The 69002-nt window shown below is 53.7% G+C and overlaps 7 protein-coding genes across 7 annotated transcripts; all 7 read right to left on the bottom strand.

Moving 5' to 3' along the window:
- Positions 1 to 2455: 2455 nt before the first annotated feature.
- On the bottom strand, positions 2456 to 3391 carry LOC102459477 (olfactory receptor 52B2-like). Its single transcript, XM_075933725.1, has one exon. The coding sequence runs from the start codon at positions 3389 to 3391 to the stop codon at positions 2456 to 2458; it is 936 nt and encodes a 311-aa protein (XP_075789840.1).
- Positions 3392 to 12274: 8883 nt separating this feature from the next.
- Positions 12275 to 13237, bottom strand: LOC102456984 (olfactory receptor 52B2-like). The gene has a single exon (XM_025183988.2). The coding sequence runs from the start codon at positions 13235 to 13237 to the stop codon at positions 12275 to 12277; it is 963 nt and encodes a 320-aa protein (XP_025039773.2).
- A 12955-nt stretch (positions 13238 to 26192) lies between these two features.
- LOC102456137 (olfactory receptor 52B2-like) lies at positions 26193 to 27140 on the bottom strand. Its single transcript, XM_006126107.3, has one exon. It carries the CDS (start codon positions 27138 to 27140, stop codon positions 26193 to 26195), a length of 948 nt encoding a protein of 315 aa, XP_006126169.3.
- A 6536-nt stretch (positions 27141 to 33676) lies between these two features.
- LOC102456393 (olfactory receptor 52B2-like) lies at positions 33677 to 38056 on the bottom strand. Its single transcript, XM_075922491.1, has one exon. It carries the CDS (start codon positions 37563 to 37565, stop codon positions 36555 to 36557), a length of 1011 nt encoding a protein of 336 aa, XP_075778606.1. The 5' UTR covers positions 37566 to 38056; the 3' UTR covers positions 33677 to 36554.
- A 7992-nt stretch (positions 38057 to 46048) lies between these two features.
- LOC142826609 (ubiquilin-1-like) lies at positions 46049 to 48128 on the bottom strand. The gene has a single exon (XM_075919711.1). It carries the CDS (start codon positions 47888 to 47890, stop codon positions 46430 to 46432), a length of 1461 nt encoding a protein of 486 aa, XP_075775826.1. The 5' UTR covers positions 47891 to 48128; the 3' UTR covers positions 46049 to 46429.
- A 5116-nt stretch (positions 48129 to 53244) lies between these two features.
- LOC102456644 (olfactory receptor 52B2-like) lies at positions 53245 to 62256 on the bottom strand. Its single transcript, XM_006126109.4, has 2 exons — positions 62184 to 62256; positions 53245 to 54999 (listed from the first exon to the last, which is right to left on the bottom strand). The coding sequence occupies exon 2, from the start codon at positions 54966 to 54968 to the stop codon at positions 54018 to 54020; it is 951 nt and encodes a 316-aa protein (XP_006126171.2). The 5' UTR covers positions 54969 to 54999; positions 62184 to 62256; the 3' UTR covers positions 53245 to 54017.
- Positions 62257 to 67179: 4923 nt separating this feature from the next.
- On the bottom strand, positions 67180 to 68188 carry LOC102456882 (olfactory receptor 52D1-like). Its single transcript, XM_006126110.3, has one exon. It carries the CDS (start codon positions 68160 to 68162, stop codon positions 67188 to 67190), a length of 975 nt encoding a protein of 324 aa, XP_006126172.3. The 5' UTR covers positions 68163 to 68188; the 3' UTR covers positions 67180 to 67187.
- Between the last annotated feature and the right edge of the window lie 814 nt (positions 68189 to 69002).

The following is a 69002-nucleotide window of genomic DNA, read 5'->3' as shown; positions in this document are numbered from 1 at the left end:
CCTGTGTATGAGGCCCGGGGCCATCTGGGACACGGATATTGCTGGGGTGTCGGAGGGGTTTTGCTCGTGAGGCTTTGGGCAGGCTGCTGAAGCACTCTGTGGGACTGGTTTGTGGCCTGTTTGGAGAGGTCACCAGTCTGGGGGCTGTAAGGAGCACAGGATTTGAGAAATTAGCCCTGAGCGGACGCCCTCAGCTGTGCTCAGACATGGCCCGGTCTGTCACACGGTTGGGGGCGGCAGCCTCACAACCTCCCGATCAAGAGACGTTGGTGTCACCCTGGATATTTCTCTGACAAATTTACATTCTGTGCACAGCTGTGGTCCAAAAGGCTAAATGATTCTTAGGACCATTAGAAAGACACAAACACTATCACAGGGGTACTGCAGAAATCTCTGGTACGTCAACACTTTAAATACTGTGTCCAATTCTGGCTACCCCGTCCCAAAATGATATTGTACAACTGGAAATGTTTCAGAAAAGGCCAACAAAGAGGGCAAAGGATATCGAATGGCTTCCCTAATCACAGAATCAGAGAATCCTAGAACTGGAAAGGACATCGAGAGGTCATCGAGTCCAGTCCCCTGCCCTCATGGCAGGACCAAGTACTCTCTAGACCATCCCTGATAGACATTTATCTAACCTACTCTTAACTATCTCCAGAGATGGGGATTCCACAACCTCCCCGGGCAATTTATTCCAGTGTTTAACCACCCTGAGAGTGAGGAACTTTTTCCTAATGTCCAACCTAAACCTCCCTTGCTGAAGTTTAAGCCCATTGCTTCTTGTTCTATCCTCAGAGGCTCTCCCTCCTCCTTGTGACACCCTTTTAGATACCTGAAAACTGCTCTCATGTCCCCCCTCAATCTTCTCTTTTCTAAACTAAACGGCTACGTCTACACTGGCCCCTTTTCCGGAAGGGGCATGTAAATTTCAGCAGTCGTCGTAGGGAAATCCGCGGGGGATTTAAATATCCCCCGCGGCATTTAAATAAAAATGTCCGCCGCTTTTTTCCGGCTTTTAAAAAAGCCGGAAAAGAGCGTCTAGACTGGCCCCGATCCTCCGGAAAAAGTGCCCTTTTCCGGAGGCTCTTATTCCTACTTCAAAGTAATTTACATGCCCCTTCCGGAAGAGGGGCCAGTGTAGACGTAGCCAACAAGCCCAGGGCTTTCATTCTTCCTTCACAGGTCATGTTCTCTAATGTCACAAATCTCTGGGGGAATCTTTTCCCCCCGTTTTATCCCCCTCCCATTCATGCAGCTGTGGAGACAAAATGTCCCAGCAGCACCGAGACCGAGCCGAGCTGGGTCAGACCAATGGTCCAGCTTTTCCTGTCTCCAGCAGTGGTCTGACCCACAACGTCGAGGTGTGTGTGTCTGTTTGTGTGTGTGTGAACAGAATAGAGCAGTTAAGGAGTGATCCAGCCCCTGTCCTCCCCTCCCGTCTTCTGGGACACCAGCAGCATGGGGATGTGACACTGACCCTCTTTGTTCTGTGTTGGGGACCACCGCCTTAGAATGAAATAAACCAGACCCCTGATTCTGCTCTCTCGCTCCCCCTGGTCATTTGGGACCAGGGAGCATGTGCCGATGAGCCCCTCCCCCACGGCACCTCCTAACCTCTGTCCCACATGGTCCCGGCCGTGAAGCCACCTGTGTGGGGACCCGAGTGAGACCAGCCTGGCTAAGCCGGGCCTAATCTCAGTCCCTGGCCGTGTTTGCAGTGGGGCGGGGTGGAGGGTCTGTGCTGGCCCAGCTCCATCCTCCGGGGCGGGTCTCCAGGCCAACACGGCCAGTGGCGGCCTTGTGGATGTCCCCCAATGTGCTGGTGCTGGGACGGGGGGAGACAGGACGCAGAATCCCTGCGCCGTCCCCTGAGGAATCGTGCCCCCGCCCGCCATACTGCTCCGCAGTGCGCTCACGGCGAAGGGACAGGGCAGGCTGGGAGCAGAACACGCTCTGGCACCCTCCTTCTGGATCCGGTGGGGGATTCCCCTTGTGCCCCCTCCCTCTGGGGCAGCTGGCATTGGCCACTGTTGGTGGACTGGGCTGGATGGACCTTTGGTCTGACCCAGTGTGGCCGCTCTTCTGATCCCCCTTCTCTTTGGTGCAGTCTCACAGTTGATTTGACTGGTGCATCGGTGCAGGTTTTGTGACCCATTGGTGCCAATTTCTGTGGGCAGCTCCCTCCCGTGGGGACTTTACCTTTGCTCTTTCTTGCTTTGCTCTTCCAATTCAAATTAGCACAAGACTCACTCGCTCCAGCTGCCTTTTTTTGGAAGGAAGCAGCATTCCTGGAGCCAGGGCAGTCCCAGAATAAGTGAGACAACTTGGATGAAGAATTATGTCAAGCTCATGAAGTGAAAGTCCATCGTTACCATACAACAGCAATTCAGAAGAAAGTCCTGAGGCATTTCCTTGACTCTTTCAGCTCAGCCGGGAGGCTTCAGATGCAGAATCAAAAAAAAAACATCTTGATCACCCGCTTCAGGATCTCTTTTGTCATCATCCCATAAATGACGGGGTTTAACATGGGGAGAAGGAGCACAGAGATGTTGGCCAGGAGGTTGATAGTATTACCATGACTGATTTGTTCAAATTGGTATTCGTAGAAGGAGACAAAAGTTGGCACATAGTACAACAGTATGACACAGATGTGGGAGCCACAGGTGCGCAGAGCCTTGAGACGGGCACCCTGGTACCGGCGCTGGAAGACGGCCCTGAGGATCAGCACATAGGACACAGCAATGAGGACAGCGTCCAAGCCGATTACTGAAATAGCCTTGGCTAAGTCGTACCAGATGTTGATTGTGATGTTGTCGCAGGCCAGCCGGGTTATTATCATGTACTCGCAATAGATGTGAGGCAGGAGGTAATTTCCGCAGATCTTCATTCGCGTCATGAGAAAGAAAATGGGGAAAGCGAAACAGAAACTCCTTGTGAGAACCGCCAGCCCGATCTTCCCGATCACAGGCTTGGAGAGCAGGGTGGTGTATCTCAGGGGGTTGCAGATGGCAACGTACCGATCAAACGCCATGGCCACCAGGATGCCCGACTCGGCGATAAAACTCAAATGGACGAAGAATATCTGGGTGAGGCAGGCAGCAAAAGAAATTTCCCCTGCACCAAAGCAGAACAAGGCCAGCATCTTGGGCACTGTGGTGGTGGACAACAGCAGATCAGCAGCAGCCAGCATGGAGAGGAAAAGGTACATGGGCTCATGCAGGCTTCGCTCTGTCGCTATGATGTAGAGAAGCAGAGAGTTCCCCAGAAGCGCCGCAACGTACATCAGACAGAAGGCGACGGCGAGCCAGACCTGAGACTCCTCCGTACCCGGGAACCCGGTCAGGATGAAGGTGACGGGGGTAAAAACGCTGTGATTGTCGGCTGGCATCATGCACCGTCCTCTGCAGCTTCTAGTCCGTTTCCAGCAGCTAACACAGAAGAGACAATCAGTGGGAATTGGAGGGGCACCAGGGGACCGACTCAGAGACACCAGCAAAAACGTCTTTGTGCTGCCTGTCGGGTGTGAACAGGAAATCTACACACACTCCCCTTCCGCGGATCATCCCCATACCCCAGGAGAAGACACTTGGGATATTTATGGCCCCCGGGGTGAGCAGGGAGCCAATCCATGGTTCCTCTCTATAGCACAATCTCTCCTCTGCCGGTTGCCTGCAGCCCTGCTCCGGGCTCAGAGGGTGACTCGGAAAGTGAGCGAAAGCAGCCACGGGACTGGTTCTTCATCCAGCTCCTCCGGTGTTACGCTCCGCACCGCAGAGACACTCTCCGTTCAGAACGGTGTCCGAGCAAATCCGTTTTCATCGACACTCGTCATCCGGGCCCTTCCTCGACCCGAGCCGCAAGGATGCCCTGAAATGAGGATAGGGGCAAAGGTTTTTCCAGGATTTGGCCCTAAAGATGTCGGCAAATCTCAACTATGGGCAGACCACACCGCACAGCTGTACTCAGGGCTGTTTCGCATTCTGAGCGCAGACGGTGAGGGCCCGCCAAGTTCTAAAATAAAAAAAAACCCTTTGCCTCTACAGACACTGGTTACAAAATCTTCCCCCAGAATCACAACCCACAGGCTGTGTCTAGACTGGCCAGTTTGCCTCTTGAATTTCCGCAAAAACACTTACTTCCTACTGTAAGAAATCAGTGCTTTTTGCGGAAATACAATGCTGCTCCCGTTCGTAGAAACGTAAAACTTTTGCGCAAAAGGGCCAGTGTAGACAGCTGAGATTTGTTTTGCGCAAAAAAGCCCCAATCGCGAAAATGGCGATCAGGGCTTTTTTGCACAAAAGTGTGTCTAGATTGGCACGGACGCTTTTCCGGAAAAAGTGATTTTGTGGAAAAGTGTCCGTGCCAATCTAGACGCTCTTTTCCGAAAATGCTTTTAACAGAAAACTTTTCCATTAAACGCATTTCCGGAAACCATGCCAATCTAGACGTAGCCACAGAGTTTGGGGAATCGCTGTCCCTGCGTGAAGCCGCGGGAGGGGGTGAGGGGATGGCAGGGCCGGGGGGGATCCCAAAGGAGGTTCCCTCTGACCAGCCCCATTAGCCTAGAATGGCCCAGCCCAGCGCCGCTGAGCCCCACAGCCAGCACCCCCCTGACTCCTGTGGGCGAGGGTCAGCATCACCCGGCACCCGAGGCCTGACACTGCCCCTCCGCGCCGGGCCAGGGGCGTTTGCTCAGGGCCAGGGGCTGCCGTGCTGCCCTGCAGTGCGAGGTAGGCAGCCCCGTTCCAGCCAACCCCCCTTCCCACATTTCCTAGAAGCCAGGGGTTTCCAGCCGCCCCGGGGCAGATCCCTGCCCTGCCCAGGACTCACCAGGCTCCTGCCCCGGCTGGGATGAGCGATCGCTGCCTGGACACAGGGAGCTGCAGGGATGGGGAAGCCGCACTGCACAGGGCTGAGGGACAGGGGTGTTTATACAGCAGCCCTGGGAATCCCAGCGGGGGCTCGGAGCCAGCAGGGAGCCCCCAGGAACTGGCCTCTGAGACTGACTCAGGTGGAAAACAGCAGCCAAGAATTAACCCTTTCCCCTCCCTGGCTGTGTCTGAGCCTCTCTCCTGTTGTGTGTTATTCAGAAAGGTTGTGGTGTTGCTGAGGCCCCCAACAAAGGCTGCCCTGTTCTTTAACACCAGCTGCCATCTCACACCTGACACACTCACCACACCACACATGGGGCTACACACTATTTACCCATAAAGATTGGCATGTGTGGGAGGTGTTCCAGGCTGTCTGCACACACCTCAGGATTCACACTCAGTGCTAAAGACACGGCCCGGCCCTGGCTGAGCCATGAAATATAGACATGGGCCGTGAGCTCTTGGCCAAGGAGAAATTGGTACCCAGGTCTCGGGGTGTGGTGGTATTGACCAGTCCACTAGGGCGTTCTCACCCCGCCCTGGTTAGCCAGGGATGTAACGCCAGGTGCTATCCTCCGGCCCGGCTCCACCCCAAGCCAACTGCAGTTCATTGACCTTGCTTGGAGGTTAACACAGGAACCCAGCTGCAAACGGACTTGCCCTGCGTCCGCACATAGAAATCGAACAGGTTCAGGGTGACCTGGGGTGGGGAGGGGCCCTCTGGATCCTTTCACTGAGGAGACACCTCGGGTGCGGGGATGCGCTCAGGTAAAATTCCATCCCGGAGCGTGGGAACCCAGCCAGTTCTGCAATGGCCAGGACGCGGCCGGGGAAGGGAGTTTCTTTATTAGCTCGGGAAGACTGGCCTGACTGAGAGGATATTTGCCCCTCGCTGCGTCGGGGGTAACGAGGTGACGCCCAGGCCTGGAAACCCCACGAACGATCAGGTTTGTTCTTATGCAGCCTGTATGTGTGTCTAGTGTGTTTCTGTAGCCTGGATTTTAGAGACACGAGGACGGGGAGGGAATATCTTTTACTGGACAAACTTTGTCAGCTTGTTCACCTGAAGGGTCGTTTAGAATAGAATAACCTCTCTCCTTAAGCTCTCTGTTCTCCCTGATTCCTTTAACCTGTGATGCCCTGACGAAACACACCAGGTGGCTCCAAAGCTTGGGGTTACGTCTACACTATGAGTTTTCGATGCAAAAAATATGCTAATGAGGGACTCATTTGCATGAGTCGCAATTTCATTTGCATACTTTCTGCTGATCCATTTTTGCACTGGGGTTTTTGTACAAAATCGAGCCGTGCGGATGTTTCTTTTGTGCGCAATAATCCTTTTTTCCCGCAAGATCAGTGTGACGTAGTGGGGGTAACTGGCTGGTTTCTATGCTGCTGGCTCTGGGGTAACCCCCACTGGCTGCCGTGGGTACCACGACCCAGCAAAACAGGATGAGTCACTATGCAAAGGGATCTCTCAACCGGTGTGGCCAGACACCCCCCATGGAGAGGAACAAAGGAAGGGGGAATGCTGGCCTGGCTGCGGGGCAGGGCTGGAAGAGTGTTGGTTAGTTGCTGTCTGGGAGCATGGAGGAGACAGCCTAGGGAAAGGGGCTGGAGTTTAGGGGCCCAGTCTCCCCCATCTCAAGGGGGCCTGAGGCATCCTAGCCCAGCTCTGTGACCAGATTACATCTGTGCTGTGCTGTATCCTGGAGAGGCAATAAACTTCCTCTATTCCACCGGCTGATGCAGTCTGTTCATGCCATTTCGGGGTGCAGGAGACGGGGGACCCCCAATGCGCCGTTACAATCAGTAAGCCACCTTTTTTGAGGCATAAGGATCTTGCGGGAAAAGGGTGTTTTGTGCAAAAATGAAACAGTCACAATGCTTGTTCTTGCACAAAACCCTCAGTGCAAAAATGCATTGGCAGAAAATATGCAAATGAGAACATGACTCATGCAAATGGGTCCCTCATTAGCATATTTTTTGCCGAGAAAATTCATAGTGTAGACATAGCCTAAGTGTGTATATTGAAGACAGGAGGTGTTCTTCCACTCATTAAATAATAACAAGGGATGTACAAGGAAAATAAAAGCTGGCAAAGAACGACTGATACAAAGAAACCCTTTCCCTCCCCACAGATAGTCAAACTGTGGAACTCACTGCTGCAGGATTTTGTGGAGGACAAAATCTTAGTGAGATTTTGTGCCACCATTTTCCAAAGCCCCTGACATGCACCATCTCTTACCAAGACCTCCCCTCTTCTTCCCTAGAGGCCCTTTTCCTAGACTACCCCTGTCCTCCAAGACCTCGCCCCTCACTTGCCATCTTCTCCCCCTTCCTCCTGTTGCTCACTCTTATGGCCCCTGCTGTTCCAAGGAAACCTGAGACCCTGGGAAACAGCAGCTATTTTCCTTGAGCACAGGGACTGGACGGAGCAACCTAGTGAGGTCCCATCAGTTTGACCCATCTCAGTTCTTCCTGTGACTGTCACATGGGCATCCCGGGCAAGGCGGGAGGGGAGGGAGGAGCTGATGGCTTCTGCCAGGGGCCGGGTCAGAGCCCGTCTCTGCCCAGCACAGGGTGGATTGGTAGCCACAGCGCTGGGTGCCAGGACAGCATCTCCCCCCGGCCGTGTCCCCTCTGCTTGTCCCTGTCGGGGCGCCAGGGTCAAAGGTCCGGAGCCTCGGCCACAGGCCCTCAGGCCCTATCACGTGCCCCCCCCCCCCCCGACCGTTGCTAGGCCGGAGTCTGGAGCCCCACAGAGGGCCCAGGTGCGCAGGATGCTGGGGGTCCTAGTGGACCCACAGCTCTTACAGTAACCCAGCGCAGGAACAGGAAGCCGGCCAGGCCTCTGGGTCCCTCCTGCTGCCAGCCGTGTGCCAGGTGGTTCCTGCTCTCCTGACTTGACGACTTTGTAGCCTGACCCTGCCGGCCTCCTGACACTGGACTCTCCGTTTGCCAGTTCATCAAGGAACCAACTGGCTTCCGGCCCTGTCTGCGCTCACCAGCCTGCTTGCTTCCTCACACAGTGGGCATCCCCTGTCCAATCACATCACCCTCAGAGCTGTCACCCCCCTCGAGCCCTCTAGGACCCCAGAATTCTCCTCATCTGCAAAGTGAGCTTCATAATTCGATGGAGGGATGGTACCAGGGAACTGTCCACAATAGCACATGAGCCATTGGTGACGGCTGGCAGCAAATCTCCCAGTGGCCTTAAGAGACAAGCACAATCTGTTAAGGAAGAGGTCGCATAGGCTCCGCCTACACTGCGGAATCCCAAAATAGTGATTCCACGTCTTTAAACGTGCCTGTCAGAATAATGGGGGTGCTTTTCCAGCATCCTTGTAACCCTCATTCCACGAGGCTCAAGGGACTTGTCAGAATAGTGCTGTATGTCAAAAAATAGCGTAGATAGTGTCAAATTTCAAAAGAAGCTATTTCGAAATCACCTTAAAATAAGCTACGCAATGAACGCAAATTCCGAAGCTTATTTCAAGGTAAAGGGGCCGTGTAGACGCACCCATGGTTTCTGTAAAGGGAAATCATGCCTTTCTAACCGACTAGAGCTTCAGGGGGTAGTTAAGTTAGTCTTTCATTGGGAAAACTTCAAAAACAATGACTAGTCCACTCTAGCAGCACATTAAAGACTAATAAACCATGTCGATGGCATCATGAGCTCTTGCGGACACAGCCCACGTCTTCAGATGACTGGAATTATTAAGGCTACATCTAGACTACACAGAAAAGTCAGAAAAAGATACGCAAATTGTGAACTGCCATTTACATATCTTTTCTGCTTTTCTTTCGAAAGTGCCTTTTCCAAAATTTGGCATGTCTACATGGCACCAAAGTCCAGAAAACCCTGCTCTTTTGACACAACCCTTATGCCGCGTAGAGCGATGTTTACAGGGATGGCGAAAGAGCACGTCCGCCTTTCAGAATTTTTTTACAGAAAAGCGGATGCCTTCCTTGGATGGGGCATTGCATTTCCGGGATACCTCCAGTATCCCGGAAAAGTGCTGCTGTCTAGACATAGCCTAAAAGTCCAGTTCCAAAATAAATAGGAGATGGGAGAGGGGGAGAGAGAAGGAAAAAGAAGGGGAAAAAGTCAATTGGAGTGTTCATGCTACAAGAAGCTGGTAGAGACGGTGCAAATTGTTCTTAAGTGCCCATTGGTTGGTTGGTTGATTAAGTCACAAGGATGTGGAAGGCGGTGTGCGAGCCAGTGATGTCTTTATTCATACTTTTGGGATGGGTCCATCCTCGGGGTCCTTCGTGTTCCCCCTTTCTGGTACATGGCAGCCCTCCCCTTCCCAGGTGGGCCGTTCTGGCCCTGCCCGAGAAAGGGCTGGGATGCAGCACGTGTCTGTCTCAATCAGTGAGCACCCGCCAGCTTGTGGTTTGGGGGAATTTCAGTGTGTTTCTTCTGCTGGCAGCATGCTAGAGGATGCCATGGCCGGACCTTTCTTTTCCTGTGAGGGGAGCTTTTTCTTCCTGGTGCTCGAGTGCTGGCCCCTGATGCAAGGGCAGAAGCTCTCGCAGGGGCTGATGGCCCGGGGCTAGGTGCCCAAAACACCCGGCTCCTGTTCACGCCCCTCTGGCGATCATGGCTGTGAAGGGCAGTTTGCTGCTGAGTCCCCCTCGTGTCCCTCCCGAGCCCCTGTGGCCAGTGATGTTCCACCGTGGACACCATGTTTGCTGGCAGAAATCACAAGTTGCTCCCCCTTGCCCTGGAGGGAAATTCCCAAGTTCCCTATTTCCTGACCCTACTGATAGCTGCCCTAAGTGGGGCACAGACCTGAGACCAGTTCTTCACCCCGATGAGACGTATGGGGCCCACCCCGTCAGGTAGCCATTCTGTGCGGATAGTGCCATTAACCTGTAGAGTGGCAGGACACCTGAGTTTGCTATTTGCCTCCCCAGCATGTACCTCTCCCTTCTCGCTCCACCAGGAGTGCAGGATCCTTCCAGCAGTACAAGGGTAGGAGACTGAGGGGGATATGATCGAGGTCTATAAAATCATGACTGGTGTAAGAAAAGTGAATAAGGAAAAGTTATTTACTTGTTCCCATAACGTAAGAACCAGGGAACACAAAATGAAATTAATAGGTAGCAGGATTAAAAGAAACAAAAGGAAGTTTTTCTTCATGCAGCACATAGCCAACCTGTGGAACTCCTTGCCAGAGGATGTTGTGAAGACCAGGACTTAATCAGGGTTCAAAAAAGAACTAGATAGATTCAACCTGCTTGGTGCCTTGAGCATCATGGAGGTGTCCTCTTCTCCCTCCCATACATTTGCACTTCTGTGCTTGTGTACCATGAAGCTGTTCTCCCCTTGGGTTGTCTCTGCCCGAGGGCGGCAGGTGGGGCCTGACCTCGCAATTGGTGTTTCCCAGTGTGGTTAAACGGGACTTCCCAGGCAGGTCAGACCCTGCGCTAACCCTGTGCTACCGCATGTGGCCACCTTCCTTGTGCAATAGCCACCAGAATAATGGTATTAACACACAAACAGCACAACGCACACCACACGGTTTCCATTGCAACAGAAGACCCACGCTGGTGCCGGCTTGCCTGGGGAAAAACACAGAAACATTTCCCAGACCCGTGGTGAGGACAGGTTACTGCTTAAATGTGTGGTGCTCACACGGAGGCCCGTGGACCACTAATGGTCCCTATGTGGACTGGGGGCAGGAAGCCCTGAGTCTCCCCCCTGGAGCCGGCTCGTGGGGAAGAAGTGGAGCCAGAAGTGGCTTTGTGTGCGGCCATTCTCCCTCCCCCAGCTGGGGAAACAGCAGTGCACAGACGCTCCACCCAAAGGCTTTCCCTGTCGCTCCCATTTACCAGAGTTGCGGCCAATGGGAGCAGCAGGAGGCCAGGCCTGGGACATAATGCCAGGAGCGAGAGGGGGTGCCAAAGCCAGTATGTGAACCCCTTCTCCCTCATGCTCAGACCCTGTACCCCCAGCCTGCCCCCCCGGAAAACAGGATGCCCCTACCTCCACCCTGCTCCTGCACCCTCCCCCTGTTAGGCACCCTTCCCCCTGCCCTCACCTGCACTCTCCCTCCTCACCACACGCTGCACCTTTCCTTCCTCTTGCCCCCTCCCCCTGGCCAGACACCCTACTGCCAGCCTGCCCCTGCACCCCACCTCCTCCCCAGACCTAGCACCCTCACCCCCTCCTGCACTCCATCTCCCACCCAGATCCTGCACCCCTTCCCTAGCCCTCTCCCTGGCAGCCCTGTACCCCTCATTTTTGTCCCTACCCCAGAGCCTAGGGGGTCCACAAAATCCACTAACTCTGGAGCCTTAGAAGAGTAAATCCAGCCCATGGGAAGCCCTGAAACTCTGTCTTCCGTCCCCATCAGCCGCTGTGGCTAGAGCCCCAGAGTAGTGAGGTGTCTCAGTGGGAAGCCACGTCAGTGGGGGTTGGGGGATTTTGGAGGTTTTTTTGCCTCTGACATGTGTGGTCCCCAAGGGATTTTTCTGTGGGTCAGTGATCCCCAATCCAGAAAAGGTCCCCACCCCTACCATAAATAAAGGAACCATGAAAACCTTTTGTGTTGGACATACATTCATATTTTACTTGATTTAAAAGGAAGTTTGATAAACTAACGTCAGAAAGTTAAAACCCTGGATCTGTTTAATAATTTCATGTTGTATTTTTTACTGGTTAAATGAAACCATTCTGGCATCAGCACTAGCAACGTGGCTCCAGTGCAATTTTGTAATCAACGGGGAGTTTCATTTTGCCACTGGTGATCCATGGAAATTGAGGCAGGTAGGCCAGGGGCCAAAGAGTCTGAGAGCCCCGGCCTTAACCATGCCCTTCCTTTTGCAAATTTCCTTTAAATGAATGGAGATTGCCTTTCTCCTAGAACTAGAAGGGACCTTAAAAGGTCAGCAAATCCAGTACATTGTTTTCTCAGCAGGATCAAGTACCATCCCTGACAAATTTTTGCCCCAAATGGCCTCCACAAGGATCAAACTCACAACTTTGGGTTTCGCAAGCCAATGCTCCAACCACTGAGCTATTCCTCTTCCTTGCTGATTGGAAGAAAACAGAAGAATGACCTCTGTCCTTTTCCTATGTGTCAATTTATGAGGTGGTGTTTCACCTTGTATACAACAGTCTTGCTCTGCATTAGTTTCCCAACAGTGCCGACCTTTAAGGTTAGTTACAGATAATAGCTGAATGATAGCATTTCTACGAGACCTCTACACACCAACATTTATTTGGAAGTCTCAGGATCCTAGAGACATAATCTGGATGGAGAAATAGAGACGAGATTTCACGTGTCCCTATTGGAAGTCTGGAAGTCCATCATTACAACACCCCTAGAGTTCATAGAACCCCTAGTGTTAATGTCCATGTGCCAAAGCATTATCTTTTGCCTTCTCTAATTCAGCAGGAAGTTTCTGCCGCAGCATCGATAAAACAACTTGATCACCTTTCTCAGGATCTCTTGTGTGGTCACCCCATAAATGATGGGGTTTAACATGGGGGGAAGGAGCAGATGGAGGTTCCCCAGAAGGTTGAGGATGGAACTGGGGATGATGTGCCCCAATCGCTGTGTGAAAAAGGTGAAAAAGGATGGCGGGTAGAACATCAGGATGACACAGACATGGGAGCCGCAGGTGCGTAGAGCCCTGAGCCGGGCATCCTTGGACGGGAGCCGGAAGACGGCCCTGAGGACCAGCATGTAAGAGACAGCAATTAGCGCAGCATCCAAGCCAAATGCTAGAAGAGCCATGATTACGCCGTGCAACATGATGAACCTGATGTCGCTGCAGGCCAGCCGAGCGAGGCCCATCAACTGGCAATAGGTGTGAGGCAGGAGGTTGGTTCCACAGAACTTCAGCTGCTTCACGAGAAAGATGGCAGGGAAAACGAGACAGAAACTCCTTGTGAGAACCGCCAGCCCGATCTTCCCGATCACAGGCTTGGTGAGCAGGGTGGTGTATCTCAGGGGGTTGCAGATGGCAACGTACCGATCAAACGCCATGGCCACCAGGACGGCGGACTCGGCGATAAAACTCACATGGACAAAGAACATCTGGGTGAGGCAGGCAACAAAAGAAATTTCCCCTGCCCTGAACCAGAATAGATCCAGCATCTTGGGCACTGTGGTGGTGGATAACAGCAGATCAGCAGCAGCCAGCATGGAGAGGAAAAGGTACATGGGCTCATGGAGGCTTCGTTCTGTCATTATGATGAAGAGGAGCAGAGAGTTCCCCAGAAGCGCCGCAACGTACATCAGACAGAAGGGGATGGCGAGCCAGAAGTCAGACTCCTCTGTTTCAGGAAAGCCGATCAGGATGAAGGTGACAGGATCAAAAACGCTGTGATTGTCGGCTGGCATCACATACCATCCCTTGGAGCCTCTGCTCAGCTTCCAGGAACTAACAGGAAAAGGAAAATATTTCAGTGGGAACCAGAGTGAGAGCAAGGACTATGCAGGGGGTGATGATGGATTCCTCTGGGGGATCGCGTGGGAAATGAAGGGACCCCCCCCAGCCAGCCTCCCCTCACACTGTGGTGCTAGGACAAGCTGTAGACCTGCTCCCTTTTGTGCACTTCCACCAGCATTCCCACCTCCTCTTGTGATTACACGAGCCACTGGGTGTGAACTAAAAATTGGGAGGCTGCAGCCAAATAAAGCACAAGCTTCCCAGCCTTTGGTGTAGACTCTTGCTCCCTCCCTCAATGTGGAGAGGACCATGCAACGGACTTTGCCCCTTGAGCTATGATTTTCCCAGGCACTTCACTGCAGCTCAGTGGTTTAGAGCAATCAAACACAAATGTATTTGCCACAAAGTGCAGATTGTACGTGATCGTAAGTGATAGCAAAGAGATCAAAGCAGAATACCTAGCAACACACATTCTTCCCCTCGCAAACAGTACAGGCAAGCTGGCAGATTCTCAAGCTCCAAGCTGCTCTTGCTTTATAGCTTGGAATCCCCAGGGCTTTCATAGCAGGGAAGAAATCGCTGTAGCCTCAGCCCAGCACTTCCCCACAGTTCAATCTTTCATCCTTGAGGGTTTGCAGGAGTCTTGTTGTGTGGGGAGTGAAGAAAAAAAGGTGAAACCACTTTGCGTCTTTAGCCTATGGCGGGACCCGCATTTCAAATGTGTTTTCTAGACTTCTTGGAGGAAAGCTACAGACATCCCAAGATGGAGTCCAGCGATACATGGGCTGCTCACGTGCCCTGCAGAGCGATAGCATCCAGTATCCATGGGTGGCCTTGAGTAGTCTCTCAAAGCCTATTGTTTTACAAAATGGCTCATTGGCCTGAATAGGCCCCTCCCCACTAACTATCTCGATTGAAAGCATCTTGCCAAGTCAACATGTAACCACATGGAATTACAGCTACAACTTCAGATACAGAAACAGTGATTGCGAACAAATAGCAAATCGTAACATATTGTGACAGAGCAGGGGTGATACAGCGGGTTAAAGAGCTTGATGGAAGGGGAAAGAGGCAGAGAGCGTCAGCAATCCTGGCTAATTAGGGGCAGCTGAGACAGGGCGGCTGCAAAATCAATTAAGGCCCAGGTGAAACCAGTTGGGGCTACCTGGAGGCCTATTTAGGAACCCTTCCTGTGGGTGAAGGGAGAGAGAGCTGAGAAGGAGTTTGGAGAGTTGTGAGAGTATGAAGCAAATTGAGGAGGCGTTTGGAGAACTGAGAGAGTTTGGAGAGCTGTGGAGGAGTTTTGGAGAGTAGAGGAGGAGTTTGAAGAGAGAAAGACACCAGAGGAGCCAAGAGAACAGCATCGATCTTGCGAAAGGACTACAGGGAGACAACAAATCTCAAACCAAGGCGAGTGAGCCATATTACTGTGACTTCTAAACTGTGGGACAGTGGGCTGAACAGAGGTCAGGGGCCCAGGAGTGGGACTGACCCTGCCACCGTATCCAATGACACTTGACATGACCCATCTTGTACAAACTGCATCCTGATGCCATCACAGTGTAATAATGTCACCATGACTAATACGAAGTGCGCGCACAATCACGGATACCATTGAAAACTTCCATGTGGCCATGTCTACACGAGGAAACTATTTCAAAATTACTCAAATTGACTTAATAAACTTTGGATCTAACAAAATCGACCTAGCATGTCCAAATTCCAGGAAAGCCTTGAAATTACTCCAAGGCAGGCTTCATGAATGTAGATGTGTTGCCTTGGACTTAGAGCCACAGAAATCACTGGGGAGTAAGTTCAAATTACCTTGGGGAGTAGTTATTTTGAAATAGTGGCATCAGAGTGTCCACACTACTGCTATTTCAAAATAACTATTTCAGAACTAGCGTTGCTGCTGAGGAACATAAGAACATAAGAACGGCCGTACTGGGTCAGACCAAAGGTCCATCTAGCCCAGTATCCTGTCTGCCGACAGTGGCCAACACCAGGTGCCCCAGAGAGGGTGGACCGAAGACAATGATCAAGCAATTTGTCTCCTGCCATCCCTCTCCAGCCTCTCACAAACAGAGGCCAAGGACTCCATTTTATCCCCTGGCTAATAGCCTTTTATGGACCTAACCTCCATGAAATTATCTAGCTTCTCTTTAAACTCTATTATAGTCCTAGCCCTCACAGCCTCCTCTGGCAAGGAGGTCCACAGGTTGACTACACGCTGTGTGAAGAAGAACTTTCTTTTATTAGTTTGAAACCTGCTACCTATTAATTTCATTTGGTGTACTCTAGTCCTTCTATTATGGGAACTAATAAATAACTTTTCTTTATCGGCCCTCTCCACACCACTCATGATTTTATAGACCTCTATCATATCCCCCCTCAGTCTCCTCTTTTCTAAACTGAAAAGTCCCAGTCGCTTTAACCTCTCCTCATATGGGACCCGTTCCAAACCCCTAATCATTTTAGTTGCCCTTTTCTGAACCCTTTCCAACGCCAAAATATCTTTTTTGAGGTGAGGAGACCACATCTGTATACAAGATGTGGGCGTACCATAGTTTTATACAGGGGCAGCAAGATATTCTGGGTCTTATTTTCTATCCCTTTCTTAATAATTCCTAGCATCCTATTTGCCTTTTTGACCGCCGCTGCACTCTGTGTGGAAGTTTTCAGAGAACTGTCCACGATAACTCCAAGATCTCTTTCCTGATTTGTCGTAGCCAAATTAGCCCCCATCATACTGTACGTATAGTTGGGGTTATTTTTCCCGATGTGCATTACTTTACACTTATCCACATTCAATTTCATTTGCCATTTTGTTGCCCAATCACTGAGTTTGGTGAGATCTTCTTGGAGTCCCTCACAGTCTGCTTCTGTCTTGACTATCCTAAACAGTTTGGTATCATCTGCAAACTTTACTACCTCACTGCTTACCCCTTTCTCCAGATCATTTATGAATAAGTTGAAAAGGATTGGTCCCAGGACTGACCCTTGGGGGACACCACTAGTTACCCCTCTCCAATCTGAAAATTTACCATTTATTTCTACCCTTTGTTTCCTGTCTTTTAACCAGTTCTCAATCCAAGAAAGGACCTTCCCTCTTATCCCATGGCCATGTAATTTACACAAGAGCCTTTGGTGAGGGACCTTGTCAAAGACTTTCTGAAAATCTAAGTATACTATATCTACTGGATCCCCCTTGTCCGCATGTTTGTTAACCCCTTCAAAGAACTCTAATAGATTAGTAAAACAGGATTTCCCTTTACAGAAACCATGTTGACTTTTGTCCAACAAATAATGTTCTTCTACATGCTTCACAATTGTATTCTTCACTATTGTTTCGACTAATTTTCCCTAGGAGAAGCAGGCATACAGATTTCAAATTGAGCGGCCTGTTATTTCCAAATAACGGGGCTTAGTAGCATGGAGGCTGCGCTTATCAGTTCAGCCTAAGGGGGGTTATTCTGAAATAAAGTCCTAGTGTAAACTAGGACTGTGTGACAGATGCCTGTCTGCTTGGACCATGAGTCCAAAACTGCTCTCTGTCTAAGGAAGGTCTCCGTTCCCAAAGAAGAAAGAGAACTGGATGCTTCTGAGCCCAGTTAAGCAGAGCATGCCCTCCTGTGGTCTATTCCCACTGCAGTATCCTTCCACATGCTTTCCCTCAGGGCTCGACAGTGACTCTGAAATTGAGCTAAAGCAGCCACACAACAGGTTCCTTCTGCCCTTATCCCAGTTTTCACGCTCACTGCTGCAGAGTCACTCACTGTTTGATTGCCAGTCCCTCTCCTGGCTCCTTCAGTCTCTGAGGTCTTGACCCAAGAAACACTCACGCGCCTAAGTAAGCTTGTGAGTAAATGCCCCTTGACGTGTATGAAAACAGTCGCATGAAAAAAAATAGTATATTTCTCAGGATTGGGCCCTAAATAGGGTGGGCCAGTCCCAAGAGAGGTCCAGTCTAGTCTACAGACCTGTATTGGGACAACTACATTGCTCAGGGGTATGAAAAATCCACCCAACACAGGACAGACACAGAGGGAGTTTGCTGGGGGGGATTCCCAGGGAATTTCTGTGCAGTTCAGTGAGCAGGGAAGACAGCTGAGGAAGTTCTTCAAAGGGGGAAAATGCAGCAGGTCAGCGATCAGAGCTGTGACCTGGGAAGGGGGATCGAGGAGTTGGAAGCACAAGTCAAGTTATGGTCCATCCTCCCGTTGGGTGGAAAAGACCCAGGTGACCAGGGACCATCGAAGTGTGGAGGTAAAGGGGTGGCTGTCCAGGAGGCGTGGGAGAGAGCGAGCTTTGGATTCGTTGACTGGGGGACGTTGTCCCAGGAAGAAGAGTTACTAGCCAGTGGCCATTACATTTGAAAAGAAGAATCCCATGCACTGCCACGAACTGGGGACCAACTGGCTAAGTGGCCTCTCTGCAGAAAAGGCCCGGGGGATAGGAGCGGGTGAGAAACCGGATATGACGTAGGAGACTGTCCTTATTGCCAGAAAGGCCAATGGCATCCTAGACGGTCTTAGTGGTTGTATTGCTCGCACGTTGAGGGAAATGATTCTTCCCTCTATTGGCCCTGGGGAGGCCACATCTGGAGCATTGTGTCCAGTTCTGGGTCCCCCACAACACAAAGGATGTGGACACATTGGAGAGGGTCCAGGGGAGGCGACCAAAATGAGGAGGGGAGGGGAGCACATGACCTACGAGGAGAGGCTGAGCTGGGCTCATTTAGTCTGCAGAAGAGAAGACTAAGGGAGGATTGGACAGCAGCCTCCAATTACCTGAACGGCCAAGAGGCTGGAGAGAGGCTGTTCTCAGGGGTGGCAGGACAAGGAGCCATGGTCTCAAGTTGCAGTGGGGAGGTCTAGGCTGGATATTAGGAAAATCCATTTCTCTAGGAGGGTGGGGAAGCGCTGGGATGGGTTCCCTAGGGAGGGGGTGGAATCTCCATCTCTAGAGGTTTCTACGTCCTGGCTTGACCAAGCCCTGGCTGGGATGGTTTAGTTGGGGCTGGTCCTGCTTTGGGCAGGGGGTAGTTTTTGATGACCTTGTGAAAATGAGCAACTTGTCCCATATTTTCCATCTTGCCCTGATCTCTACTGGTGGGTCCTAGTACCGACCAGGTCCCTGCTGGCCAGGTGCCCACCCACCAGCAATCAGGATGGGTGCATCAGGGTAGCGGGGGTGGACATGCAGCGCGCAGGGCAATCAGCTCCCCGTGCGGCTCGTTAGCACATCCCGGCTTCCTGGCGACTCTCGGCCAGCCGGGGTTGGCCCGTCCTGTTTCTGGCCGGCATCAGCTGCCTGCTCTGAGCTGCCGTGGCCGGTGGGTTTAGACAGGTCCCGGGCAGGGCCTGTTTTGTGTCATCTCTCGTGCGCGCCGTCCCTCCCTCCCTCTGACTGCTTGGCCCCTTCACCCCCACCTAGCCTAGGAGGAGCTGAGACGTGCGCAGGCTAAACCCCTGCTCAGCGCTGGCCCGGGGAGACCCCTCAGCTCGTGTCTGCAGTGGAGGGCAGGGGTGGGAAGCATTTTCCAGCCTGTCCATGCCCCGAACCATCACTCCCTCCGTGGGCTTAGCACCATGTTCCTGCGCAGCCACATGGGCCCCATCCAGGGCCATGCACCTGATGAGGTGCGCCATGCAGTGGACCTGTTGAGGGGGCAGTAGTGGAGGGGAATGGTGAGCCAAGGGTGTGGTCCATGAAGGGCCGTAGCACGCAGGGTGAGGATAAGCCCCCCCCCCTCTCTCTCCCCCAGGCCCCTGGACCCGTGCAGCAGCAGGGAAAGGGCTGGGGGGGTCCTTTCTGCCGGCCATGGCCCTGGGGCAGCCTGCACCCCAAACCTCTCAGCCCTGGTCACATTCCCGAGCCCCCACCCCCCTCAGCCGGAACCCTTATCACACCGACCCCCTGCCCCATCCCTGCGCCCGCTCCACGCAGCCCCTGCCCTGTGGGTGCACGTCACCAACTGCAGCCCCCCCAGCGGCAGAAGGAATTAGAGGGATCGTGCCCCTCCCCTCCCCCTCCCCCTATGTCCTGCCTCCAGGGAGCAAGGGGGATTTTCCATGCCACAGACACCCTCCCTGTGAGCCCCCCCCCCCGCCGAGGCCAGGCTGGCTGACGCCCCTGCAGCCAGATCCCTGGGGCTCTGAGGCAAAACACTCCAGCCTCTGACAGAGTTTGCGGGGCCCAGGCGGTTCCCTGACAGCGGGGCCCGGCCGATGGAGGCTCAGCCGATGAGGAGGGAGCCTGCGACTAATCTCCGAGGCCTTCGCGTGTCCCTGGGGCGCGACGCTCCAGCCCCATGTGCAATTCGCAGGACAGGCACTGAGGCAGGAGAGGGCAGCGCTGAATTTACGGCGCCCGCGGGCAGTTCTCACGGCCCCGTACCTGAGGGGAGGCGTCGCAGGCCTGCCAGAGAAGCCAGTCTCCGTGCCGGGCGGAGGACGCCGTCCCCACAGAAGAGCCGGTGTGACAGGGACAAACGCAACCCACAGGCAGCCTGTGGCAGGCGGCAGCGTATCGCAGCTCGAGGCCGGCGAAACGCCTCCTGCCTCCTGCCCTCGCTGGCCCCCAGCGCCCCGCCGTCCACACACCCAGTAGCTTCCCCGGCAGGAAAGGTGTTGGCGAGCATGGAGACGGGGAAGAGGATGAGGGGCCCAGGGAAAGACATCCTGCTCTGAGCCAGCCAGCTTGTGTCTCAAACCCATCCAGACCCCCCGCCAAAGCTCCCCCTGACCCGTGCTCGTGGGGCGGGGAAGGACAGTGGAGGGGTGCGGAGAAGATGCTGGGGGAGGCCCCTTTCCCTCTCCAACTTTCCTCCCCGGCCAGGGAGCAGCACCTCAGACACCGGTGAGCCTAGCAGGGAACGGGCCGGGGCAGGTGGGGACGCGGTGCGGCTGGGAAGCGGGGCTCCGGCTGGGCGAGGGGGCTCGGAACCGCGCCCGGCTCAGCTGGCCCGGCGGCTGCGTGGGACCCTGAAGGCACAAAGCCCGAGGCAACCGCCTTGCTCACCGAGGCCTAAGGCCGGGCCTGAACACATCCCCGAGGCGTCACCCCTTCCTGCCCGCACTACCGGGAGGTGACGGGGGAGCAGGGTGATTTTGGTGGCCAGCATGCTCCAGGAGGAGTGGGCTGCCTCTTGATACTCTGAGGGCATGGTGGGGCAAGCCGTGTCCAGCCCCAGTGGGTGCAGGAACGAGGAGAGACACGAGCCAGGTCATCCCTTCCCCCGTCTCTCCCGCCCTGGGGCTGGAAGCAACTCCCCCCCCTTCTCTCCCACACGGACTCGAAACGCTGCTGCTGGCCAGAATCGGGTGCCAACCCTGGTGCAAATCCAGGGGGCTGGGGGCACAGGACCCTGCCAGCATCCGAGATCCCCTCCCGACTCCAGGAGAGGCCGGTCCCGCCCCGGGGCCCAGTCAGGCTTGGGGGGAGGAGATGTTCCCTGAGAGAGAGGAGCACAGGAATGGGGGTGTCACCTCAGCCCATTCGAAGGCCCAGGCCGGAAGGTACCGGAAAGGAGCCCCGCGGGTCAGGGCTGCTTTGGAACAGAGCTCGGCAACTCCACGCCGATGTCCTCACCGGTCGCAGCAGAACCTCCCGGGATGCCGGTATCACTACCCGGCGTCCCGGACTCAGCGTGGGCGGAGACGCACCCCTCGAAAGCGCATGACACGCCCCACGCTGGCACGTCTCTCCGGTGCCACCCGACTCTTGGTTGTTACTCAGTCAGGGGAACACGGGTGTGTTGAAAGCCGCGTCATCGCCGGTTCCCGGGCACTGAGGTCTGGGCAGGGACAGCTCCAATGTGTGAAACAAACACGCGTCAGACCCCACACGCCTTGAACTCCCTAGTGCCGTGAAGGGACGTTCGATGTGAGTGAAGGTGGGTGATTTGGGGGTGGGAGTTCACAGGACTGGAGGGGATTTAAAGGAACGGCCCAGCCCCGTGCCACCGATTCAACAGCAAAACCCCCAGGAACTTCCAAGGGACGGATCACAACCTTGACACATTGTAAACCAGCTACCTCTTCCTGACACCCTCTGCACCGGGCCAGGGGTGTTTGCTCAGGGCCAGGGGCTGCCGTGCTGCCCTGCAGTGCGAGGGAGGCAGCCCCGTTCCATCCAACCCCCCTTCCCACATTTCCTAGAGGCCAGGGGTTTCCAGCTGCCCCGGGGCAGATCCCTGCCCTGCCCAGGACTCACTGTGCTCCTGCTGTGGCCGGGATGAGCGATCGCTGCCTGGGCACAGGGCGCTGCAGGGATGGGGAAGCCGCACTGCACAGGGTGGAGGGACAGGGGTGTTTATACAGCAGCCCTGGGAATCCCAGCGGGGGCTCGGAGCCAGCAGGGAGCCCTGGGACCTGGCCTCTGAGACTGACTCAGGTGGAAAACAGCTGCTGAGAATTAACCCTTTCCTCTCCCTGGCTGTGTCTGAGCCTCTCTCCTGTTGCACGCTAGTTAGAAAGGCCCTTGTGACACTGAAACTCCTGGCAAACTGTTCCCTGTTCTTTGCAAACTGCTCTCTGCTGAGGCCCGATACACTTTTTACACCACACACAAGCCTGGGGGAATGTTTTTCCATGAAGAGCCACATGTGATGTGGCTGCAGAAGGCTTGTGACCTCTGGATTCAACACCCTTGCAAAAGGCATGTGCAGGTCATAGTTAAGCACATGCATAGAAACTTGGAGGTGAAGTTAGGTACTAAGCAGTGTGTGGGGGTGATCATAGAATCCTAGGACTCCAGGGCTGGAAGAGACCTCAGGAGTCATCGAGTCCAGCTCCCTGCCCAAAACAGGACCAACCTCGACTCCATCATCCCAGCCAGGGCTTGGTCAAGCCGGGACTTGAAAACCTCTAGGGATGGAGATTCCACCCCTGTGACGTTACTGGGTTTTGAGAGAAGCAGCCAGATCACTGCTACACCCATGGAGGGGGGGGGGGGTGTTTGCCCCAAAAAGTGATACAAAGGGGGCCATGTGAGGTGTCAAATGAAAGCTTCTTATACTGATTCCATCTATGCTATTGATGTGATTGGATAATGTCTGGGTGTGACGTTAGAAGCATGCACTTTGTGTGGATACTGAATGTTTCTCTGTATGCAGTTGAGCAATGGGCAAGCTCAGCCTATGGACATGCTGTGACAGATCAGGCCAGGTCTGGGCACCGCTGAGGGCGTCCGCTCAGGGCGAATTGCTCAAATTCGCTTCTCTCTCTAGCTCCCAGACTGGAGACCTTCCCAAATAGGCCACAAGTCAGCACCACAGAGCGCTTCAGCTGCCTGCCTGAAGCCTCACGAGCCAAACTCCTCCAACACCCCAGCAATATCCGTGCCCCAGTCCAGAGTCTAGACGTACCTCAAGAGCAGGGGAGGATGGGAATATTTTCCCTGAAGCATTTTCATGCAAAGCCATTCCCAAAGCTGTGGTAGAGCGATAGGCTTTGTCTACACTTAAACGTTTAAAGCGCGGCAGCGACAGGGCCTTAAACCGAACGTGTGGACATGGCAGTAACGTTTTATTTGCACGTTTGCATTATACAAACAACGAATATGCAGCTATGCAAATATAATGTTGTCGGTCCGCCTAACCCCAACCCAGCCCTTCCTCCCCAGTGCCTGATATCCTTTGCCCCCCCCCACGCCTACGCCACGTGCCCTTTGACCCTTTAACCTCTGACCCCACAGCCCTTGCCAACACCCCACCATGCCCTCACCCATCACCCCTTTGCCCTGACCCCACCCCGCACTCCCCAGAGCAAGGGTGCCCCCTCTAGGGAGCATGGCTTTACTTCTGTGGGGCCAGGGAGGGCAGCCCTCCATCACACCCCCTCCTTCCCCAAATGTGTCTTGTGCCCCCAAGGGTGTGGGGGGGGGGCACAGAGCCCTGGCCGGCCACCATTATGTGGGGGCAGGAGGGTGGGAGGCGTCTCTTCCTGCCCCGCCTCAGCCCCAGCACTGCCGCCGGCAAAAGTGGCTGCGTGGGCGCCGGAGGGGGGAAAGTCCGGTGCCCTGGGGAGGTGCCTCCTGCCGCTGCCGGCAAAAGCAGCCGTGCAGGCCGGGGGAGCGGCCGTCAGCCATGCATGTGCATCCTTCCTTCATCACGCCCCCTCCCCACGCGCAGAGCACGGTCGATAATAGATCCCTGCTGGTATGTTCTTGCTAGAGCTGGGAATTACTATCCACAGCGATTCTGTGGAACATGCGGATTCATTTAAGGTTTTTACTTCCTTTGATTCTAAATTTTCTTTCACATATAGTGCCCCTCCCGAACCCGCACCACCTGTGCTGTCCTTCTGAAATATTTTATACCCTGGCCTGACTGTGTCCCATTGATTGTCCTCACTCTACCACGTTTCTGTGATGCCTATTCGATCGATATCCTCCTTTAAAACGAGGCACTCTAGTTCACCCATCGTATTATTTAGACTTCTAGCATTTGGGTATAAGCACTTTAATAAAGCCAGATCCAGTCATGCACAATGTGCCCTAAGGCAGTGTGACGGACCGGGCCGAGTCTGGGCACAGCTGAGGGCGTCCGCTCAGGGCGAATTGCTCAACTTTGGGGCTCCTTACAGCCCCCCCTGACTGGTGACCTCTCCAAACAGGCCACAAACCAGTCCCACAGAGCGCTTCAGCTGCCTGCCTGAAGCCTCACGAGCAAAACCCCTCCGACACCCCAGCAATATCCGTGCCCCAGATGGCCCCGGGCCTATACACAGGTGGGGGTTCTTAGCACCCAATCCCACCTACCCCAAATAAGTTCTGTCTGGTTCCAAGAAACCAGCCACAGATCCCTGGTCAATTTACCCTCTGGACCTTACCCACAAATCACGCTGGGCCAATCCTTTAGCATCTAACATCTAAAGGGTTATTACTACAAGAAAGAAAAGCATGAGAGTGAGGTTGTTAAAGGATACTACATTACATGCATCGAATCTCCCAGTCCTCGATGCAGGCTCTAGCAGAGATGTTACAGCTGCTGGCTTAAAAGTCCTTGTTGCGCATCCTAGAATCAGGATGGGTCCACAGGTCTTTCCAGCTCTTTGATCCCTGCACTGCTGCCTCTGGGATGAAGTGCTGAGCTGAGTCCCTAGATGGAGTCGACCACATGGCCTCTTCATACATCTTTCCTGGTCTCTTCTTGGCTGCAGCAGGTCACCTGGCCAGCGGCCTATCCCTGTGTTCCCTGCTGGCAGCCCTCAGGTGTCAGCCCCCATTCTTAGGTGTGTCCTTGGCCCATTGAGTGCCATTGTCCCACAGGGCCTTGCTGATTAGCATGTCCAATGCTCTGCCCAATGCTCAACCACATGCAGGGAAATATTCAGTATCCACACCCTAACTACACACACAGACATTATACAGTCACATGACTAGCGTACATAGGATTAGCAGACAGTAAGCTCCTATTCAACACCCCACATGGCCCCTTTTATACCATTTTTGGGGCCAACACCCCCACCTAGGGGTGCAGCAGTGATCTGGCTGCTTCCCTCCAATTCAGTAACGTGACAGGCAGCCAGTGTCCAGGTGCATGGGACGCAGGCCCTGGCTACAGAAGAGTGGCCCGAGGCCTGAAGGGCAACGACTCTGAGTAGGTTTCAGGATTTGAAGAGGAAGGAGACTCACCTCAGGGGGACGCAGCAGGCCGGTGGAACAGGCAAGACTAAAACCCATCTCTTCCCATGTGCCCTCCAGTTGCCTTCCGCCCAGCCCACGGCATGGCCCCTTTGGCTGCTCCTTTGTGTTGCCCCGAAGGGTCGAGCTAACACAACGCTTGTCCCAGAGGAGATGCCCACACCAGGCTCCCATGTACGGTGAGGTGACCTCTGTTCTTGCTTGTTGTGTTCTTCCCCTTTCCCCTGAGGGGAGGCCCTTTCAGCCTGACGGCCGTTGACAAACCTGCACAAAAGCTGGTCGGTCTCGGGGTAGGGGAGAGGAAAGGTCGCTGAAGAGACACCGTGTATCGCAGCCACGTCTCTCGGCAAGGGAGACACGCTTGGGCTATGGAAATACCGTGACAATGCGCCTGCCATCCGGGCTGGCCCAAGGGGTTTGGGCGCTCTGGACACCCTATGACTTTACCGCCCCGCACGTTTGATACTTTGTGAGAGGCAGCGGGAGCTGGCGCTGAAGCCCCTGTGTGTGTGTCGGGGGGGAGGCCCTGCAAACGGCCGTTCCCCTCTCCCCGCCCGCATCTGGAGGAATGGCAATGCGGGGAAGCATGCGACTGCCAGCCTCCCCCGCTGCTCCCATTGCTAGGTGTGTGGCGCTCTGAGAGCTGGGTGCCGTAGGCCGGGGGTTGTCCAACGACGGGTCGCGACCCAGCCCTGGGCGTTGGGATGCCGGGCGCTGGGTTGCATTGCTGCAGGGGATTCAGGTGAGCAGGGCAGCCCAGAAGAGAGCCCAGCTCCTAGGTGGGAGTACGGAGGAGAGGGAAGGGGGACGGGGTGCACAAAGCCTCCGTGCACTACCCTGGGCACTAGCTCCGCACTCCCACTGGCTGGGAACCGGCCGCTGGCTGCTTCTGGTCTGCGGGGCCAGGAGAGGCAGGGAGCTGCCTTCACCCCGCTGCTGACAGGGAGCCACGTGAGGTCAGCCCCTCCCGCCCAGCCTTGCCCCCCCAAAACCGAGCCTCTCCCCCTCCCCCCCATATCTCCCCTCCCCAGCCACACCCCGGAGCCCACACTCCAGTCACATGATGCTGGGTCGCAGCATCAATAGTTTTCCTCAACTGGGTCATGAGAAAGAAAGTTTGAAATCCCCCTGCCTAGGCGACCATCCGGTTCACTTGTATGCCAGGGCCGGGCCGGCCTGCAGTTCGTATGAGCACCCGGCTTTAATGTCCAAGGGCAAAGGCCTTCGCTGTTGCCTCCTTTAGCTCTGCAGGGAACTTCAGATGCACGTTGGATAAAACACCTTGATCACCCGATTCAGGATCTCTTTTGTGGCCACCCCATAAATGACGGGGTTTAACATGGGGGGAAGGAGCACGTAGAGGTTGGCCAGGAGGTTGAGGATGGAACCGGGGAAGATGTGCCCATATTGGTGTGCGAAAGAGGAGAAAAAAGCTGGCGTGTAGAACATCAGGATGACACAGATGTGGGAGCCGCAGGTGTGTAAAGCCTTGAGCCGGGCACCCTTGGATGGGAGCCGGAAGACGGCCCTGACGATCAGCGTGTAAGACCCAGCAATGAGCACAGCGTCCAAGCCAATTGCTAATAAACCGAGGACTAAGCCATAATAGAAGTTGGCTGTGATATTACCGCAGGCCAGCCGGGATATGGCCATGTGCTCGCAATAGGTGTGAGGCAGGAGGTTGGTTCTGCAGAACTTCAGCCGCAAAACGAGAAATATAAAAGGGAAAACGAGACAGAAACTCCTTGTGAGAACCGCCAGCCCGATCTTCCCGACCACAGGCTTGGTGAGCAGGGTGGTGTATCTCAGGGGGTTGCAGATGGCAACGTACCGATCAAAACCCATGGCCAGCAGGATGCCCGACTCGGCGATAAAACTGGCATGGACAAAGAACATCTGGGTGAGGCAGGCAGCAAAAGAAATTTCCCCTGCTCTGAACCAGAACAAGGCCAGCATCTTGGGCACTGTGGTGGTGGATAACAGCAGATCAGCAGCAGCCAGCATGGAGAGGAAAAGGTACATGGGCTCATGGAGGCTTTGTTCTGTCGCTATGATGAACAGGAGGAGAGAGTTCCCCAGAAGTGCCGCAACGTACATCAGACAGAAGGGGACGGCGAGCGAGACCTGAGACTCCTCTGTACCGGGGAAGCCGGTGAGGATGAAAATTTCAGGTATAAAAACGCTGTGATTGTTGGCTGGCATCATGCACCGTCCCTTGGAGCTTCTATTCCTCTTCCAGCTGCTAACACAGAAGAAAATGAGTAAGACCTGGAGGGGCAGCCGGGGACTGGACTGTGTTTGGGGACAGAATGAGAGACCCCAGCAAACCTCCCTGGTGTGAGCAGCCTGTCGGGTGGGACCCTGGACCAGACTCACTCTCCTGCTATGGAACATCGCCTCCTCCTCCCCTCAGGGAACATATAGGGGGATGGTCCTGTTGACAGAGCATCAGCCTCTTAATCTGAGTATTTGGGGTTCCAGTTCCAGGTTTGACAATGGAGCTTCTCTCTGCTGCATGCCTCTGAGCTTCCCAATCGTTCTCTGCCTCCTTGCTACAGAGCCTAGTTCTTAGGAGTCCTCAGGACTCTCTTGGAACGGACAGGGTTTCCCAAAATCTCTGCACCAGGGGAAGTGCTGGACCCAGGTGAAGGCATTTCGAGATCTCAGAAACTCAACCAGCCAATGTTGTAAGCATCTGCAAATCTGCCTGTGCCATCAGTTAGGGGAGGAATCTGTTAATTCACATCCAATCCATCGACTAACATAAGAACAACCACACTGGGTCAGACCACAGATCCATCCACCCCAGTGTCGTGTCTGTGCACAGTGGCCACTAACAGATGCCCCAGAGGGAGGGAACACAACAGGGAATCCTCTCATGATCTCTCCCCTGTCAGCCATTTGCGGACACACAGAGGCTAGGGACACCATTGCTAGCCATCCTGGCTAATAGCCATTGATGGACCTAACCTTCATAAGTCTATCTAGCTCTTTTTTGAACCCTGTGAAAGTCCTGGTCTTCACCACATCCTCCGGCAAGGAGTTCCACAGGTTGATTGTGTGCTGGGTGATGAAAAATTTCCCTTTTGTTTGTTTTAATACTACCTAAAGCTTAGTTTGCATTCTGCTTATTTCAAGGTCATCAGCTTTGACCTGTTTGCTGTCCCTCATAATCACTCAGGGTGTGTCTAGACTACATGCCTCCTTCGACGGAGGCATGTAGATTAGCCAGATCGGAAGAGGGAAATGAAGCCACGATTAAAATAATCGCGGCTTCATTTAAATTTAAATGGCTGCCCCGATCTGCCGATCAGCTGTTTGTCGGCAGATCGGGGGAGTCTGGACGCGATGCCCCGACAAAGAAGCCTTTCTTCATCGACACAGGTAAGCCTCGTGAAACCAGGTTTACCTGTGTCGATGAAGAAAGGCTTCTTTGTCGGGGCATCGCGTCCAGACTCCCCCGATCTGCCGACAAACAGCTGATCGGCAGATCGGGGCAGCCATTTAAATTTAAATGAAGCCGCGATTATTTTAATCGCGGCTTCATTTCCCTCTTCCGATCTGGCTAATCTACATGCCTCCGTCGAAGGAGGCATGTAGTCTAGACACACCCTCAGAATGAATCTTTTGAGGTTCGTAAATTGGTTGTGCGTATTAATCGAAGCCCAGTGCCTTCAAGTGACATGTCTGGGGGGAGGGGTGTTACTGACTCTTGCAAAGGTTGGACAGAGCTTGCATGTAACTGCAGCTGTGTGATGGCTGGGGGAAGGGAAAGACCCAGACTGCCTCTACAGCTTGTCAAAGCAGCAAGGCGTGAGAGCTAGGCTGGTAGAGGGCTCTGTAGTGTCCCAGTTGCAGGTGAACCCCGCCCCAAATATGTCTCCATCCCCCCCAGGCAGATTCATTCCACACGGAGGACTCACCAGGCTCCTGCCCTGGCCGGGGTGAGCGATCGCTGGCTGGGCACAGGGAGCTGCAGGGATGGGGAAGTCGCACTGCGCAGGGCTGAGGGACAGGGGTGTTTATACAGCAGCCCTGGGAATCCCAGCGGGGGCTCGGAGCCAGCAGGGAGCCCAGGGACCTGGCTTCTGAGACTGACTCAGGTGGAAAACAGCAGCCGAGAATTAACACTTTCCCCTCCCTGGCTGTGTCTGAGCATTTCTCCTGTTGTACGTTATTTAGGAAGGCAGTTGTGATGCTGAGGCTCCATGCAAAGAGGTCCTTGGTCCGTGGCAACAGCTGCCATCTCAGACTGGGAAACGCCAAAGACTTATGGGTATTTACCCCTATGTAACCATAAAGTGTAGCATGTCCTTAAATGAAATGAAAAGGCAGCAGGTTTAAAACAGAAGGAAGTTTTGCTTCGCTCAGCTCGCAGTCAACCTGTGGAACTCCTTGCCAGAGGATATGGCGAAGGCTAGAACGTTACCAGGGTTCAACAAAGAGCTAGATTCATGGAGGTTAGGTCCATCAATGACTATTAGCCAGGGTGGGTAGGAATGGTGTTCCTAACCTCTGTTTTTCTGGAGGTGGATGACAGGAGAGGGATTACGAGATAATTACCTGTTGTGATCCCTCCCTCTGGGGCACCTGGTGTTGGTCACTGTTTGCAGACAGGACACTGGGTTAGATAGACCTTTGGTCTGACCCAGTCTGGCCGTTCGTATGTTCTAATATGAGGTGTGTCCAGAAAGCTCCTAAATTGTCAAGACTCGCCACCGCTGCAGAAGGCAGGTGGAAACCGTAGTTCATATAGTGACGCTGACTGTGAGGTTTGTGGACCTGAAGGAGAAGTTAGCCACAGGGCACAGTGTGTGGTGGTGATGGCCAATCAAAGAGGGTGTTCTCATCCCGCCCTGGTTAGCTGGGGATGTAACACCAATGTCACGTTATTGGATTTTAAAGTAAATAGACAGATCACTGCTGTGCCCATGGGGGAGGGGGTGTTCACCCCAAATTCCATACAAAGGGGTCCATGTGACGTGTCAAACAAAAGCTTATGTTCTACTGATTCTAGGGCTGCAACTCATGAACTTGTGTGATGCTTGTATGTGGAGTTCTGAGCTCTGCGCTGGTCCTGGGAACGTTCCCTGTCTGAGACAGAGCAAAGGCCTGGCCTGCCTGTTGTAAGGATGGCCAATGAATGGCTGTGTTAACTAGCGCTGCTTCAGGGACCATGGCTCTCAAGGTGCCCAATACACACCTGAGGAATGTGTCTGGAAACCTGCAACCAGCCAGGGAATCATAGCTGCTGGTATGGGTCACAGGGATAGGTCACTTGACCATGTGACCCGCTCCAGCTTGGAAGGAACCAGGGATGGATGGAAAGTTCCATGCAGTGGACTCCATCTTGTCTTCAATTCTGCTCCTGATCCCAGATGCAGTTTTGCAAGGGACAGAGAGCCAGGAAGGATTTTCGTCCTGTCCTGCCATACTATGTACACCAGAGACTTCTAAGCTAGCAGTTTTAATATCTCTGCTAGGAGCCTGCATCCAGAACTGGGTGACTGGTGCATGTAACGTATTCTCCTTAACAACCTCACTCTCCACCTTTTCTTTCTTTAGGCTGCATCTACACAGCAGGCTTCTTGCGCAAGAACTGTTTTGTGCAAGAGTTTCTGCGCAAAAGGTCTTGCAACATTGCCATGTGCTTTTGCACAAGAGTGTCCATGGCAGTGTGGACACTTTCTTGTGCAAGAAAACACTGATGGCCATTTTAGCTATTTTGCACAAGAAACCCCTCCCGTCCACCCTGCCTTCTTGCACAAGACCTCTTGCGCACGAGGGCTTATTCCTCGTGGGGAGAGGAATAACTCTTGCGCAAGAAGCTCTCTTTTCCGACACTTTACTGTAAATGTACTTGTGCAAGAACGCACATGCAGTGTAGACGTGCCACAAGTTTTTGCACAAGAATGGCAGTTCTTGTGCAAAAAGCTTGCAGTGTAGACGTAGCCTCAGATTTTAGATTTTAAAGGGTTGGCCCAGTGTGATTTTGTGGGTACGATCCAAAGTGTAAACTGCCCGGGAGCTGTGGCTGGTTCTTTGGGACTGGGAGGACCATTTCAGGGTAGGTGAGGTTGGATTCTATAACCTCTCACCTGTGTGTTAGGCCCGAGGCTGATTGTGGCACAGGGAGAGCTGGGGTGTCTGAGGGGTTTTGCTCGTGAGGCTTCCTGCTGGCTGGATTGGCAGCTGAAGCGCTCGGTGAGACTGGTGTGTGGCCTGTTTGGGGAAAGTCTCCAGTCAGGGGCTGTAAGGGGCCCTGGTTTTGAGCAATTTGACCTAAGCTGACACCCTCAGAGCGGTGCCCAGACCCAGCCCAGTCCATGTCAGCCACACTCTATCGTCCAGCCCAGCTCCACCCCAGGGTGATCTGTGGACAATCCTCAGAGGAAACTGGGACCAATTGATCCCTCTTGGAGGTCACTGGAGGAACCTGAGGAAAGAGCCCATTGCCCTGCCTCTGAAGAGACACAAAAGATTGCTCCAGTGGAACATCAGCAGTGGGGAGCCCTTCTGCTCCCCTCGGGCAGGGAACTGGCTTTCTCTGAGCACCTAGGGTGTGTCTAGACCACATGCCTACGTTGACGGAGCCGTGTAGTCTAGACGTACCCCTAGTGCCAGGCTGGGTCGCCCAGGGCACCGATTCCAAGGGCTCAGAGGCTGGGGAGCCCCTCTTGTTCCCGTGCCAGGGGACGGCGGGGCTGGCCTAGCGAGAGGGGCGCATGCCCTCCTTTGGTCGGGGGGACGAAGTCACTCTCAGACCCGAGAGCCCGCCCAGACTGCCAGGAGGCTCCGTCCGTCCCACCCGCCTGAGAACCGCTCGGCCTTTCTGAGGCGCCTCTGAGGTCCCCTGAGTCCCGGATCACGAGTGAAGCAAGGTGGAGGAGGGGATAGCTGTGAGTGGAGCGACATCTTTCAGCGGGTTCACCCGAGATGGCCCCTCGCAGTCGGGGCGGACCCGGAGAGGTCATCAAATCCAGTCCTGTGCACTCGTGGCAGGACCAAGCACCTTCTAGACCGGGGCGGGCAATACTTTTTGAAGGGGGGCACTTCACAAACTCCGGATGTGGCCACGGGCCATCCCAGAAGGGGCGGGGCCTCGTGCGGAAGGGGCGGGGCCTCGTGCAGAAGGGGCGTGGCCTCGTGCGGAGGGGGCGGGGCCAGGAGACTTGACATGCCCATAGACCCTGCTTTGCCTGGGGGTGTGGGAGCGCGCGAAGTCTTTGACACCCACTCCCGCCCTGTCAGGCGTGCACCTACAGGGAACTGCCAGCTGTTTTGAACAGCTGGTGGTTCCCTCTGGTGCCGTGCGCCCCTGGCGGGGGAAGGAGACTTTACCTGCTGCCCTGACCCCGGGTCTTGAGTAGCCTGGGGGTGGGGGAGCGGTAGGGCAGCTGTGAGCCAGATCAACCCACGGATGCTATCTTGCCCACCCCCAAACTAGATCCTCCCTCATAGGGGTTTGTCAGACCTGCTCTGAAATGCTTCTTGACCTGCTGTTTGGTGACCTTCCGTTTAATTGAAACAGCGATCGTTTCACCAGCGGTTCCTTTCCACCACCAGCTCTCCTGTGGCGTCCTCACTCCTCCAATAGCCCCCCCTTTTGTCGGCCCAATGCCCGTGGAAAACATCTTCCCGGTGCCGCAACCAGGAGCTACAGCCTGTCCGAGAGGAGTCAGAGATTCCAGAAGGGCCACTGGCGACCTTACTCCTGACAATCACGTTGTCCTTGGACCATCCTTGGACCCCATGATGAGGGGCTGCAGGAAGGAGAGGTTCAGGACCTGCCCCGTGGATGAGCAAAGCGCCCACAGCCAGCAGCATGTTTCTCTACGGGTGGTGCACAACCACACACCCTGGTGCACGTGACAATATTTATTCCACGCATGGATGAAAAAAAATAGAGGGAACATGGATCTCCTGCTGGGTGCGTGATGTGTCCTGCACAGCGTGTGCTGGGGAAGGTGCCGTACAGACAGCGCTGGAGGCTGGACTGCCCAGCGCAGTTGGCAGAGGGCAGCCACTGTGCATGCAGCCCCAAGCTACCGCCTACTAGGGTAGGGCAGCCAATGACCCCCTGGCCGTGTGTGCACTGCAGTCTGGGGGCTGGCTTGGGGTCCCTTTCAGGTGGTGGTTGGGCTTATTCAGTCTGCAGAAGAGAAGAGTGAGGGGGGATTTGAGAGCAGCCTTCAGCTTCCTGAAGGGGGGTTCCGAAGAGGATGGAGAGAGGCTGTTCTCAGTAGTGACATATGACAGAACAAGGAGCAATGGGCTCAAATTGCAGTAGGGGAGGTCTAGGTTGAATATTAGGAAAAACTATTTCTCTAGGCGGGTGGGGAAGCGCTGGGATGGGTTCCCTAGGGAGGGGGTGGAATCTCCATCCCTGGAGGTTTTTGAGTCCCTGTAGGGGTAAACTGAGGCAGTCCACGGTATTTCGCTAAGAAACCGTAAGCTATCCTAAATTCGGGGTAGGCCTGGGAATGCACAGCACAAGCAGCCAGCATGACCCTGGTCGCCCTGGCAACCACGTTCCAAAAGGGCCTCACTCCGATAAGCCCCTGGCTGGTGCCAAAACAAACTTCCCGGAAGTCGTTCTCCCGGTCTCCTTTAATCCTAGATAAGCCTGTGACCCAAGGACTCCGCCAACGCGCGGCCGTACCATCTCGCAGGAGACGCATCATAATTTCAACCAAGTTGCCATTAAAATGCTTGTCTTGTGTATGTTGGCTTTATTTCGCTCGTTAGGGATAACTCCCTGTATTATTGATGAGATGTTTAATTGGCAATGGGCGGAGATGCTGTGTAACCTTCATAGTTTATTGGCTCATGAGCTCATTACGTCTTGCCGCCAGACCCTATCAAATCGCTTCCACTCTGCCCATCTGTTGCCTATATCGTCGATGGTAATGTTTTCATTAACTAGTGTTCACCAGGTTAACCCCTGAGGAGCACTCCACCAGCTGTGTGCAACAAATCCTCTGCGTGTTTTCACCTGCATCCAGAGTGTCCAAAACTATTCCCTCCAGTCCCAGCTTGACCAAGCCCTGGCTGGGATGATGGAGTTGGGTTGGTCCTGCCTTGGACCCGATGACTCCTGAGGTCTCTACCAGCCCTGGGATTCTGTGACCCCTAACAGGACATTCTGAGTGTTTGGTGTTTACACTAGGTGTGTCTCCACACCATGACATGGCTGGGGTCTGGGACCTGCCTCCTGGGCTAAGCCCCACTGCACTGGTGAAAAGCCTCCCTTGCCTCCAGCCCCCGTAGCCCCAGCGGCAGGCTTTGGCTGGGAACAGGGACTCTGGATTGCGGGATCTTTGGGACGGTTCCGTGTTTCTCCAGCACCTCGTGCGATGGGGCCGTGCGGCTGGAATGATAACATCCCAGCACACGGTGCAGAGCAGGGCAGAACCAGTTTCTCCCCAGATTTCTGGAAACAGGGTTCAAAACAGACCTAGATAAATGCCCGGAGGTTAGGCCCATCAATGGGTAAGGTAGGGACGGTGGCCCTAGCCTGGGTTTGTCGGAGGCTGGGAATGGGCGACAGGAGCGGGATTACTTGATGATCCCTGTTCTGTTCACTCCCTCTGGGGTATCTGGCATTGGCCACTGTCGGCAGACAGGACAGTGGACTAGATGGACCTTTGGTCTGACCCATACACACCCATGGATCAGCCTAGCCTCCCTCCTCCCACTCTCAGCAGTGTTAGCTGCATTTTACCGAAGGGAAACTGAGGCACAAGAGCAGGTGGTGAGTTGCCAAACGTCATACAGTAGGTTGGTAGCAAAACTGGGTGTGGCCATGGTCCCCAAACATGGAGTCCTGTCCTCTAACTACTAGACCTCGCTTCCTCTCGTGTATTCCTCTCCCCGTATGCCGGGACTGTAGCTACACCTAGGCCTGGTGTTCTAGTCCTCATTGGAAAGGGAAAGTAACCCCTCTCCAGCGAGGTGACTCTCTCCGCCACACGGTACCAGTTTGGCTTTGGGGAGCTGAGTCTCCGAGGGGTGGCCGGGTTAATCCGTTTCAGCACAAACCGCGAGGAGTCCGGTGGCACCTAACACATTTATTTGGGCCTCGGCTTTCGTGGGGTGCATCTGAGGAAGGTGGCTCCGGCCCACGGAAGCCGAGGCCCAAATAAACGGTGCCACTGGACTCCTCGTCCTTCTTACCGAGGGGTTTGACACGGTCCATTCGGAGGTTGGGCAGAGCGGCTCTGAGGTACCGCCTGGGCCTGGGCGCCGAAGGGGAGAACCAAGGGGAATTATCCTTTCCTGCGGTTGGACCGCGGGGGCTCGGGCTGCCTCTGTCTGCCCGTGGGAGCACTCCCGCTCGGTGTCGTGCATTAAATGCTCCTCCGGCCATAGAGCTAGGGACCAAGCATCCAGGCCTGGGTCATTGTCTCTGCTCCAGCGGCTGCCCCAGCTCCAAGAGGAATCCGGGCACTAGATGAGGGGGACGCAGGGGCCCGTGAGCCTGTGACCCAGCCCCTGCCCCAATTGAGAACACCTGGGCTGGAGGAGGGGGCGGGGGAGAGCGAGGCAGGCCCCACGGCCAGCAGAGGCCTCCCCGAGGGAAACAGCTGCCAGTGGAGAGCTGGGGGCGTAGGCCGGAGCTGAGGGGTGGGGAGGCTCGTTCACAGGTCCCCAGGAGCGAGGGGAAGAGCCAGTCTGGTCAGGCCCAGAAGCAGGGGGCAGGAAGGAGGGAGCCCCCTGGCAGGCGGCCTGACCCCCGTGTGGACGGTGCTGGGAGGAGCCCAGGAAAGAGGAGGTCCCTTTCATAGGGGCAGGATTCCAGTTGGGAGGCCTGGGGGGTGGAATCCAGCCAGGGGCCCTGGCAGGGCACCTGCCTGGGGGCTGTGGAGAGATGTGGGTCTGGGGTGCCTCAGGAGAGGGGGGTCCTGGAACAGGGGCTGGCGAACGGGACAGAGGGGTGACCAGCTCATGGGCAGGCAGCTGGGAACCCTTGTGTGGGACTTGACGAGCTGCCACCTGGAAACCGTCGTTCAATGAGCGGATTTGAGGGGACCTGTCTTTACTCCGGGGGATCTGTGAACGGTGGCGCTTTATATGGCTCGGGGGTTGAATCGCGCTGAAGAGAGAGACAATATCCCTTTGCCTCGGCCGCTACAGGGGAAACTGAGGCAGGCACACCTGCCGGCCTGTCACAAGCCCCACTGCAGGGTAGTCCATAGCCTGGTGGCTAGGCGACCCCCCCAGAATACGGGGGACCCAAATGAGGGGCTGTTCTGAGTCAGGCAGATCAATCAGTCCAAGGCAGCATCACAAAACATACCCGCCGGGGGCTACATTCAGCCTGCCTGGGCCCCCGTCCTTCTGGCCCGGGCCAGCTAGTGAACGCTTGGCTTTGCAACCCGCCGAATGGTCTTTCCCCACCGTGGGTAGCCTGTTCTGCACTTGACCCCTTCCTAGAGATGTCTCGGGCGCCCGTCAGTGACCTAGCCGAGCTGCTGGGGGAGGAGGGGCGCAGCAGAGGGGCAATTTTCAATTGGTAAAGGACTTTGACGGACGAGCAGGTCGGCTTAGGGCAGGGCGGGGAACGCTCCCATGAAACGACCCGTTCCAGGAATCCGGAGCCTGCCGGTTCCAGCCTCATCACGCCGCCCTCCCGCCGCTGCGTCCACCCGACGTCCCCTCGCCCCGGCTCCATCGCCAACCCGGCTTGCCGCTCAGCTGGGAGAAGGCGCGGGCGGCTCCTTCCCAGACCTGCTTGCTCCTCACCCCGTACACGATGGGGTTGAGCATGGGGGGGACGACGACATAGAGGTTGGCCAGGAGGACGAGGGTGCTGCGGGGGATGCCGTGGCCAAACCGCAGGGTGAACCAGGAGAAGAAGGCCGGGGTGTAAAACATCAAGATGACGCACACGTGGGAGCCGCACGTGTTCAGGGCCTTGAGCTGGACACCTCGGGCCGGCCGGCTAAAGAGAGAGCAGAGGATGCGGGTGTAGGAGACGCCGATGAAGACAGCGTCTAACCCTGCTGACAGGAGGCTGGCCGTGACCCCGTACCAAACGTTGACGGTGATGTCCACGCAGGCCAGCTTGGCCACGCCGATGTGCTCGCAGTAGGTGTGAGGCATAACGTTGTGGCCGCAGTAGTGAAGCCGCGTCAGGAGGAAGAAGGTGGGGACCATGATGCCAAAGCTCCTGGTGACGGCCGCCACGGCTATCTTCCTGATGACAGAGTGCGTCAGTATAGTGGCATACCGCAGGGGTTCGCAGATGGCCACGTACCGGTCGAAGGCCATGGCCAGCAGGAGGGCCGACTCGGTAAAAAAGACGAAGTCGATGAAAAACATCTGGGCGAGGCAGGCCTGGAAAGAGATCTCCTTGGAGAGAGACCAGAAGACGCTCAGGGCTTTCGGCACCGTGGAGGTGGAGAGCAGCAGGTCGGCCACGGTTAACATGGCGAGGAAAATGTACATGGGCTCGTGGAGGCGGGGCTCTGTCAGGATGGTGACGAGGAGGACGGAGTTCCCGAGAAGTGCCACGACGTACATCAGACAGAAGGGGATGGAGATCCAGCCGTGAGCCTGCTCCAGGCCCGGGATGCCCACCAGGACGAACGTGGCGGGGTGGGAGCTGGTGGAATTGAGCGCCGACATGGTACGGTGCAGGCCTGTTGCCACCGCGTAGGGCCCCTGGCCTGTGAGAGAAGAGAAGCAAAGAGGAGCACAAGCCACTTGCTGTACATGGAGCCAGGAATATTCATTAGCAAGTCCCCTATCCTCCTCCCCGCTGGGGTGCGCTGGGGTTCTCAGGGTGTCCGGGGTCTGGAGCACGTGATTGACCAGGAGAGACTGAGGGATTTGGGCTTGTTTAGTCTGCAGAAGAGAAGAGTGAGGGGGGATTTGAGAGCAGCCTGCAACTCCCTGAAGGGGGGTTCCAAAGAGGCTGGAGAGAGGCTGTTCTCAGGGGTGGCAGATGAGCAATGAACATAACGGTCCATGCAGCCCAGTGTCCTGTCTGCCCACAGTGCCCAATGCCAGGTGCCCCAGAGGGAGAGAACAGAACAGGGAACCATCAAATGATCCCTCCCCTGTCACCCATTTTCAGCCCCTGACAAACAGAAGCTAGGGACACCATTCCTACCTAATATGTATTGATGGACCCAACCTCCACGAATTTATCCAGCTCTTTTTTGGACCCTGTTCAAGTCCTGATCTTCACAACATCCTCTGGCAAGGAGTTCCACAGATTAACTGTGCGCTACATGAAGAAACATTTCTTTTTGTTTGTTTTAAACCTGCTACCTGCTCATTTCATTTGGTGACCCCTGACTCTTATGCTATGGGAACAAGTAAATAACGTTTCCTTGTTCATTTTCTCAATTCCCTTCATGATTTTATAGACCCCTATCATATCTCCCCCTTAGTCTGCTCTTTTCTAAGTTGAAAAGTCCCAGTCTTGTTAATCTCTCTTCATAAGGCAGCTGTTCCAAACCCCTCATCATTTTTGTTGCCCTTTTCTGAACCTTTTCCAATGCCAAGATACCTTTTTTGAGATGGTCTCAAGTTGCATGGGGGAAGTCTAGGTTGGATATTAGGAAAAACTATTTCCCTCGGAAGGTGGGGAAGCACGGGGATGGGTTCCCTAGGGAGGGGGTGGAATCTCCATCCCTAGAGGTGTTTAAGTCCCAGCTTGACCAAGCCCTGGCTGGGATGAATAAGTTGGGTTGTTCCTGCCTTCGGCAGGGGGCTGCACTCGATGACTCCTGAGGTCTCTGCCAGCCATGGGGTTCTGTGATTCAATTCGCAGACAGACCCTGAGCAATTTGGAAGAAGGATTTAAAAAAAAAAATAATGGAGACTGCCTATCTTCTAGAACTGGAAGAGAAGGTCATTGAGTCCAGTCCCCTGCCTTCACAGCAGGACCAAGTACCATCCCTGACAAATTTTTGCCCCAAACAGCCTTCACAGGGATTGAACTCACAACCCCAGGTTTAACAGGCCAATGCACATACCACTGAGCTATCCCTCCCCCTGTTGTCAGGTAGGGTTTGGCCAGGAGCCGGTTCCCTCAGCTATTCACTGGGCCATGCGCTTGGCCGTTCTCACAGCCCCATACGGTCCCCAGCTTTGGGACCGTGCCTTGGAGAAACCCCTCCACACCCCACGGGGCCTTGCTCCCTCTCCGGATAGACCAGGAGGCCTCAGCGCCTCCAAGGCCGAGTCTCTGGGGTTCAGCCCCCCTACTTCACACTGTGAGCTCTGCCCAGCACGACCTGGGAGAGGCCGGTCCATGCTACAGGGATTCCTGCTCCCCGCCCAGCATTTGCGAGTGGCACCCAGCCCAGCTACAGGGAGCCGCACTGGGCCGGCTCCGGCCGGTTCTCTGTCCACATCCTGGTGACTGGCTTGGCCATTGTTTACTTCGATTCTCCACGGGCATGATCTCCCTCATTTGTGCTCTGAGAGCCGGGCCATGTTCCTTTGTATGTCTCTTCACCTGAGAGCAAACAGACCTCCCCCACTCCCCTGGCTAGTGGTGCAAAAGAGAGGGGAAACTGAGGCACGCCTCGGTGTCATAAAAACATTACAGAAAATTCCCTTTTCCCCCCAGCCACGTAGAAGCCCGTCTGCTCTATTACCTACGGGTGTGATAATGCCCTTCCCGGTTGTATTTCGGGGGGATAAATATTCACAGGAAAATGCAGGAAACCTTCACATCTGCAACACCTACCCACCAGCGGCTTGCTCCAACGCACGGTTTCACCCTGGGCGTCCCACTGGCTGCTTTGCTGTGCCCAGACCTCCTTGCCTCCATTTCTTTCTGTCCCACCCGCGCGAGGGCGTCACAGCATCGCACCCTCTTGAATGTGGTTTGCAAATAAGAGGGTAAGAGGCCTCCGTTGGTGTGTGGCCCTGCCCCCTGGTCTGGTGGAGTCCCAGTCGTGTTGCACACGGGTGCACGATGACGCACGGGGCCAGGCCGGAGCGGATCAGCCACGGGGTGAAACGTGTCGGAGAAGGAGAAACCCGCTTTCTTTCCCTTGAACCGTGCCGACAGATTTACGTATATCGACTCCCTCCCGCCCAGCATTGGATCCCGATGTTCAAGGGGGCTGTCATGCAGCATGACCCCCCACCACAGCGCCGCCTGCTGGAGACTCCGGGAATTAGCTCTGCTCAGTGCTGGAGCGCCCCCTGCTGGCCGGTGTTTCACCTCCTTTACCTGCTTTTCCACCTTGTATCAGGACCCACGTCCCTCCCAGACTGAGGCACCCTGCTCTTTGAGTTCTGGCCTGCTGCGGTGCCCCACGCTCTGGGGTCCTCCCCCTCAGGGAACCTCCAACCCCCTAGGCCCACCTTGCCTCAGTGACCCCCTGCCTCAGGGGCTAACTGCAGCCTGACACGGCCACTCCTCACTGGACAGGGGTGTGGATCTGCTGTCATCCCCTGCCCTGGCTGCCTCCCTGCAGCCCTTAGTATCCTCAGGCCTTGTCTCACACCCTGCAGCCTGGGAGTTTGCCTGGCCAGAGCTCCCCGGCTCTGCCTGCCTTTCCCCAGCCCTGCTGTGTCTCAAGCAGCCTCCAGCTTCCCTGGCGTCCTGTTTATACAGCCCTCAGCTGGGTCTGAATTAACTGCAGCCTCACACGGGGCTGCCTGTCACTCGGCCTCCCTCGACTGGATTTAACCCTGGTAGGGCCAGCGCGGGGCAGATGCTCCATCGCAGGGACCTGCCGATTCGTTAGAATTTCTCTTTCTAGTCCCTAACGAGGAGACATCGAGACGCTCCCAGCCCCGGTGTGGGACGCAAACCCCCGTGACCAGGGGGTGTTTGCTGTTTTTGTGGGGTCCCACCCTGACACCCAGCTCTCTGAGGGGGGACTGGCTTTTTCGTGCGTGTGCGTTCAGGGGGTGAGGAACCTTTTGGGGGTCGGGGGACGCAGGCCCACAGAAAAATCCGTCGGGGGCCATGCACAAATGAGGGGCAAAATAAAGAAGACAAACCCTTGCCAACGTGGCCCCCGCCTGAGGAGCAGAAAGACGCTCCCCACATTCCCCTCACACACCAGAGCCTCGGGGGGTTCAGGCTACTAGATTTTGTGTGCTCCAGCCCCATGGGGGAGTGACAGGGGCTGGAGAGCTCTACAGCCCTGAGGGGGAGCCCTGAGCGCTAGGTGCAGATCCAGGCAAGCCGGGTCCGCATTCAGCCTCTGGGCCTGACGTTCTCCACCCCTGGTTTTAGTGCAACGGGGCCCTGATCTCCAGTTGGGCCCTTCTGCCGTACAAAACGTACTCCTAAGCAGCAGAATTCACTACAAGCCTTTCCCCCCGTGTTCTGGCTCAGGCCAACCGGCATTTCTGCCATGCATGATGGTGTGCAGAGTTAGGACCTCGCAGACAGACTCACTCCGCACAGAGGAATCGCCCGGTTAACTCCTGAGCAGCTGGGTCCCCTGCCACAAAACCAGAGGCCCCAGCCGGGGCGCTTACCAGAGCAGGGGAACGTCCCAGACAGAGCGTCTGTCAGCTCAGGGCACGGCTGTGCGTCCCAGACAGTGACACCACGCTATCTGCACGCCGGTCAGGGCGAGTGGCGTCTCGCAGCCTAGAACCAGTGTCTCCTGAGCGGGTTTTCCGCCAGCTGCCAATTCCTGCGCTTCGCTCTACTTGCAGGCCTGGTAGCTGCCCCATGGTCTCATTCCCAGGACTCACCAGGCTCCTGGTGATGAGCGATCGCTGCCTGGACACAGGGAGCTGCAGGGATGAGGAAGCCGCACTGCGCAGGGCGGAGGGACAGGGGTGTTTATACAGCAGCCCTGGGAATCCCAGCGGGGGCTCGGAGCCAGCAGGGAGCCCCCGGGACCTGGTGTCTGTGACTGGGGTAGTGAAGAACAAGGATTTAACCCGTTGCGTGTTTCTACGGCAGTGTTATTTGCCTCAGCGTTTCTCTCCTCCTAGAGTCCAAGGGGCAGTCTGGCTGAGCCAGGATCCCATTTCAGCATCTGACGGGGCTGCCTGCGAAAATCGGGGGCTCAGGGACTCAGGAAATCCTTCCCAGCGCCCCAAGCAGGAATGAGCAGGCCAGGCCAGCAGTGTTAGAGTCTCAGGCCCTGTGTTTACCCCCTCAGGTTGCCTAAGCAGCTGTCATCTGCCCCAGATGGGGGAGGAGAGATCTCTGCCGTGCGCGGCCCGGTTCTGGCTGGGGAAAGCTGTCCAGACCTGTCCACTCCCAAGCCTGCAGCCCCTCAGCAGAGCAATGAGAGAGGCAGTAGTTTGTACCCACTCTGAACAGCTCCACACACGGAGACTGACGCCAAGCAGGCCAGTATCCGGCTCTCTGCACATCCTGGCCGGAGACAGTTACCACTTGGCGGCGGCGAACTGTTCTGTCAGCGGTTCTCAGACTTTTCCGCGCCCAGAGAGGCAGGGGACAAAGGGTTAACTCCCGTGGAAGGCCCAGAGGCAGGTTTTCTGGTTGTGAGCTGGCTCGGGAACCATGGATTTCTCAGGCCTCTGGTCCCAAGGGGCCACTGACCATTCTAGAGAAACTGGAGGACTGGAAGGGAGTCTGCTGGCATTTCTGCTGGACAAGCGGCCACGGTGCAGGGAGGCTGAAATCCCAGGAGGAAAGACAGCAGCCCTGTTGTGAGGACTCAGGAGTCCTGGGTTCGCCGACTTGCCAGCAGGCTGGGAGCTCGGAGAGGCCACGCTGGAGTCTTCAAAGATCAGGGAATCATCAGGTGGCCGAGTACCTCAAGGAATCGCTCCTTCCCGGCTCTGCCTTTGCGTAATTTGAGGCGGGACAAGCACGGTCCCTGTTTGCCAAGCTGTGAAATGGGCGTGCTAAGCCAGGCCCGGCGGTTTCTGTCACCACCAGAGTCCCAGAATCTTACAGGGTCAAGGTGGGGGAGGCAGATCCTTTAGGGGACCCGCTTTAGCTGGTCTCTCCGAAAGAGTGCTATCCCCACCCCCAACTTGTCTCTCCCAGAGGAGTGTGGGGAAGAAAGGCACCTAGTAAGGCCCTGGTCCGCAAAACGCATAAGCACACGCTTTGCTTCAGGGGGTCTCCAGCTTCATTTTACCACAAGCACTTTCTGAGAGCTAATCTGTCAGTGCAGGGGGCACTGAAGTCCAGCCCGATGGACCCCTTGGCTGAAGGGGGGACCCACGGCCTTCTGGCCCAGGCAGGGGGCCTGTAACCTGAGCCCCGGAGCCTAGCGCCGAAGGCCCCAAGTCTCAGCCAGCCTGGGTGAGCCCGTTGAAATAGGTTCCTGACCCATGTCGGGGTCCTGCCCCACCCTGCTTTACTTTAAGCATATACTGAGCTCCGGCGCGGTTCTGTACAGCTCTGAAGCATGGACGTAACGCTGAAGGGAATAGTCAGGCCTACACGGCCACCAAAACCCACGGCTGGCCCGTGCGGGACCCAGACCCCCTCCGCCCAGAGGCCCACTCCACAGCTGAACAGCCCCGGGTGTCCAATTGCAATGTAGACGTACCGAGCGGGCCGGGAGCAGGTGTGACTGCTCAGGGTGGGCTGTCTTGCTTTGCCAAGCCAGGGTCTGCGTGAGAATAATCCCAAAGGGGCCGCTGGAAAGTCCACGGTGCCCCCCAGGAGTGTGTGTGTGGCCCTCACCCGTCTCTGGCGGAGGCCCCACATCCCCCTGGCTTTGCGCTCGGCTCCTTCGCTGCCGGGCTGGCTTGCGAGGGAGGTGTGCCGGAATGCACACGTCAGCGCCAGCCCGGGCGTGCGCCGTGTGAACCAGCCCCGCGACTCCCCCAGCGGCCTCGCACGGCCCATTAAGCTCACCTTTCAACCGAGCGGCGCGTATAAATCTCCCTAAGGAGCTGCCGGAGCTCACATTACGTCCCAGGGAGCTGGCCGGCACGGCCGAGCGAGTCACTGATTGACCAAGCGGCTCTTCACCTTTCCTCCCTTTGAACGTGCTCAAACCAGCCTGAGGCCGACTGGTCACCCCCGAGCGGAGCCAGAAGCAATGGGAAATGCTTCTACCGCCTTCGCAGGGTGGCTGCCAAGTCTGGCCCAGGCTTTGACTGATTCCCGGGTGTGCGCGATGAGGCCACGTCGGGAGTAACGCCTCCAGTTCGGGGCCCCCCATTACACAACGGACATGGACTGTGACGTAGTGGGGGTACCTGGCCGGTTTCTATGCTGCTGGCTCTGGGGTAACCCCCACTGGCTGCCGTGGGTACCACGACCCAGCAAAACAGGATGAGTCACTATGCAAACCAGTGACCAGACACCCCCCATGGAGAGGAACAAAGGAAGGGGGAATGCTACCTTGGCTGGGGGGCAGGGCTGGAAGAGTGTGAGTTGAGTTGCTGCTGGAAGCATGGAGGAGACAGCCTAGGGAAAGGGGCTGGAGTTTAGGGGCCCAGTCTCCCCCATCTCAAGGGGGCCTGAGGCATCCTAGCCCAGCTCTGTGACCAGATTCCATCTGTGCTGTGCTGTATCCTGGAGAGGCAATAAACTTCCTCTATTCCACCGGCTGGTGCAGTCTGTTTGTGCCATTTCGGGGTGCAGGAAACGGGGGACCCCCAACGCGCCGTCACATGGACGCACTGGAGAAAGTCCAGCAGAGGGCAAAAGAAATGCTGAGGGGGCGGGAGCACATGGCCTACCAGGACAGGCTGAGGGATTTGGGCTTGTTGAGTCTGCAGAAGAGAAGTGTGAGGGGGGATTTGAGAGCAGCCTGCAACTTCCTGAAGGGGGGTTCCAAAGAGGCTGGAGAGAGGCTGTTCTCAGTAGTGGCAGGTGGCAGAACAAGGAGCAATGGGCTCAAGTTACAGTGGGGGAGGACTAGGTTGGATATTTCCCTAGGCAGGTGGGGAAGCGCTGGGATGGGTTCCCTAGGGAGGGGGTGGAATCTCCATCCCTAGAGGGGTTTAAGTCCCGGCTTGACCAAGCCCTGGCTGGGATGATGGAGTCGGGGTTGGTCCTGCTTTGGGCAGGGGGCTGCACTCGATGACTCCAGAGGTCTCTCCAAGCCCTGGGATTCTGATTATTCCTATTTAGAGATGGGGAAGCCGAGGTACAGGGAAGTCACATGACAGGCACAGTTTGGGGATAGAACCCTGATCTCCTTCGTCCCTGTCCTGATTCACAGCCTGTGTGGATGCCATGCAGGGTCTATAGCTGTGTGCTGTTGGGACCCTTTCCCTGGGGCTGCAGGAGCGGCCTAGGAAGGAAGGAGGGGTCTGTTTTCTTCTGTCCTTTAATCCCAGGGCTGGAAGAGACCTCAGGAGTCATCGAATCCTGTTGCCCAAAGCAGGACCAACCCCAAGTGTCCTTCAATGATGTACTGCAGGAGAAAGGGGAAACTATTCCCCTAGTGGGTGGGGAAGCGCTGGGCTGGGTTCCCTAGGGAGGGGGTGGATTCTCCATCCCTAAAGGTTTTTAAGTCCCATCTTGACCAAGCCCTGGCTGGGATGATGGAGTTGGGGTTGGTCCTGCTTTGGGCAGGGGGCTGGACGCGATGACTCCAGAGGTCTCTGAGCACCCTGGGATTCAATGATTAACTTCAACAACTGGCTACAGCCACATTGCTGCAGATCTTGATCTTGCAGGGAGCAGTCGGTGAGGCGTGTGAGGAACAATTTTCAGGATAAGGATGTTTTTGAAATATCAACAGGCGCCTGTTGGTGCAACAGGGAGAGAGCCTGACACAAACCAGAGGCCTGAACTAAAGTGAGCCAAAGTTATTCCACGAGCCTCTGTCAAGCCCTTGTCAAAGCAGACGCCGGCCTGTCAGGCAGTGTCGGAAACAGGAACTCAACACAGGGACGGTCAGCCTGTTGGGAACACACCGACTGTGCAAATACACCCCAGCAGCCCGCACGAGGACACCCCAACCTCGCACAGGAATGTTAGGCCAGGCCCCGGCTGTGGCCTCAGGCCTTCCACGGGGCCCCACACTTTCAGCTCTCTCTTTCTACTACACCTGGGAACTGATTGTTAGTAGAGCTGGTTGAAAATGTTTAATTTTAAAAAAATCAACCAGAAACTGTCCTTATTTTCTCCCCATGTGTTGGGGTTCATGAAACAGCTGCTAAGCCCCACCCGGAAATGGTTTTCTCTGTGTTTTCTCTTGGAAAATAAGACAGGTTTTTTTCAGCTCTATTTTTTTTCTTCCTCTCACTTTATTTGTTTTTGATGCAGGAAACCCCTTTATCAGAGTCCGCTTTGAACCCCCTTATGGCTACGGCTGCTGCTCTCCTACTTTAGGCTGAGAGACCTGAGCCAGAATGAAATACACAAAGGAGGGGCTGAAAGATGTAAGGCCTTTTTATCAGAAATCATGGCATTCTTCTTTGGTTTTTGTGTCTTTAGGGTTGGTTTTTTTTTCTTATTAAGCGACCGCCGTGTTGCTGGGGTGGCTGGGAGTCCACGAAAGAGTCTGTCCTTGTCACATCCGCATCTTCTCTGGCTGCTGGCGGAGCTGGGGAAATTTACACGGCGGCTTAGGAATCCCCTGGCGTTCAGCAGCCCCGGCACCTTTTTAGAGATTTTGGGCTCCCGGAGGATTTGCTCCGGCAAGCGCCTGCAGCATCTGCTGCACGGTGAACGGCGGGCTGGACGCGGCGGAGGCCGGGGGGGCGGCTTCGTTGAGCCCAGAGACAGAGTCAGGGTGCCCCAGCCCCACTAAAGGAGAGAGGAACTGCAGGGGGACCCCGGGTTCTCCCATCGCCAGGGCCTGCAGCCTCTGCTGAATCTGTGCCAGCGCTGGCATTTCTCGAAGGTCCGGCAGAGCCTCCGGGGGCTGGCTTGGTGGATGGGAGGCCAGGAGGGGCTGCGTGGGAGACTTCCCATCTGGTGGGGGGCCCTGCGGCAGCTCCTGTGGCCCCGGGTCGGGGTTCTGGCTGAACGGCTGCCGCTCGCCCCTTGCACCGGAGGCAGCCAGGATGTTCTGCACCAGCGGTTTGATGGTCTGCTGCAGCAAGCTCTTGAGGATGGTCGAGATGTCAGCTCCGGTTCCTTTTCCTGGCTCCAGGCTGGCTCCGACGTAGCTCGGGGCAGGGCAGTCACTCAAGCTGCAGCCGCTGCAGCTGCTGCTGTCGCTGGGGGAGCTGGAGGGCGTGGGAGAAGCTGGGGGGGAAGGTCTCCTTCTCGCACGCAAAGGGGCTTGGCTGCTGGCGAGGGGTGAGCCGTTCCTCGGAGAAGCCGGCGAGTTCCCCGCCCCCTCCGTCTGCGCGGCCGTCGGCAGGAAATCCGGGCGATCGCTGCCTCCCCCCAGGATGCTGGCCAGGAAGCCCAAGGCCTGGCTGGGGTCCTTCATGATTTCCCGCACGGTGGCCGGGCTCCGAGCGAGCTCCACCATGAGCCCCAGCATGTCGGGCGTGTTCAGGAAGCGGCCGATCTCCGGGCTTTTCTGGATGACTTGCTGCGTCAGAGGGTTGTCCGCGATCAAATCGGCCATCAGGTCCGGGTTGGAGAGCCGGCTCTGGATGAAGGGGTTCTCCAGGAGCTGGAACATCATCTCGGGGTTGGACGTCAGCTGGCTCTGGAAGGCGGAGAAGTTGGCCGTGTTCAGGCCGAGGCTGCTGACGAACTCCTGCAGGCCGTCCGTGCCGAAGGCCACGCTGCCGGTCGAGTCCGGCCTGGAGAGGAGGCCGTCCTCCCCCGGGGTGGCAGCATCACCTTTCGGGGAGCTGGTGTTCTGACCCGCATGCTCCTGGGATCTCCTCGACTGGATGACGAGGTAGACGGTGGCGGCGTCATGGATGCCGTGCTGGCGCAGGGTCTGGTGATCCTTCAGGATCCTGCCGGCGAATATCAGCACCAGCTGGTCGGTGGGAGAGGAGAAACGAGCGGAGATGTTGTCCTTAAACTCCTTGATGGGCCTGTCCTCGCGCACCAAAAACTCCTCCTTCTGCCGGGGGGTCTTCACCGTCACCCTGATGACTCGGGGAGAGGTGGCAGGCTCTGGATCAGCTCCGGGGTTGTCTCCGCTTCTGACCATGGTTGGCAGAAGAGGTCTCTGGCATGGGGCATTTGCCAGCTTCGGCACAGGGGTGGGTATGAGAGAGATAGGACACGTCTTCTGCCTCCCTGCTACACGCCACCTCTACTCAGGGGCCTCTGGAGAGGACCAAGGGGAGCCACCTCAAGGTCTCCAGGTTCCCATCTGGCTCTGCTCCTCTACTGCACCCACAGCAGCTGCTGATGCTGCCGCAACCTCCTGCATCTGCACTGTGACATCATCGCTGATGCCATAAGTTACCACGGCCCTGGTGAGACACACCCTCCACCGCCTCTCCATGGGCTCCCACGGAAGCCGTGCCCCCTGAGTATCGCAACTTGACACTTCCTGGCAAAGACCCACATTCTTCCCCTGGGCTGTGTCCAGACTCAGGGTTTTTTTCGGGAAAAGTAGCCTTTTTCCGAAAAAACTTCCCCTGCGTCCAGACTCAAGCCGCGTTCTTTCGAAATTAAATCGAAAGAACGCGGCTTTTCTTTCGATGGCGGTAAACGTCATTTCACGAGGAAGAACGCCTTCTTTCGAAAGTTCCTCTTTCGAAAGAAGGCGTTCTTCAATGTAAATAGGGCTTCTTCAAAAGACAGCATCCAGACTCACTGCATGCTTTCTTTCGAAAAAGCAAGCTGCTTTTTCGAAAGTTCAACGTGCAGTCTAGACGCTCTCTTTCGAAAGAGGCTTGCAGTCTAGACATAGCCCTGGAGGCATCAGCAGGTGCAGCAAGACCGAAGCCATCAGAGCTGGGTCTCCTCACCTCACGGGTGAATCTTGGCCCCCGTTTGTAACCATCTTAACTCTAAACATAAAGGCTGTGTCTAGACTGGCCAGTTTTTCCGGAAAATCAGCCGCTTGCCAGTTGTCTACACTGGCTGCTTGAATTTCCGCAAAAGCACTGACGTACTTACTGTAAGAAATCAGTGCTTCTTGCGGAAATACTATGCTGCTCCCGTTCGGGCAAAAGTCCCTTTTGCGCAAAAGGGCCAGTGTAGACAGCTGTGAGATTTGTTTTGCGCAAAACCCTGATTGTGAAAATGGCGATCGGGGCTTTTTTGCGCAAAAGCGCGTCTAGATTGGCCACGGACGCTTTTCCACAAAAAGTGGTTTTGCGGAAAAGCATCCGTGCCAATCTAGACGCTCTTTTCCGAAAATGCTTTTAACTGAAAACTTTTCCGTTAAAAGCATTTCCGGAAAATCATGCCAGTCTAGACGTAGCCAAATAGATCTGGGATCCTTGGTCTTTGCTTGGGCAATATTTCTGTTGAGGGAACAGAGCTTTTTCTGTCCGAGAATCCTAGCACACTAGACCTGGAAGGGACCTCGAGAGGTCACTGAGTCCAGCCCCCTGCCCTCTCGGCAGGACCCAGTAATGTCTAGACCATCCCTGACAGGTGTCTGTCTACCCTGCTCTTAAGTATCTCCTGTGATGGAGATTCCACAACCTCCCTCGGCAACTTATTCCAGTGTTTCACCACCCTGACAGGTAGGAACTTTTTCCTAATGTCCAACCTAAACCTCCCTTGCTGCAGTTTAAGCCCCTTGCTTCTTGTTCTATCCTCAGAGGCCAAGGAGAACAATTTCCCCCCTCCTTCCTGTGACACTTTTAGATACCTGAAAACCGTATGTCCCCGCTCAGTCTTCTCTTTTCCAAACTAAACAAGCCCAATTCTTTCAGTCTTCCCTCCTAGCTCATGTTCTCTAGACCTTTCATCATTCTTGTTGCTCTTCTCTGAACCCTCTCCAATTTCTCCACATCTTCCTTGAAATGCGGTGCCCAGAACTGGACACAATACGCCAACGGAGGCCTACCCAGCGCAGAGTCGAGCGGAAGAATGACTTCTCGTGTCTTGCTCACAACACTCCTGTTAATGGATCCCAGAATCATGTTTGCTTTTTTGCAACAGCATCACACTGCTGACTCATATTCAACTTGTGGTCCACGAAGACCCCTAAATCCCTTTCTGCCGTACTCCTTCCTAGACAGTCGCTTCCCATTCTGTATGTGTGAAACGGATTGTTCATTCCTAAGTGGAGCACTTTGCATTTGTCCTTATTAAACTTCATCCTGTTCACTTCAGACCATTTCTCCAGTTTGTCCAGTTACCCACATTATAGTAAATCTATCTAGGTTGTATTTCCCTAGTTCACTGACAAACTCATGCGAGACCCTGTCAAATGACTTACTAAAGTCTCAATATCCCACGGCCACTGCTTCTCCCTTATCCATAAAACCTGTTATCCTATCACAGAAAGCTATCAGATTTGTTTGGCATGATTTGTTCTTTACAAATCCATGTTGGCTGTTATCTATCACCTTATTATTTTCCAGATATTTGCAGATTAATGCCTTAATTATCCATTTTCTTTCCTGGCACAGAAGTTAAACTGACTGGTCTCTAATTTCCTGGGTTGTTCTTATTTCCCTTTTTATAGATGGGCACTAGATTTGCCTTTTTCTAGTCTTCTGGAATCTGTCCCATCTTCCATGACTTTACAAAGATGACAGCTAGAGGCTCAGATACCTCCTCTATCAGCTCCTTGAGTATTCTAGGATGCATTTCATCAGGTCGTGGGGACTAGAAGACATCGAACTTTTCTAAGTAATTTTCACTTGTTCTTTTATTTTAACTTCTCAACCTACTCCATTTCCACCGACCTACGTTATGTTGGGCATCCCTGCATCATTACACTTCTTGGTTAAGACTGAAACAAAGAAGTCATTAAGGTGCCACAGGACTCCTCATTGTTTTTGCAGAGACAGACTAATACTGCAACCCCTCCGAGACTTGAGAGGAGAGAGATCCAGCCATGAATCTAACCCTACTAGGGGGCAAAGTGCACTCCCGAAGTCTCCCTCACCTGCCTTCAGCTAAGGTCCCATAATGGCTGTCAGCACCTCTTGTTTGTTATAAAGCCAGTTTTTATGGTTCTTTGCCAGAGTTTTAACCACACTAGAGTGCACCATGATGGAAGTACCCCAAGGGCCTTCTCCCGTTGGCACTTAGAACTGCAGGCCGGTGGGTACAGAACATGGATGCATTTGGTTATGTTCGTACATTGGGAGTAATTCTCACCCAAGTGGCGTTCGAATTACACACAGGACGGCATATGTGGCAGTTCTGTGATGGTAAGCCTTAATACCACTGGAGAGGGTCCAGAGAAATTGGTCACGTTGTTTCAAGAAAGTTGTGGAGAAATTGGAGAGGGTCCAGAGAAGAGCAACAAGAATGATTAAAGCTCTAGAGAACATGCCCTGTGAAGGAAGGCTGAAAGAACTGGGCTCGTTTAGTTTAGAAAAGAGAAGATTGAGAGGGGGCATGATAGCAGTTTTCAGGTATCTAAAAGGGTGTCATGAGGAGGAGGGAGAAAACTTGTTCATCTTGGCCTTGGGGATAGAACAAGAAGCAATGGGCTGAAACTGCAGCAAGGGAGGTTTAGGTTGGACATTAGGAAAAAGTTCCTACCTGTCAGGGTGGTCAAACACTGGAATAAATTGCCCAGGGAGGTTGTGGAATCCCCATCTCTGGAGATATTTAAGAGCAGGTTAGATAAATGTCTACCAGGGATGGTCTAGACAGTATTTGGTCCTGCCATGAGGGCAGGGGACTGGACCCGATGACCTCTCGAGGTCCCTTCCAGTCCTAGTATTCTATGATTCGATGAATACCTGTAGTAGGGAAATAATTCCCCACCTTTCCTCTTTGTCTTTCAGGGGGTAGAAAAGGGACATAATTTAGAAACCCACCTTCCACTGGCTTCCAATAGGCTTGATTTCCAAAGGGGCTGCTGCTCCTAAGTCACTCAGGTGTCTGGAAAATCCCATCCCCAGGGAGCTGAAGGCTTTCGGCCTTTGTTTGGCCCAGGAGGACTGAGGGCCAAAACGGAGCTGGGCCAAGCGTCTCAGAACCTCTTTTTGTAACGCTCCGGGGGTCGGCAGACAGCTGACAGAGCAGCTGCCATCTTGTCCTGTCCAGCCGCTCCATTCCTGCTCCACACCGCTGGGGCCACCTGTCACTACTGTCCCAGGCCACCTTCCCATCACGCCAGAGACACCGGGCACGGCCCAGGGAGCTGATCAGCCTCGGGGGAAGGACCCTTCCCTGCAGGGCCGCTGACGTGCTCTCCTTGCGGAGAGGGGAGCTGATGGCGGCAGATCTACGAAGCAGCAGAATTCACTGCCCTGCCTCATAACCCTGATGCAGAGGCAGCCAGCATGCCAACCTCTTGCACCACATCTCTGCCCCAGCAGAATGGAGCCTGCTTCTACCCCGACAGGCCCCTGCTGTCCGGTAAGCAGTGGGGGCAGGATTTCCCCAGAACAGCAGAGGTGGATCTAACACAGAGTGTGTTGGGCCAGTTGGGAGCATCCATGGTCTAAACAGAAACCCAAGCCGCATTCACACTGAGTTCCACGGGCCAGATGCTCCCCTGAAACCTCACCCCTGGTTGTTCACACCCATTTTGCACGTAGTAACCACACCGTGCTCTTACATCACACTGTGTTGTGGTAGCTCTTGCGCTACAAAGGAGGTCACTATAATTATCACCTGTGGGGAAACTGAGGCATGGAGAGGGGCAGTGACTTGCCCAAGGTCACCCAGGAGGCCTGGGGCAGAGCTGGAGATAGACCCCAGATTTCCTGTGCCTATAAAAAAATCAAATTAGTTTGACGGGCTCTATGTTCCAGAAACCCATGCTGATTGGTATTAACTATATTTCCCTTTATTCTCTATTAATCAATCCATTATCAGCTGCTCCATTATGTCATCCAATGTCACACTGACAAGCACATTTGCTTTCTTCCAGTTTTCTGTAACTTCCCTGATGTTGCTGTTAATCAACATTAGTAATCCAATGAGTGCCTGAGACGACTCTTTTAAAACTCTTGGATACATTTCTGTAGACCTGCTGATTTAGAAATGTTCAACTTCAGCAGCTGATGCTTAACATCTTCCAGTGGTACTCATGGAATGGAAAGACTGTAATCATCAATATATGGCAATTGCAAATGAAGTGGGGATTTAAATCCCCCCTGCTTCATATGCATAAACATGGCTGCAGCTTTTTTCCAGCTCGGGGCTTTGCCAGTCCAGACGGGGATCTTTCAGAAAATAAAACCTTTTCCGAAAGATCCCTTATTCCTTATTTTAAGAGGAATAAGGGATCTTTCGGAAAAGGCTTTATTTTCCGAAAGATCCCCGTCTAGACTGGCGCTTTTTTCCGGCAAAGCCCCGAGCCGGAAAAAAGTGGCAGCCATGTTTATGCAAATGAAGCAGGGGGGATTTAAATCCCCACTTCATTTGCAATTGCCATGTGTCTAATTTGCATCCCTTTTACAGTCTAGACACAGCCACAGTGTTTCCTTGTGCTTGAACAAAGACATTAACAGGATGTCACCTTATAAAGCAGACTTCCCTGCATTTAACGCCTTGTTTTCACCAAAAGCTAAGTATGGGACACTTCTAGCCCGCTCAATTAGCCTCATTAGTCCCAGTCCTACAATTGACAGGAACCTTTTATTCCCCCCTCTTCTTTTTCTGTTATACATTCTGGGTTCCTTGTCATTTCCATTCCAGCTTCCAACTCATCTGAAGAAGTGGGGTTTGCCCACGAAAGCACATGGTACTCTCTAAATTTGTGTTAATTGGTGCCACAGGACTACCAGTACCAGCCCAGCTGATTAGCAGAGCACCAATGGGATTTTGTATTTCTATTGCCGGTGCACATTCGCACATGTCTCAGTGCACATTCAATTATTCTGCACATGAATGGAAAAGAGTAGAGGGGACTTTGGTGGGCAGACTAACAGTGGTGAAAGGTGCGTCTGCAGAAGTTCACCTTCACGGAAATCTCGGCAGTCCTCACTATGTTCGAAAGGTCTTCATTTGATCTGTGCTGGAGGGCAGCATCTGGCAGTTCACCTGCAGCACCAGAAGCAAACATCATAGGAGGAACCTCCAGTCACGAAAAGACCAGAGATTCCCACTTCCTTGAAACCCTCCTTCTGAGCAATTTGGTTTCATTTGGAAGGAACCTGCTGGCGAGTTTCGTTGCTCCAGCACGGGCCCCGCCGGGACGCTCAATATCAGTTGGCCTGGGGATGAACATGTGAAAGTCAGTGAAACCCCCAGACTTGGGAGACCATGCGGATCACACGTTCCCGGATCTGTCCCGTTCTCACCCCGTAGACGATGGGGTTCAGCATGGGGGGGACGATCACGTAGAGGTTGGCCAACAGGATGTGAATGTGCCCAGGGATGCTGTGGCCAAAGCGATGAGTGAGGAAGGAGAAGAAGGCCGGCATGTAGAACATCAGGATGACACAGAAGTGGGAGCCGCAGGTGCTGAGAGCTTTGAGACGGGCGTCCTTGGACGGGAGCCGGAAGACGGCCCTGAGGATCAGCACATAAGACAGAGCGATGAGCACAGCGTCCAACCCCGAGGAGAGCAGCGTGGTGGTGAACCCATACCAGATGTTGGCTGTTATATCGGCGCAAGCCAGCCGGGCTATGCCCATGTGTTCACAGTACGTGTGAGGCATAATGTTGTGTCCACAGTACGGTAGCCTCTTGAGGAGGAAAATAGGCGGGAACATGATGCACGACCCTCTCACAACGGCCGTCACAGCTATTTTCCCGATCACCGAGGGTGTGATTATACTCGGGTACCTCAGGGGATAGCAGATGGCAATGTACCGGTCAAAGGCCATGGCCAGCAAAACGCTCGACTCGGCGATGAAACTGAAATGGGTAAAGAACATCTGGGTGATGCAGCCGTCGAAAGAAATTTCCTTGGCACTGAACCAGAATATGGCCAGCATCTTGGGCACGGTGGCCGTGGACAGCATGAGGTCCGCGACCGCCAGCATGGCGAGGAAAAGGTACATGGGTTCGTGGAGGCTGCGCTCCGTGATGACAATCAGGAATATGACCGAGTTGGCAAAAAGCGCCACCACGTACATCAGGCAGAGAGGGACGGAAATCCAGGTGTGAGACTCTTCCATGCCTGGGATGCCAGTCAGGATGAAGGTGATGGGATCGAAGCTGCTCTGGTTGAGTGTCAGCATGGCGGGCTCTGGGCGAGGGCTCACCCCGGTTCTGTGGAGAAAGACAATCACATACATAACTCCTCTGGCAGGTTGGGCTCACCCAACAGATTTGGACCAGACATAGCATTGCCCCCTGTGACGGACCCCCCCCCACACACACACACACTTTATGAAATGGACTCGTGGACTCATATACATAACTCAAAGATGCTTGTGTCAGACACTGAATTGGCCCTTGATTGCACTCAGGGAGGCAGAAGTCCCAGGCTGTCTGTAAATGCACTTCGCCAAAGGATCAATGCCCACAAAACAGATATCAGACAGGATCACAAAGAAAAACAGTTTCTTGCCATTTCAACCAGAAAGGACATTGTCTCAACGACTTAATTACCTGCATCCTGCTTCAAAAGCCTTTTAAGACTGCACTTGAAAGAGAATCCTCAGAACTGTTATTCATGCTTAAATTCGACACTTTACAGCTGAGTCTGAATAAAGGATCTAGTTATCTTACCCATTACAAAGATAGCTTCCCCAATTATCACCTCTAATATCATTAGCTCACAGACATTTACCTCCCTCTCCCCCCTTCTGTTCTGAAATTTGATTTTTCCTTTTCATATGTGTTCATTTTTTAATTGTATTCTTTGGTATATATGGTTGTGACAATTTTCTTCCACTATTTGATCTGAGGAAGTGGGTCTGGCCCATGAAAGCTCATCGTCTAATAAACCATCTTGTTAGTCTTTAAAGTGCTACATAGTCCTGTCTTTTGTTTCAGCTCCACACGACTAACACGGCTACATTCCTATCACTATTGTAAATGCATGGGAGCCTGCTAATGTAACACTTCAGGGAAGGAGAGAGGAATCCCTCAGCAGCGGGAGGGGAAAGTCTCTCCTTTGGGAACGCTTTCCTTCCCAGCACCTCCAAGGAGGGCTTGACATGGCCTACACTGATGTGAGAGACACCTCTTTTTGAATGCACCCCCCTTGGCACACAGAGGTTGTAAAAGAAGGAAGAGGTACCGTGCCCCATAAATGGTCTAGAGAGGAAGCATGGTATGAAATCCATACTTGGAAACACTGCTCTGGCATTGGTTTGCTGGTGGTCTTATGTCTTTCCCCACAACTCTTCTGGGTTAGCACAAAGAGACTTATCTGGACGATAAACCTTTTGAAGCTGTGGAACATGCTTAAGCGTTTGGAAAAGGTTTGGTGCCTGCTGGGACCAGGAGTAAAAGGATCCCAAGATCACGCAGCTTCTAAGCTAACGACTGTGCATGGGCTCAGAGCTGACTGTAGCAGCAAAGGCACAACTAACCTGTATGGCTGTGTGGAAGGGGAAACTGAGGCACATCACCTAATGGTAATGGTGACTAAATACCAAGACATTGGCATATGGAAAGACATTGCTCTCTGTATTCTGGGGGCACTGCTACACCCCCACGTGTTTTGGACCGTTGGGGGACAGGAACCCACCACTTTGGAAGACCTGGCAGGAATGACAGCACAAGGTTTGGTGGCACTGGATGCTTGGGCAGGCAAAGCCCCGGTGGACTGCTGGATACACGGCCTTCGCATTGCACACTGTCCACCCCTCTGGCAGTAAGTGCAGGGGAAAGGTGTGATAGACACATCCCCCCCACGCTTTATGAAACGGACTCATAGATATGAATATACATAAGTCAAAGGTGCTTTGAGCAAATTATTCCATGTAACCATCAATCTCCATGTCATGATCCGCTGGGCTGTTTATCTTACATTGACGGGTGTATCATTGGTGTGCACGGGCAGCAGGTTTGTATAATTTTTGGCGGTGCCCCATTAGCCATGCCCACTGGCCCCCATTAGCCATGCCCCCTGCCCCCTCTCCATTAGCCACGCCTCTGAAGCAAGATGGTCACATGACCAGAAGTAAACGGTGTCACGTCATCCCTCTCGAAGGGCTTTTCCCACCATCCTCCTACCAACAGGGTTTAGTTTGGCCCCCACCAAACTCCCGTCATACAACTATCCTGCAGTTGCATTAACCCAATGAGTGCGACATTAACGCAGGGGCAGAGAGCTGGGGGAAGTGTTCCCTCTAAGGCTATGTCTACACTCATGGCTTCTTGTGCAAGTACAGCCGTTCTTGTGCAAGAACCCACAGAGCAGCCACACTGCCCGCCTGCTCTTGTGCAAGAAAATTTACAGTACGGCGTGGTAAGAGAGGGCATCCTGTGCAAGAGCTAACAGGTGTAAGCTATCTTGCGCAAGAGGGGAATTTTGGATGCTCGGCAGGGATTTCTTGCACAAGAAACTCCTGTGGCTAAGATGGCCATCGGAGCTTTCTTGGGCAAGCGAGCGTCCACACTGCCACAGATGCTCTTGTGCAAAAGCACAGCTCGCACATGGCAGTGTGGACGTGTTCTTGGGCAAGGCTTCTTGCACAAGAACCCTTGTGCAAGAAACTGCCAGTATAGACATAAGCTAAGAGTTTCCCCCCATGAGCAAAATGAATTGTGTGTTGTGCACCAGTACTGAGTGCATGTGGCTTGTTTGGATGTGCCACTGTGGCACCCAAGTTATTAATCAATATTTTTAAACCTTTACCTTTTCTCTCTGCTGCCATGTCTCCTCCCCTTGTTCCATCAGCTCCCCTGGTGCCTGCTGCCCCCCTCCCCCAACTCCTCACCCTCCTCTGCTGTCCTGACTTCTGCCCTTCTCTCTGCTCCTTGTTCTGACACCTGCCACCCCTGAGAACAGCCTCTCTCCATCCTCTTTGGAACCCCCCTTCAGGAAGTTGCAGGCTGCTCTCAAATCCCCCCTCACTCTTCTCTTCTGCAGACTGAACAAGCCCAAATCCCTCAGTCTCTCCTCATAGGTCATGTGCTCCAGCCCCCTAGTTGCCCTTTGTCAAGTCTGTTCCCCACTCTGACACAGTAAATGCAGAATTGGGGGCCTTCAAAAGCACCTCAAAACCTGCTCTCTACAGGCTTTGGTACAAAAACATCCCCCCCAAACCCTAATACCAGGACTTTGGAGAATAAAAACCGCTGTCTCCACCCAAGTAGTCCAAGAAAACCAGGGAAGAGATCCCTTGGGAAACCTCCCTAAAACCTCAGGCGTACCTCTAGCTCTTTTCCCCAAAAAGCTTGAAAAAGAAAAGAGAAAATACCAGCTGCAGTCTGTGGTAGCTGCCCCCTAGACAGAGGCCGGCAGATGCACACAGACAGATTGCCCAGGGCACAAAAATGAGCCAATACCAGGTTAATAAAAAAAAAAGAAGCAAACTTTTATTCTCAAAACCCAAATGACAGTTGCCAGTGTGGTGAGTAGATGGAAAAGAGCCCCCCGTTAATCTAGATGCTCAGGGGGATCCCCTGGGCTCAGGACTTTGTTACAAAAGAGAGGGAAACCCCACTTTGAACAGCACACACTCCATTTCCACATTCCCAAACCTGACGGGTTAACCAACTTTGCTTTGAGAGAGGCGCACGGGGGCTCTGGGGTCCCGCACTTCCTTCACCTCCCCCCCTCCCAGCACTCTCGGAGGCCCCGCAAATTGGCCGATTCATGCTCCATCCCTGCCCCTCCCCCTGCCTCCAAGAGCTGGAATGCCGCGGATAAGCTGTTCATGACATTCCGGCTGCGGGAGGGAGAGGAAGGAACGGGGACGGAGCATGAATCAGGTGATTCGTGTGCTCTGAAAGTGCCGGAGGGAGGAGCAGGTAAGCGCGAGGCCCAGCTGTCCCAGGTGAGTGGGGGAGGGGGCATACGGGGGGGACCACGGGGCTGCCGGTGGAACCCCAGTGGGCTGCAGGTTGCTGCTGCCCACTGAGGTGAAGGAGAGCCTCCCATGCAGCCCACCCACTATTCGTGGTTGCCCATCCCTTCGTAGTACTGCGCTCTCGCTTAGCAAGGACACCTGGGCCAATGAGGAGAGATTCAAATGCCTGGGGCTCTTTGACATAACACAAGACCCAGGGATCACCTAATGCAAATATCAGGCAGCAGCTCTAGACACACAGATAAGTCTTTAGTCACACAAGCCCCAGTCAACCTGTGGAACTCCTTGACACATGATGTTGTGAAGATCAAAGATAATGCATGCTTCAGAAAAAGAATTAGATAAGTACATGGCAGACAGATCCATCAGTGCCTAATAGCCAGGATGGGCAGGAACATAAGCCCATGCTCTAAGCCTCTGTTTGCCCCAAACTGGGGGGTTGGGGAGAGGGGATAGGTCACTCCATGCATGTGCCCTGTTCAGCTCATTCCCTGTGAACCCTCTGGCATCGGCCCTATTGAAAGTCAGGCTTGCAGGCAATTGGCAGGATTGCCTCTGGAGATGTTTTAAACTCAGCACTACATTAGTTGTCCTCCGGCCATCTTGTCCCGAGCCGGTTTTAACAGGTAGGCTGCATACCCCAGTTAATTCTTCTGTAGTGACCTATTTTAGCTCCTTTGGTGCTCTTGAGTGGATCCCATCTGGTCCCGGTGACATATCCCTGCTCAACGTGCATCTCTGCTCCGACACCTCCTCTAAGGGGACAGGGCCTCAGATTGATTGTCTAAAAACAACAACCGAGGAGGGATTGCTCTCACCTCCTCAGCCATGAAGAGCAATGGAACGAATTATCTCCCATGCTCCACAGCAGCTGACTTTTCCTTGAGTTGTCCTTTGGCACCACACTCATCCAGCAGCCCCCCTATCTAAACCACTTCTTTTACTTGGCTGTTTAGGCATGGCAGCGTTGTCCGGCCCTCTTACTGGGCTCTTTTGGTAGCTTGGGGGCTTCTGCATTTGGTTTGAGCCTCTTTCATGGCACCTGTAAATAGTTTCCATGCAGCTTGCAGGCATTTCACTCTTGTGACTGTTCCTTTTAGCTTCTGTGTGACTAGCTGCCTCGTTCTTATGTAGTTCCCCGTTTTGAAGGGAAACGCTACTACAAGGGCATTGTTTGGTATTTTCTGCCTTATAAGGACGTTACATTAAGGGTGTGTCTAAACTATACCCCTCTGCCGACAGAGGGATATAAATTAGACACAGCGCTATTGCAAATGAAGTGGGGATTTAAATATCCTATGCTTCATTTGAATAAAAATGGCCACCACTTTTTGCCACCATGGCACTTTGCCGGCCAAAGCGGCAGTCTAGACGGGGATTGGTTGACAAGGAAAGCCTTTTCCGACTGATCCCTTATGCCTCGTGCAACGAGGTTTACAGGATAGGTTGGAAAAGGCTTTCCTTGTTGACCGATCCCTGTCTAGACTGCCACTTTTTGCTGGCAAATAGCCCGTTGGCAAAAAGCGGCAGCCATTTTTATTCAAATGAAGCACGGGATATTTAAATCCTCACTTCATTTGCAATAGCGATGTGCCTAATCTACATCCCTCTTTCAGCGGAGGGGTGTAGTTTACACACTCCCTTAGGTATATTGTCTCAGCGGAGAGCCATGTTAGTCTGTAACTTTAAAACCAATGAGTAATCGTGTGACACCTTAGGGTACTACAGGCTTTTGTCAACAGAAGTTTTGTCAACTGATACTGTCGACAAAGCTTCTGTTGACAAAGAGTGTCTAGACTACATCCAGTTCTGTCGACAAAGCAAGCCGCTTTGTCGACATGACAGTATAGACACAAAGAACAGTGTGGATGCAATAACGCCTTCTGTCGACAGAACTCTGTCAACAAAAGACATTATTCCTCGTAGAATGAGGTTTAGTTTGAATTAACAGTTACTCCTCCTGGAATGAGGTGTAACAGTTAACTCGAACTAAGAACTTAGTTTGAATTACCATTTCACTGCTGCGTGTAGCTGCGGGCAATTACTTCGGGCTAGTGGAATTTCAAAATGGCGACCAGACGGGAACATGCAAATGAAGCCCAGGATATTTAAATCCTGAGCTTCATTTGCAATTTCGAATGCCTACATTAGCCTCCCTAACTCGAACTAGAGGGCTAGTGTAGACATACCCATATATACTAGAGAGAAAGAGAGAGAGAGAGAGAGAGAGAGTCTCATGAGCTTTCATGGACATATTTTTTTTCCTCCACTCAAGCTCATTTGAAGCACCTCTTGGACCATATCCTGCGCTCCACGTAGGACCAAATCAAGGATTGCCCCTCCCCTTGTGAGTTCCAGACTGGCAGCTCCACAAAGCCATCCTTAGTGGCGTTTGAAATGCTCTGGCTGCATCCCATCCTGCGGTGGCATGTACCCAGTCGATATTTTGAAATCCTGCATTATTAGTGGGTTTTGGTTTTGTAGCCTCTTTAATCTCAGTCACTGTCCCCATTGTGGTCAGGTGTCTAGTAGTACAGCCCCAACACTTGGGATTCAAGCACAGAATTGTTCTCCTTCAAATGTGAGTCATTTAAGATTTTTACTGGATCGGACTCTGTTTTTTCCACACATCGTGCTGTTCCGCCAGCCGCAGGACCTACTCTGTCATTCTGAGATTTTTGAACCCTGCTGTTACTGAATCCTTGGCACTCAAATTCACCATCTTAGTGTGTAAACACTGGTAGACAAGCGCGTATCAAATCTGCCCGTTTTTAGCAGTCTGCCTCCATATGATATACTTGCATGTCACTCTTTTCCTGCAACTGTTTCTCTCTTCGGTTCCTACCTATTCTTCATCCACTTCTGTCTTCTCCGCCCTTCAATTAAAAATTCCCTTCCGCTCTTTTGAATTTAATATGCCAGCAAGCTGGTCCCATTTTGGTCTAGGTAGAGGGCTGCCCATCCTTCCTCTATAGACTCCTCCTTTCTCAAAAGATTCCCCAGTTCTTAATAAACATAAATTCCTCCTTTCCCACCATTGTCTCATCCACGTATTGAGACCCTGCACAGCCCACAAAAGCTCATGATGCCATCTACATGTTTTGTTAGTCTTCAAAGTGCTACCAGACTGTTTTTCAGTTTATCCAGCTGTCTAGGTTTCTCATAAACCAGCTGAAAACACTGGAAGTCACAGGCTGAGCTCCGTCAGGAAAAGCCCATGGCTGTTTCCCCAGGACACCCTGCTGTTCACCCGCTTCCTCGACAGCCGAGGCTGGTCCCCTCCTGGCATTTTCACATGCATGGAGTTTAGGATCCTCCGGGCCAGGCTGCTTTCAGCGTGTTAATGCCTCTTCCTATCTCTGAGCCTGGAAGTGCCTCCCAGTGGAAGATCTCTGGTCTCTAAGCATTTATTTTAGAATAACATTGAGTGGCCCCAAACCCAAACATTCAATGCAAACAACTCACTCTGTGCTGGCTGGGACAGTGATCCGGGCTGGAAGCGGCAGGTGGTGGGGGATCCGCACTGACTGGGATTGGCACGCGGGGATATTAATATTGCCTCCTTACGTAGTGAGCTCTCAGCCTGGCTGAATGGTAAATCATTAAAGATTAACAGGAACTCACCCAGTCAGTTTGGTTCAGCCATTTCCTGCTTTTCCATGATTTGCATTACAAGTGCCTTTTCTTGCCCAACCTGCCAGGGCCTGAGTGCCTCTTAAGCTGACCACATAAAGCAAGAACAAAAGGTCTGGGGCCGGGCACAGACGGGGCATTAAGGACTTCGGAGCCCAGATGCTTTGTTTCGGGCCTGGTGTTGCTGTTGCCTAGGATATAATTTTCCCCTCCAGAACCATCCTCTATGTGTGACAGCCGCTGCTGGGGAGGGCCGGCTGTGGGACGGGTTTCTGCATGACTCAACCCTACAATAGCAACTCCCCAAGAGTGCAGCCTAGACAGGGACCGGGGTACCGGGAGATGCTTCGTGCCAGTGGCAAAACCCCGAAGGCTGCCTAGTTTGGCCACGAGTTAGCACTGCTCTCTGAAGGTGCATACGCCGAATGACCTCCATGTTTCTGGGGGAGACCAGAGAGGCCAGAAACTCAGTGGTGCCCAGACCACAAGGGTCCTGCCTCCCTCCCCAGCCCTCAGTGCAGTGCGGTTAGGGTTAGGGTTAGGGTTAGGGTTAGGGTTCCAATACTCCATTGGCAATTCACATGGGTCTGGGGCCTGGGGCGTTGCCATAGTAGCAGTGGCTGTGGTGGCAAGAACCTCTAGGCCTCTTTGAAACTCCAGGCCATGGGGCAATTACCCCTTTGCCCCGCTCCCCGTCAGCGGGCCTGATTCTGAGCACCCCCCTCTGATCGCGGTAGCCAGACGCCCGTTGGGTTCCCGGGCCATGGACTGAAGGAGCAGAGGACAGGCCGTGCCGCTGGGTTACAGAGCTGCTGCCAGCCATGGCTGTGCTGTTGGGCCAGTGGCTGTCCTTACACTCTGCTACCTGTACAGAGGTAGTGTAACCCACACACCTAGGCTATGTCTACACTCGCGGCTTCTTGCGCGAGAAATATGCAAATGAGGCTAAGCGTGGAATATTGCCGAGCCTCATTTGCATACCTAACGAGCCACCCTTTTTCTCAGAAGGAGCGTCTCCACGGCCCCTTCTTGTGCAAGAAAACCCCTCTTGCGCAACGCCGTTACACCTATTACTTTTCAGGAAGAACGGCATTGCGCAAGAAGATTTTTCTTGCGCAAGAAGGGGCAGTGTACACGCCCCTTCTTGCATAAGAGCCTCTTCTGAAAAAAATGATGGCTCATTAGGTATGCAAATGAGGCTCAGCGATATTCCACGCTTAGCCTCATTTGCATATTACTCGCGCAAGAAGCCGCGAGTGCAGACACAGCCCTAGTGTGGTTACTGAGTAGTGCAAGTGGCACCTAGACCTCTGCAACAGTTACGATCAAGAGACCTCTACAGCAGGGGCTGGGGGCCAGCTGGTTTTTAGCTCAGAAGCTCCTAGAGTCAGCTCCTGAGGTCCCAGGTTCAAATCTGCCTTGGTGGTGGTTACAGTAGCACCAAATTATATTCTAAGGGTCTTGCAAGAGCGTTGGCCAGCAAGGAGAGGCCAAGCAGTCCCGCCCCCCCATCCTTTCTTCCTCCCCAGGGAGAGAGCAGCAGGGGGAGGAGAGGTGATGGGGGTCCACACAGCAGCACCATAAAGGGAAGGGGGGTTGGTATAATAGCTGCATCTTCCCGCCAAACGCTCAAGCAGAGGCTGCTCCCGGCATCTCTGGAGGTTGGCGTTTCGCCTCACAGAGCAGAGCCCCCACCCCTGGCTCCCCGGGGACAGCTGAGGCAGAGAGAGCTGGTGAGGGCAGGGGTGCCAGGGGGCAGGGAGGGCACAAGGGGGGCCCTGGGAGCGGTTGTGGGGCGGGGGGGTGAGCACAGCGCTGCCTGCATGTGCGGGGGCGGGAGGGGTCTGCTGATTTGCCGCAGAGCACTTCCATCACGGGAGCCGTAGGAGAGGCAGCGACCAGACTGATTTATTGCGGGCACCTGGGTGATTTAGCGGCTTGGCTGATTTTATCTGGGAAGGCAGGGACAGTCTGGGGGAGGGCAGGGAGCTACGCTGGGCTGGGGGGAGGGAGGGGAGAGCCCCAGCCCCACCTCTCGCCCTGGGAAATGCAGGAAACACAGGGGGGCTTTGTGTCCTGGTCGCTGGGGCCTCCCCCAGGGGCCATATCTCTGGCTCGTCCCCTCTTCTCTCTGTTCCAATCTCAGTAACAAACAGGTTTTGCCGAACACAGACACCAGCCAGAAACTTCCCATCCGAATGACCTTTCTTTCGGACTAAGGACAACATAAGAAAAACAGAAGAGCAGCCATTCTCGGCCAGAGCAAAGAACCACCTCGCCCAGCGTCCTGTCCGCAGGCACTGGCTGGCACCAGGCGCGTCAGAGAGAATTATGAATCCACCCATCCCCTGTCATTCATTCCCAGCACCTGGCAGTGAGCAGGTTAGGGACACCCGGAACATGGGGTCACCTTCCTGCCCATACTAGCTAATTGATGTATATTTCCTCCATAGACATAGCTAGCTTTTTTTTTAATACAGTTAGGCTACGTTTACACTGGCATCCTTTTCCGGAAATGCTTAAAACGGAACAGTTTTCCGTTATAAGTATTTCCGGAAAAAACGCGTCTACATTGGCAGGATGCTTTTCCAGAAAAGCACTTTTTCCAGAAAAGCGTCTGTGCCAATGTAGACACGCTTTTCCACAAAAAAGCCCCGATTGTCATTTTTGTGATCGGGGCTTTTTTGCGGAAAAGAAATTTGTGCTGTCTACACTGGCCCTTTTCTGGAACAGTTTTCCGGAAAAGGACTTTTGCCCGAATGGGAGCAGCATAGTTTTTCCGGAAAAGCACTGATGATTTTACATTAGATCGTCAGTGCTTTTCCGGAAATTCAAGGGGACAGTGTAGACAGCTGGCAAGTTATTCCAGAAAAGCGGCTGATTTTCCGGAATAAGTGGCCAGTGTAGACACAGCCTTAAAGTCCTGGCCTTCACAACATCCTCTGGAAAGGAGTTCCACAAGTTAATTGTGCACTGTGTGAAGAAATATTTTCTTGTGTTTGTTTTAAACCTGATGCTTATGAATGTCATGGGGTGATCCCTGCTCTTGTGTTGTGGGAAGGGGTAAAAAAAAGTCCTACTTCCTTATTCCTTTCCCCACACTATTTATGCTTTTATAGACCTCTCTCTTATCTTATTTTATAGACCTCTCTCTCATCTTATCTTACTCATAGCTTGCTAGTATCTTTCTATTTTCCTCAGTAGGGTTTGCCTTCCAGTTTTTAAAGGATGCCTTTTTGTTTCCAACCATGTCTTTTATTTTGTCATCTAGGCATGGTGGTATTTTTTGGTCTTCTTCATTTTTTTCTTGTCTTTTTTTAATCGGGGAAGACAGTTAGTTTGAGCCTCTCTACGAGTGTTTTAAAATAGCTTCCATGCAGCTCTCTGGCATTTTGCTCTTGTGACTGGTCCTTTAGCTTCCTCATTTGGGGCAGTTCCCCTTTTTGAAGTTAAATGCTACTGCGGAGGGTTTCTTTGTTGTTTTCCCCCTCTACAAGAATATTAAATGTATTTACATTATGATCACTAGTACCAAGCAATGCTGCTGTATTCATCTCTTAGACCAGACCCTGTGCTCCTTTTAGGATGAAATCAAGAATTGCTTTTCCCCTTGCAGGTTCCCAGAGGAGTTGCTCCAAGCAGCAGTCAATAATGGTGTTTGAACTTTTTTATCTCTGCATCCTGTCCTGAAAGGACATCCCAGTCAGCATGGGGATATTGAAAACCTCCTCAATTACTGCAGTTTCTTTTTTTGTAGCCTCTTTAATCTCCTTATTCATTTCACAATCCCCATCACCACCTGGGTCAGGTGTCGGTAGCATATTCCTGTTGCTCTACTTTTCCCGTTCAAGCATGGAATTTCTGTATTTCCCTCTATGGTCCTGTTTCATTCATGGAAGTTTGTTCCTATATGTGAGACTCTGTTTTCTGTCAGACATAGTACCCCTCCCCTAGCAAGACAATCTACTCTGCTAGTCCTCTGGATTTTGAATCTTGTTAATACAAGTAGCACCTCTGTAGTCCAGCACCTGAGTGGTTCTGAACCAGAGAATTTTCCGGACCACGGAAATTCAGTATAGTCTAGCAGTACTAGCAACACTGTCACTGCTTACTGGGCTGTTAGAGGACACTTAAGGGTAATTTAGAGCTAAATAACAGCACAGAACACAGAGAGCCAGGACTGGTGTCTGTGAACAAACTGTATGGGACCTCAGGAAACTTGGCCACACCCATGAAAAGCGGACATCCAGCTTGCTAAAATAGTTCTGCACGACGGATGTTTCCAGACCAAGGAGTTCTGGACTGGAGAGGTTCAAACTGTACTCTGCCCCGTTACTTATAACAAGTTCCATCTACTTTCTGTGATGCTTGTTATATGCATGTCCTTGATATAACCACCATAGTAAAGCCAAAAGATTTCCAATCGTATATTTCTTTGCATGTGTGTTGCTTATTTTTTAAACAATAGTATTGAATTCAGGCCTGGGCAGGTGCCGACAAAGGAAATCAGGACTCGCTGAGAAGTGGACGGTTGGACTTTAGAAAGGGAGTTAAAAAATCCCAACACTAAGGACAGTTGAGGTCTGGAATAGGCCCCATCATTGGAAACTTTTGAACCTAAGTTGGAAAAACCCTGACAAGGATGCTCCAGGGTTACTGGGTCCTGTCACAGAGCAGGGGGCGGGATTGATGACTTCCCAAGATCCCCTCCTGCTCCGTAGTTCTATGATTCTAAGATGCTAGGATTAACTATTGTTCCGGGTGCTGTACGGACACCTGATATACACTACTGTGTGTCCCTTCGGGCAAGGCTCGTTAGCAAGTTTAATTGCTCAGCTATTTGGGCTGGCTGCAGCCTCGGGACCCTTTGCCCTTCTTGCAGAGCTCGGGAAGCACTCGCTCCTGAATCTGTTTCATTCTCACTCCATAGACGAGGGGATTTAGCATGGGAGGAACAACGTGAAAGAGGTTGGACTGGAGGCTCTGAAAATAAGGAGGGAGGTGAGCCCCAAGAAAGCGGTAGGCGAAGATGGAGAAAAAGGCAGGGATGTAAAACATCAGCATGACGCTGACGTGGAAGCTGCAGGTGCTTAAGGCCTTGAGCCGGGCGTCCTTGGATGGGAGCCGGAAGACGGCCTGAAGGATCAGAAGATACGACACAACAATAAACACAGCGTCTAGTCCCTTGGTTACAAAGGCCACCGTTAAACCATACCAGACATGGAGGGTTATGTCAGCACAGGCCAGACGGGCTATGCCCATGTGATTACAGTATGTGTTGTGAATGACATTGGGTCCGCAGTACGGCAACTGTTTCAGGAGGTAGGTCAAGGAGGCCACCAGGCATAGCCCTCTGATGACAGCGGCTGCCATGATTTTCCCTACCTTCCCACGGGTTAGTATGGCGGTGTATCTCAGGGGGTTGCAGATGGCAACGTACCGGTCGTATGCCATGGCCAGCAAGATGGCCGACTCGGTGGCAAAAACAAAATGGATACAGAACATCTGGGTGAAGCAGGAACCGAAGGCGATTTCCCTGGCTCCGAACCAGAATATGCTGAGCGTTTGGGGTATGGTGGTGGAGGACAGCATAATGTCTATGACCGCCAGCATGGCCAGGAAGACGTACATGGGCTCGTGCAGGCTGGGGTCTTTGATGACAATGAAGAGCAGGAAACCATTCCCCAGTAGAGCCACCACGTACATGGAGCAGAAGGGGATGGAGATCCAGACCTGAGAGTCCTCCATGCCTGGAATGCCGACCAAGGTGCAGCTTACAAGAGTGAAGCCGGTGTGATTGAGAGTGGCCATGGTGAGATGGGACTCTGGTCCAGTTCACAAGGGTTCCCTGTTGAAAAAACAAGTGGCAATGACTGTCTGGTTAACTGAGAGTCCCATGAGGAAAAATTCACCTCTGGGCACTGATGGCCCCATACAAGCGACATCAACCCACAAAAGAATAAATATACAAAATCCCCTTGGCAACAAGTCTCAGATCCCAGGCCTCCAATGGGGGTTCGCATGACAGCACTAAAAATAGCTCTGTGGCCTTTCTGTCTTAGGCAGGAGCCCAGGATCGGAAACCTGGAGGGGGCGCTGTGGAACACACCCTTAAAGACTTGGGCACCACGTTAGGTCCGAGGTATTCAGAGATTCCATCCCGGGGCCAAAAGGGACCCCTGGGAGCAGCTAGTCTGCCTGCCTGTATCCCACAACCTGTCCCACAATAGTCCCTGGAGCTGAGCTGTTAAAACAACAACCCACCTTGATATGAAAAGCACCAGTGATGGAGAATCCACTATGGCCTTGGGTAACTGATCCCCAGGGTTAATTACCCTCACTCTTCAAAACATGGGCCTTATTTCCAGGTTGTATTTGCATCTTTCAACCTTTGGATGGGGTTCTACCCTCACCTGCCAGACTGAAGAGCCCACTGTCAAGAGTGAGCACTTGGAATCTATCACTTAACCGCAGATTTTCTCATCCTTCAGTCATTCTCATGGCTCTGCTCTGAAACCTCCCCAGTTTCACCACATTGTTCCTGAATCTGGACCCCAGAACTAGACACACTTTTCCAGCTGGGCTGCCCTGAGAGCCAATCACAGATGTCATAAAACCTCTCTATTCCTACTCAGAACCCCCCATTTTCAA

The sequence above is a fragment of the Pelodiscus sinensis genome, chromosome 1 (genome assembly GCF_049634645.1).
Source record: "Pelodiscus sinensis isolate JC-2024 chromosome 1, ASM4963464v1, whole genome shotgun sequence".
Classification (NCBI taxonomy): domain Eukaryota; kingdom Metazoa; phylum Chordata; order Testudines; family Trionychidae; genus Pelodiscus; species Pelodiscus sinensis.
Note: the sequence above shows the minus strand (reverse complement) of the source record. Positions and strands in the feature narration are given on the sequence as shown.

Excerpts from the sequence above, each read along its gene's own strand:
- LOC102459477 (XM_075933725.1), bottom strand. The coding sequence starts at position 3,391 with ATGCCAGCCGACAATCACAGCGTTTTTACCCCCGTCACCTTCATCCTG.
- LOC102456984 (XM_025183988.2), bottom strand. The coding sequence starts at position 13,237 with ATGCCAGCCGACAATCACAGCGTTTTTGATCCTGTCACCTTCATCCTG.
- LOC102456137 (XM_006126107.3), bottom strand. The coding sequence starts at position 27,140 with ATGATGCCAGCCAACAATCACAGCGTTTTTATACCTGAAATTTTCATC.
- LOC102456393 (XM_075922491.1), bottom strand. The coding sequence starts at position 37,565 with ATGTCGGCGCTCAATTCCACCAGCTCCCACCCCGCCACGTTCGTCCTG.
- LOC142826609 (XM_075919711.1), bottom strand. The coding sequence starts at position 47,890 with ATGGTCAGAAGCGGAGACAACCCCGGAGCTGATCCAGAGCCTGCCACC.
- LOC102456644 (XM_006126109.4), bottom strand. The coding sequence starts at position 54,968 with ATGCTGACACTCAACCAGAGCAGCTTCGATCCCATCACCTTCATCCTG.
- LOC102456882 (XM_006126110.3), bottom strand. The coding sequence starts at position 68,162 with ATGGCCACTCTCAATCACACCGGCTTCACTCTTGTAAGCTGCACCTTG.